At 42.3% G+C, this 72,089-nt stretch overlaps 1 protein-coding gene across 6 annotated transcripts; it reads left to right on the top strand.

The window, feature by feature from the left end:
- The first annotated feature begins 19,228 nt into the window (after nucleotides 1-19,228).
- On the top strand, nucleotides 19,229-59,130 carry Hmgn3 (high mobility group nucleosomal binding domain 3). Of its 6 annotated transcripts, none has more exons than XM_037207805.1 (7): nucleotides 19,229-19,463; nucleotides 47,906-47,956; nucleotides 53,904-53,933; nucleotides 56,762-56,812; nucleotides 57,970-58,080; nucleotides 58,205-58,291; nucleotides 58,645-59,130. In XM_037207805.1, the coding sequence occupies exons 1-7, from the start codon at nucleotides 19,449-19,451 to the stop codon at nucleotides 58,681-58,683; spliced, it is 384 nt and encodes a 127-aa protein (XP_037063700.1). In that variant the 5' UTR covers nucleotides 19,229-19,448; the 3' UTR covers nucleotides 58,684-59,130. The 6 variants fall into 6 exon arrangements, with proteins under 6 accessions (XP_037063700.1, XP_037063699.1, XP_028709499.1 ...); XM_037207804.1 differs by having other exon boundaries at nucleotides 19,264-19,463; nucleotides 57,967-58,080; XM_028853666.2 differs by having other exon boundaries at nucleotides 19,265-19,463; nucleotides 57,967-58,080; nucleotides 58,205-58,304.
- Nucleotides 59,131-72,089: the final 12,959 nt, after the last annotated feature.

Raw genomic sequence — 72,089 nt, 5'->3', positions numbered from 1 at the left:
GATGGCACCTGTGATCCCCAACATCATCAATACATACAATAATAAGTAAATAAGTTGTGGTTTTTTTTGTTTTTTTTTTTTTTTTTTTTTTTTTTTGGTTTTTCGAGACAGGTTTTCTCTGCGTAGTTTTGCACCTTTCCTGGAGCTCACTTGGTAGCCCAGGCTGGCCTCGAACTCACAGAGATCCGCCTGCCTCTGCCTCCCGAGTGCTGGGATTAAAGGCGTGCGCCACCACCGCCCGGCAGTAAATAAGTTTTTTAATGTAAATTAAAAACTACTGTTGGAGATGTAGCTCAGTGTTGGTTTACAGCCAGCATGTGAAAGGCTCTGGATTCAATCTTTGGCATCACACTACTACTACTACTACTACTACTACTACTACTAATAATAATAATAATAATAATAATAATAGTAATAATAACTATCATCATTTAACTTAACTTTAAAGCTATTATATTTTGGCTGAGGATGGTGTCACACACCTGCAATCCCAGCACTTTCGAGGTAGAAATAGGGGGATCAGAAAATTAAGGTCGTCTTCAGTTGCATGGAGAGTTTGAAACCAGCCTTAACTACATACAACCCTTTCTCAAGAAACCAAAAACTAAAATAGAAACTTATTATGTACTAACTTTGAAAACAATTTATATGCTTATAAAAACTGTAATGTATCAAATTAAACATGTGAACAATTCATACTAATATATTACTTTTAAAAGTCATCCATGATCATTTGAGTCATTCAAATTATATTTTCCAACAAAAGTAGAAGTATTTAAAATAATTAACTTCTTGAAAATTATTAGAATTACTTTTAGTGAGTTTAACTTGATTTTTGCTTGATATGAGAAAATCTTCTAACGTATTTAACAGCTAGAAACCGATTCAGATATTCTTGACATTTTAAACATTTGTCAAAACGATGAGTCAACTTTAACAAATTAAATATTATATCTAAAACATATCATTTTCATTCTCAAAGCCCAGTGTAAAAGTATGGCGATTATGCTGGCTCGTGTCTTGTCAGCTTGTCGCACATACTAGTCTTTTGGAAAGAAGGAACCTCAATTAAGAAAATGCTCCCACCAGATTGACCTGTGAGCTACCCTGTGGGGCAGTTTCTTGATCAATGATCAGTGTCAGTGGGCCCAGATCACTGAAGGGTGTGCCATCTCTGCACAGATGGTCCTGGGCAGTACAAGAAAGCAGGCTGAGAAAGTCAGGAAGAAGAAGTCAGTGAGCAACGTCCCTCCATGACCTCTGCTTCAGTTCCCACCTCCAGGTCATAGCCCTGCTTGAGTTCCTGGCCCAACTTCCCTCGGTGACTGGGAGTATATAATCCGAGAGTTGTGAGATGAAATAAATCCTTTCTTCCCCAAGTTGCTTTAGTCATGGAATTGTATCACAGCGATAGAAGCCCTAAGACAGGAGTCATACAAAAGCATGAGGATCAAAAATAACCCCTCAGCCAGGCGTGGTGGCGCACGCCTTTAATCCCAGCACTCGGGAGGCAGAGCCAGGTGGATCTCTGTGAGTTCGAGGCCAGCCTGGGCTACCAAGTGAGCTCCAGGAAAGGCGCAAAGCTACACAGAGAAACCCTGTCTCAAAAAACCAAAAAAAATAAAAATAAATAAAAAAAAAATAACCCCTCATAGCCCGGTAGCAGCCATAGCCAAGGCCAGGCCTACAGCATGATTTCACAGAAAGGTTAGGTCAGAGCTCGACTGCTTGTCTTGCATGCGTGCGTCCCTGAGTTCAATTCCCTGGACTTGAGGGAAAAAAGTTAAATACTAAGGAGTGACATCTTACCAATTAGGATGGAGAGCATTGGAAGATGACGAAATACTGTAATAGCTAAGTATGTTGTTGTTTGATTGGTTGGTGTTTTTGCCTTTTGGGGAGTGACATCATTGTTGCCAAGAATTGATGGTTTACAGTCATCTCAATCTCCTGTTTTCCTAAAATGATCGTCCCCTAACTCTCCACACTTTCTTGGCCCTCTGATCCGCTCAGAATGCTCTCCAGAATTTCTCAGAATAAACCAAATCACTTGCCTCTTCCGTGCTTTGAACTGTTCTCAAAAGAAAGCGGAAAGTCACAGCCCTGTTAAATCATGCTCAACCTGGTCCTCATTCTGGTGTCATCACCTGACACATCTTCCGGTCCTCTTTCCAGCTCAGATGCACACACCTCCGTTACACGGAACCATGTGAGCCCCGGGGATGTTACACATGCTGTTCTGCTGGAATGCGCCTCTGCTTCCCTTGCTTACTTTAAAGCACTTTCTTTAGACTTTTGCTTAATTAAATTTGCCTTTGAGAAGCTAATATAAACAGAAACTCCCTTCAGTGGCACTCATCACCACTGGAATTTAATATTTATTTGTGCTGTTTAATCATTCATCCATTCATTCTCAGACAGAGTCTCATGATACAGCCCTGGCTGGTCTTGAATCTGCAATGCTCCTGCCCCTGCCTCCTGAGTTCTTGAGATCACAGCACCCAGCTGTATTATAGAAAGCTGTAAGCTTAATTCTTTTTCTCACCAATATTTCTTCATTGTCTGTCAAAAATTGGCACATAGGAGTTGTCTACTGAATTTGCTGAGTGAAGGCGACATGGACTCATTGCATTTTTAAAGTGTTTGCTAATTAAAAGAAGTACAAAGCCAATGGCAGCCTTACCATACAAACCAGAATAATAAACTGTAATAATCAGTAATACAACTAGACATTGCATTTTCCTTAATCTGTATTCCATTAATCTTAAAGGTCAATTTAACAAATTGTATCTGACTGAGAGCTACCACACTGTCACCTCAGAATGCTATCATATGTAGGCGATGACAAAGCTCTTCTGTATATAATTTCTCTTTGATATTTCCTATCACATCCTGGGAACTTGCAACCCCTTAGGGACATCATTGTGAATCATACTTATCATGGTACAATTCAGCGGTCTCAGACAACACAGGATTACTTGTCGGGTGAGGGGGGTCTGTAAAAAGTGCTGCACCAGCATTTTGCTTCACAGCCTTCTGCTGTGCTAGAGGCTGTAGATAATACCCCAGCACACAACATTCAGACAGGAGCAGATCCCACAAGAACAGGGTGTGAAAACAGCCACTAACCTCTGTCCATGGTAAATACCCACCATGCTTTTATAGTTCAACTGTTTCATGCTGCCCACTCTGAGGGCTGCATAAAGTACTGAAGACTGTTACAGGTTTCAGCCAAAAATGTGGGGCTTATCACTGCTTCCATCATTAACCAATTGCGTGACTTCAGAAAATGCAACTGCCATCCATCTTTAGGCTAGAACAGGTGAAAGGGATTTGAAGAATATGGTGATATTTTATTTGTACTGAAATGTGATTTTATTTGTATGTTAATAAATAAAGTTGCCTGGGGGTCAGAGCTAATAGCAAGCCATAGCAGAGCTGGGTGTTCCTGGTGCAACCTTTAATCCCAGCACTTGGTAGGCAGAGCTAGGTAGATCTCTGTGTGTTCAAGGATACAGCCAGCATTGGAGACACATACCTTTAATCTCAGTACCAACCATAGAAGACCTGGAGGGCTGTATATACAGGCAGTGACGAGGCAGTCGTGTGGTTGGGTTTACAACCAATGAGAAAGCAGAACAGAAAGTCTATATAAAGACAAACAGACAAGAAGTAGCTCTCTTTCGGAGAGGTCTCTTGGCTGAAGAGGCTAGTTACAGCAGGCGATAAGGCTCTTAGCTCTGATTTCTTGGCTTTCTTCTTTGCATTGGTTCTGTGTTTCTTATTTAATAAGACGGTTGGTTACATCTACAAAAGAGTTTCACCCTTGGTTAGGAGATGAGTATGTAACAAAGGGATACAAGAGAATGCATAAATACATATAGCCAGCCAGGCAGTGGTGGTGCACACCTTTAATCCCAGGATTTGGGAGGCAGAGGCAGGTGGATTTCTGTGTTCCAGGCCAGTCTGGTCTACAAAGCAAGTTCTAGGACAGTCAGGGTTACATAGAGAAACCCTCTCTCAAAAAAACCAAAAAAAGAAAAAAGAAAGAAAGGAAGGAAGCAAAGAAGAAAAGAAGGAGAGAGAGAAAGAAAGAAAAAGAAAGAGAGAGAGAGAGAAAGAAAGAAACAAAAAAAGAAACAAAGAAACAAAGAAAGAAAACTAAATATATATATGGCAAAAATGTGGTGGCACATTGGCTGAGGTGGCCAGCTTATTAACTTTCTATTACTTTGATAATGAATTACCTTAGGGGTAGGAGCTCACATCCACAAAAGTGAATTGTCTTTCAATTCTACTGGTCAGAAGTTCAGTATGGTTCTACTTGGGCTAAAATTAAGCTTTTGGATTGACTGATGCCCTGTCTGCAGATTTCAGGGAAATCTGTTTCCCTGCCTCTTTTGGTTTCTAAAGGTCACCCATGTTCCTAGACTCATGGTCTCCTTTCTGCACCAGTGGGTTGGGTTCTCACATGAACTCTTTCAGGGCCTCCCCGGACGTCATTATCTCCTTTCTGGCCACAGGTAACTCTTTACACATTCTCTCTCTCTCTCTCTCTCTCTCTCTCTCTCTCTCTCTCTCTCTCTCTCTCTCTCTCTCCAAAGATAGAATCTAGAATTCATCCAATTCTCAACCTGTGGGTCATGACGCCTTGGGGTCTACATATCAAATATTCACATTATGATTCACCACAGTAGCAAAATTAGAGTTGTTAAGCAAGTAATGAGGTAATTTTATGCCTGGGGGCCACCACAACGTGAACATTAGGAAGGTTGAGAACCAATGAATAGCCCTGGGCATGCTAGGCAAATATGCTATTATTGACCTACATCCCCAGCCTCTAAGAATTTATCCTATTAGATTGGACTCACCTGCATAATCCAGAATAATTCCCCATAATAATTCTCAGATCCTTATCTGAACCACACCTGCAGAGCCCTTGTTTTCCACAAGAATGTCCTGGAATTTAGGATGCACACCTTTGGAGATAATTGTTCTGCCAACCACAGCTGGTTGTATTGCAACATCAGTTTCCTCTTCATCAGAAATAGGAAGTCCGTGTTATTGAGTTTCCTTTGATGGAGTGGAAGCAGAAGTGTAAGCGCAGCTCCTGGGAGTTTGGATAAAAGGCATTTCTTTCTCTGTTACGCTTTCTGCTGCCCCCCTCCCCCCATACACATGTAAGATGAAGATGGATCCGGCACTCAGCCCATGGTGCAGAAGGCAATGTTGATGAGCACACCAGGACAATGAGAAAGCAGACTATCCCCATCGGTGGTGGACTCAGGGTGTCAACACTGTTTCAATGCTAGGAAGAAACCCAGCTCCCCTTTTTTTAGTCCCAGTTACCTAAGGGTCTGATGCTTTCGGCCAAAGGCAATCCTCTCATATACACAGGCTGCAGTGAAGCCAACACACTGAAATACGGACAGCAGGACAATGGAAGGGGAATGAGTAGAGACTCGGGATCTCCTCTGGCTTATACCAGTTAATGAAGGAGAAGCCCTGGCATGGGCATGAGCATGGCCACACACATGGCCTCAAGAAAGGGGTGACTGGGCAGAATAGATGCACAAGGAATGTGTAGCAGGGCTAAGATTTATCAGCCTTTCCCACAAGGGAGGCTGGAGCATTCCAAAGTTCTTTTCTACAAACATTAGAATCAAACCTTAATTTAAAAAAATGAAAACATTATTAATTCTCAACGAGAATAAAACAGACCCCCTAAATCTCAATGGCTTAAAATAACGAAGTCTTGTTCTTCACTCACCCTACATATACCTCTTGAGTAAGCAGGGATCTGTGCCATTTCAGTCACGGAAATGGAAATGCCCATTTCAGTATGTGCTTCCTGGATCGTGGCAGCAGGCAATAGGAAGTAGAGCATAGTAGTTTCCATGAGCAGTGTTCCCCATAGGCTCAGGCACTGGAATTCTTGGTCCCCAGTTGGCAGCACTGTTTGGAGAGGTTTTGGGAAAATACAGTTTTGCTAAAGGAAATCTGTCACTGGGGTGGGCTGTGAGAGTTCAGAGCCTCAGCCCACTCCCAGTTTGCTCTCTCTGCTGCCTCCTTGTAGTTGAAGACCTGAGCTCTTATCTGCCTGCTCCTGCTGCCACACCTGTCGCTTGCTGCCAGGCTTCCCTGCCATAATGGACTTTATCCCCCTGGGAACCATAAGGCAAAATATATTCTTTCTTGCTTTTGGTCATGGTATTTTGTCACAGCAACAGAAAAGTAATTAATATATATGGTTAGCAAGTGGACAGAATGGCGATTACAAGGAACTGGGAAGTGGGGTGGGGACAGGAGTTGTTTGGTGCCTTGCGTTTCCATTTTGCAAGATGAAAATACTCTGGAGATTTCTTTCATGAAAACATAAAGCAGGGATATTTGGTGAATACTAATCGCAATTACCAACCTTCTCCTCTGAATATAAATATTTCCTTCTCTTTTCTTCTAGTACATAAGTACTTCCACAGACTCCTCTTCCTCAGAAAGAAAACTCACAAGTCCCACACGTAGGAGAATATACAGAAACCTTCTACAACAGGCCTGTGCTTGCCACCTTCCACTGAAACAAACTTCTGACTGGCTAGGCGTTATCAAATGCCTACTTTGGAGGTGAGGAATGGCTCTTAAACATTCCACATGGGCTCCTAGGAAGGGCTCATTGTCCACTGACTTCCAGAATTCCAGGATTCTCCCTTCAGCAAGTTTTACTGTGTCCTTGCCTAAGATGGTCATTGAGACTTGAGATATGCTGGCCTTAACGGTTGGGCAGCTTCCTGACCTACTTCCTGCCTGTATGTGTTAGGATGCTGAGTGCCAGTTTAAGTCTCAGAGAACCACGGTCACATGTAGTCTAGATTGGAGCCTTCTAACGATGAAACTGTCCTACAAACTTACCTTGGCTCTCTACTTACTTTCTAGATATATTTTTGTATTCTTCTGCCCCAATGTCTGTCTTTAGTCTGTTATGCTCCACCCACCTGAAGTCTCTTTCCTATTATTAGCAATGGTACTTTCCTGAACCATTTTAAGTCATTTTGAGTCATCTGGTCCAACTGAATGGCATGATAAGACACCACAGCTCATGTCATCACTGACTTAATTTTTGCGGAGTTTTTTCAGCTTTTGTCGCTCAAGCAGTAATTTTATCTTCCATCACTTGGAGTGAGAGGCAGTTGCTTTTTCCAAGTCCCTGAATTTGCAGACTCTCTAGTCTCTTTCATTCCTCCTTACAGACTAATTCTTCTCTGAATATACATGTCTTTTTTCTTACAATAGCCTATCAAGTGCAACTTGTAGTAGCAACCAATAAACAATTAACAATCTTATTTTGATCTTTACCCCAAAGTCAGTTACGACATTTTGATTTTCCAATTTGCTGAAGACAAAAAGCGTTACCAAATGTGTCAACACTAGGAAATGTGGATCTCTATGCCTCTAGTCCTCAGTGACAGTTTCCTGAGTCCCTCTGAAGACCCATTAAACCAAAGCAACATACTTTAAAGTTTACTATTAAAGACAGCCCCCATTCTTAGGCTGTAAGTTCTACGTCACTTCAGGGTAAGGTACAATTCAGTAGTAATAAATTTTCTAAAATTCCAGCAGCTTAAATAAGATATGTGTTTTCTTAGCTGTGCCCATTGGAGTGTGGTGCTATCTAGTTTTATGTCAACTTGACACAAGCTGGAGTCATTTTGGAAGAGAGAACCCCAGCTGAGAAAATGCCCCAATCAGATTGGCCTATGGGCAAGCCTATGGTACATTTTCTTAATTTGTGATAGATGTATGAGGGCCTAGCCCACTGTGGGTAGTACCACCCCTCACCAGGTGGTCCTAGGGTATATAAGAAAGATGGCTGAGCAAGCCTTGGGAACCAAACCAGTAAGCAGAACTCCTCCATGGCCTCTGCACCAGTTTCTCCCTGGAGTTCCTCCTGTCTTGACTTTCCTGGATGATGGACTACAAGCTGTACCATGAAATAAGCCCTTTCCTCCCCAAGGGTTTATTCTCCCCCTCCCCCCATTACTTTCTGTCATGGTGTTTTATAAAAGCAATAGCAACCCTAACTCAAACAACTGGTTTTAAAGGCTTTGTTGACCACAGACACTCAAGGGCACACAAAGATACTACGTCTCTCTACATCCTCTCCCACAGTCACAGCTTCAGGGGCAAGGAGGGCAATTTACCCATAAAGCTGTAAATAATCGATAAGAAGTTCTTTAAGCTGTAACTTCTCTGCAAAGACACACCCTACCCAGCGTAAGGAGAGAGATGTGATGTTTAGTGGTTTGTAAAACAGCTGGAAGAGCTAAAGAAACAGACTCTAGGTTAGAAGGAAGCAGAACCAAAGCAACAGATTCTAAGTAGCTGGAAAGTCTCCCAAAGTCACACCTCAGACCTGGTCATCAAAGGAAGCCACGCCTCTTCTGCCATCAAAACACTCTACAAATCAAAACAGTCTCAATCTAGAAGACACAATCTCCATCTCCGGCGTGGAATAGGCCTGCTATTTCTGCAGAGTGGATGCTGGAGAGCCACGAAGCTAGTGCTGAGGATCTTTACTGACACAGAAAAGCAAGAAGCAGTCCATGTATAGATGGAGCAAGCGCAGTTGCCTATAACCTCCGTTTTCTAATTCTCATGTGAGCCTGTCTGATTATCCAAATGCAAATCACACACGAACCCAAGTCACAATAGGGACCCTAACACCTGTGGTCGAACAAAGATGATGTAGAACAACTGTGCAACACTTCTATCATTTAAAACAGAGTGATGGCCATGATGTGGGGCATCTATAAAATACCTGTTCGTCATTTTACCCTCATCTACTCCGGTTTTAAAAGAGTCCTGTTCAATGTACAAAAACAGGCTCTGGGAAATTCAGGAAAAATTCAAAGTTTCTGCTGTTTTTTATAATTTAAGAAGAAATATAATACACTTTTCTTCAAACAAAAATACATAAAGTACTACATTTCGGGCAGATGTATATGACCATAATTCAGCAGATGATCCCTTTGTTTTTCCTATGCAGGATAGTGTCATCTAGGGATTGTTTTCAGATGCACTTCCCAGACACCATCTACACGCAGCAACTGTGATCAAATAAATGTTTAGTTTTCACATACAGGAAGTGGTGTGTTGCTGGGTAATCCAGAGCCAGGACAGAAACCCAGAAGCCTAGCTTTCGGAACCTGCATCCTTAGTTTGTAGCCCTCATCCCTTTGGACATCAGAGGACTCCTACTCCTTTCAGACACTGTTAGCAATGTCCAGGACGGAAAGGGCCACAGAACTAAGGTTAAAGACTAGCTAATTGCAGGTGGTGTTTACACGAAGGCCCTGTGGCTTTTTGCATGCATCTCATCACCACAAGCCTTGTCGCTTAGCAACCTGTATTTGCAGTGGGGCTAGGGAACAAAAGTCTTCGTTTTGTTTTGGCTAGAACTATCCCCAAATCTAAATTCTGTTAGAAAAGAAGTTTATGTTGGTACTCCCTTGTGATTTAAAAAAAAAAATTCATTTTTGCAAAATAAATAGTTTTAAAGCACCATGGAGAATGCCCAACTCAACTCTTGCCCTGGTTTCTCTTGAATCTTCTACAGCTTCCCCCAATCCTATATGAGCAACACCAGCTCATATACGGGACAGGCACAGGCTCTGAGACCCAGAAAGGCCTTTAAGTCTACCACAAGTTCAGACCTGCTCACAAAAGAAAGACTTTTCACCCAAGGAAAGACCCTGCAGAATGCCTTTTAAGAAAATAGTTTATAGTAAGAGTTGGTACCCACCCTCCTTTCTCTCTCTCTCTCTCTCTCTCTCTCTCTCTCTCTCTCTCTCTCTCTCTCTGTGTGTGAAATGCATATTGTTCAAACATCCATCTCTGCTTAAGAAAGTTAATCCTTTAGTCTAATTTTTTGCCCATCTCAATTGTATCAACATAATTTCAGTTGGCTTTTATTTTAACATCTCTGTCCACACCCAGCCCAATATGCCGTGGCAATTTGTTTTCGGTCAGGAAACTGGACCAGTTGCTAAGATAGTGCAAACACAATGTTCTCAATTGTCACTTGGAAGCTCCGCTTAGCTGCTAAGAGCTGCCTCTGTTTTGTTCCTGCTGCAAGGTTCACTTAGGTTCCAAGATGTTAACTAGTGTGATCTTGGTTCAGTGAGCTGGGGCTTGAACTCACAACTGTGACTGCAACTCATAAGACTTTTGATAAGTACTTACTAAAGTTGCAAGATTGTTCTTGTCATGTAAAGAGGTAAATTACTGAGATAAAGCAGACTATTAAAACCCCTTTTTGCTGGGCAGTGGTGGCATATGCCTTTAATCCCAGCACTTGGGAGGCAGAGCCAGGTAGATCTCTGTGAGTTCGAGGCCAGCCTGGTCTACAGAGCGAGATCCAGGACAGGCTCCAAAACTACATAAAAAAAAAAAAAACAAAACCCTGTCTCGGGAAAAAAAACACCTTTTCAAACTTGTGTGTGTGTGTGTGTGTGTGTGTGTGTGTGTGTGTGTGTGCGCGCGCGCGCGCACACACACACACATGTGAGTTAGAGCACAAGTGTAGTGGTGAGAAGACAACTTGCAGGAGTCCATTCACCCTTTGTACTGTGGGTTCTGGAGATCAAACCCAGGTTGTCAGGACCTGCAATTAACTTGGTATTCTCAAACACTGGTTTTGTGGGGCTGCTCTGAAAGGCATGTTTACTGTGGATGCTGACAGGGGTGGCTTGTCAGATGTGTCTGGGAACACCTAAGGATTCTAGGATCAATATTTCTCTTTCTTCCTTCCTTCCTTCCTTCCTTCCTTCCTTCCTTCCTTCCTTCCTTCCTTCCTTCCTTCCTTCCTTCCTTCATTCCTCTCTTTCTTTCTTTGCTTCAGTTTCTTGAGGGTAGAAATAGGAGTAGGAAAAACCACAGAAAACCAGAAATTTTTAGCAGAAGTCACATGACCTCATGTTTATAAAATAAAAATTTATCCAGACCCAAAGTCTATAATTTATTCTATGGTTCATCGTCTCTGCCAGTTGAAGAATTAAAAGGCAGGATAAGTCTCAAGTGTGAAAGATAGCCGTCGGGGTGGGGCAGACACACACCTCATACCCAACAAACAGAATAAGGAAAGGCTTTTATTGGGGGTGAGGATGTGCACACACACACACACACAGTTCAGGTTGTGAAGACACACAGAGAAAAGACCCTCTTCAAAGCAGAGGGAGGACTTGGGAGGCTGAAGCCCTGCTGCTCTTAAGGGTTTAAGGGTTTTTGAGAGGGCCTTCCTTCCCCAGTTTAGAGTTGGTTACTTTGAACAAAGACAGGATAGCTGAATGGCCCACAGTTGTGTAACATATCCTCATGAGGCCTTGAATTTGCTGAGCCAGTTCATCAGCAGGGAGCCCCACTGACAGGAGAAAAGGCCAGGTTTGGTATCCCGTGGGGAGGATGAGGAAGAAGCCAGCCATCTTGGAAGCTCAGTGTCTCTGTTATCTAGCCAAGGCCCCCCTCCCTAGCAAGGAACCTATCTAGTCAGTTGCATGGCAAGTAATAGACTGTAGTGGTATTTGCTCTGCCCATGACCTTGGGTTGAAGGACCCGAAACTCACTTTTCATTGAAACACTGCCCAAATACCACTACAATAGGCTAGTTTTCCTGGATGGTGTTTTAAACTTGTCTTTTAATTTTAATGGAGTTTTAAATTTTAATTTAAATCTTTATAGTAAAGATTTAATTATAAAATAAATGAAAACTAAAAGGCAAAAAAAAAGGAAACTTGAAGATTTTCAGGCTACCTTTCACTGCTGGTTAAAAATGTATATATGTATTGTCTTGTGGTGAGAATTCATTCTAACCTGCAAACTCACGCTGTTGTCTGAATGAACTTTTACCTAGTGCTTCACAATTAGAATAGCTACCAACCAAGCCATCCTGAACATCATCTCCAGCTACTTTATGAAACTTAGAGAATAATTTCTTTAATTCTCATGCCCTTAGGCTTAGGTTTTCATTCATTTTTTATATTTAACTTAGGCTTCTTTGCTTACACTAAGAAAAGGAAAATGGTAGGTTTGGTTTGAAAGGCAAGTTTACTGCCGGCAATGACAGGGATGGGCTATTGAATGTCTCTTGCCAACTCCCAGGAATTCTGGTATTTGAAGAAATTCAGGAGATATCTGAAATGCTAAGACCTAACAGCTTATAGGACAGGGTGTGGTCCTGTTGGAGAGCGGACTGGCAAGGACAGCAGCCTCAAAGAATGTGTAACTCCACCAGAGGACTTGGCGGCAGCTCTTAACCCGTCTTCAGTACCTTGTGTTATTTCCTCTAGGGCAATGGGAATCATCTTCACTTGGCTATGCTCTCATCTCAAATCTTGGAGGCTTCCCTCCACTCAGTTTCTCCTTTTTGAACCAACTGGCTCTTCGCATGGGACATGTAGAAAGAGATGACTAAAAGATTGTAGCCCATTCCCTGGACCTAGCTACTAAGTGTGTCTAATTTATCCTTACATAGTCATTTTGGAGCTACAAAGAGCGAATTAATTACACTCCTGTGAGTTCAAGTGTGGTGATATTGTGTCCCCCAATATATTGTAAACCCTAATAAACTTATCTTGGGTCAGAGAACAGAACAGCCAGTAGATTAGACATAGAGGCCAGAAAATAGTGGCACACACACCTTTAATCCTATCACTTGGGAGGCAGAGATCCATCCCGAACTCTGTGAGTTCAAAGCCACACTAGAAACAGCCAGGCATGGTGACTCATACCTTTAATCCCAGGAAGTGATGGCAGGAAGCAGAAAGGTATATAAGGCGTGAGGACCAGGAACTAGAGTCCTGTTAAGCTTTTAGGTTTTTGAGCAGCAGTTCAACTGAAATCCATTCGGATGAGGACACAGGGGCTTCCAGTCTGAGGAAACAAGATCAGCTGAGGAGTTGGCGAGGTGAGGTAGCTGTGGCTTGTTCTGTTTCTCTGATCATTCAGCATTCACCGCAATACCTGGCTCCGGGTTTGTTTTTATTAATAAGACCTTCTAACAATTCATGCTACATTCAAGCACCATCAGAACCAAGGAAAGGTAAATGTACAGAGGCTGAACCTAAAAGGACTTGGAGATGGGAGAGATGCATAAAACACACTTGAGGCAAGTTATCTGCACACGGGCTAAATTGGACTGAAGTTGGAAAAAAAGAAAAGATGGTTCCCTGTCAGAGGGTCACAGAGAACCCTCGCCTCTCTTGTTGCTAATAGCTACAGGTGTTTGTACAATGGTTACCATAGTAACACTATGAAAAGGTATGGCTTGCAGGAGTTTTGGGTTAGGTACCCTTTGAGGATGTGGGGTCCGGGAGCTGCCTTGAATGCTTCATGGGAAGATAGAAGTGCTTTTAACTGGGTGTGTACAGGTTTTAATTCCTCTTCAGGTATCTTGAAGCCAAGGAATAGAAAGAGTGTGGGGGAAGAAAATCAATACCAAGCCAAGCTGGAAAAATGGAACACAAGATGAGGTCTACAGAGACAGCTTCACTCACAGGACTGTGTTCCCACTTTGCAAAGATATTGAAAAGTCAGGAGGATTTGATATGCACTCATTTACTACTTATGATATCCTAAACCATCCTCCAGAACAGCTATCCTCAGAGTGTCCACATTGTATTAGTTCTAAGAACTTACCTAGAGATGAGTTAGTGTATACCAGACAGGACACCATTTCATAGACACATCCAAAGATGTCTGTATCGAGGGTCCTGTAATGAAGAACAACTGTTCCAGCACTCGGTATATATGTCTTGAGAACGTAGACCTAGTCTAGAAATCAAATTCTAGAGCTAGATCATAGGAAAATTCTCTAAAAACACAGACGCCTGGGCCCAGTTGTAAGACTCTGAGTTAGTATGTTGGAGTTGGAGTCGAGGAATCTTTACTGTTAGCAAGTTACTCATTTGATTTAGGATCAGTGGTTCCTAGAATACCCTGGTGGCTTTAGTCTCTTCCAAAGTTAGCATACCAACAAATTAGAGGCTTTATCAGTAAGACACAAACAAAATAGAATATTCTTGTCATGTCATATCCATATTTATGAATGAGTTCCTTCTATGAGAAAGAGCACACATTTGTCTTCTTGTTATTGCTCCCTCATTATCTATCCCCTTAGAGTGTTCCTTTCTCATCTTCTGCTCACTTTTTGATGCTTTTGTTGTTGTTACACTTGGATTCACTTTGGCGTTCTTTGACCTATTAACTGAAGATCCTTGATGTGATCTGGAATTAGAGCTATTGGAAGCAACTGTAGCTAGAGTTTTCCTGCCTGGCCCATAGTCAGGACAAATCTCTGTTACCCGCCAGTCCCACAGCCGCTCAGACCCAACCAAGTAAACACAGAGACTTATTTTGTTTACAAACTGTATGGCTGTGGCAGGCTTCTTGCTAACTGTTCTTATATCTTAAATTAGTCCATTTCTATAAATCTATACTTTGCCACGTGGCTCGTGGCTTACCGGTACTTTACATCTTCCTTGTCCTGGCGGCGTCTGGCATTGACTCCTTCTGCTTTCCTGTTCTTTTATTTCTCCTCTCTGTTAGTCCCGCCTATACTTCCTGCCTAGCCACGGCCAATCAGGTTTTATTTATTGACCAATCAGAGCAACTTGACACACAGACCATTCCCCAGCACAGCCAAGTGCAGACCGTCTCAGACACCTGTACTCAGGCCCGTGGTCCTAGTCATAATCTATGCGGACCTGCTGGGTAAAGCCAGGAGGAACCCAAGAACGGGCTCCCACAGGACATAAGAACATCCCACAGCAAGCAACAATACTACAAACTGCAGATCTGACTTCTCCAGCGAAAGCTGAAGGGAAACTGCCGGAGCCTGCCTTACATAAGAGAGGGACAGATGGGGAGGGGGAGGAGGGAGGGACAGGTGAGGAGGGACAGGTGGGAAGGGGCAGGTAGAGAGGGGATTTACAAAACAATCTTTTATCTTTTTTCCCCCAAGACAAGGTTTCTCTGTGTAGCTTTGGAGCCTGTCCTAGAACTCGCTCTGTAGACCAGGCTGGCCTCGAACTCAGAAATCTGACTGCCTGTGCCTTCCTAGGGCTGGGATTAAAGGCATGTGCCACTGCTGCCTGGCCACAAAATAATCTTTTCCTTTCAAACTTCCTTTGAAAGTTTCCTTCTATGATTTGAAGATTGTGCAAATTTCTTCCATAGGCAAATTACTGGAGCCTCGAAGGCCTACAAGTTTCATTAGAAGTGTGCAGTACTGTTAATAGTACTGGTTACCAATAATGAAAATACATTTCATGTTACAGCACACACCTACACCCAGTGCACATGCACATGTATGTGCACACACACACACAGCATGTGTATCTTTGTATGCAAATATATGGGAAATGGAATTAATCTATTTCATTTTTAATTATTTAAAATATTATTGTGTCTTCTAATACATGGTACTGTTTCATAAGGACATTTCCATACAAGAATATATTGTACATTAAGCAATCCCCTCCATGCTCCTCACCTACCCATTTCTCACTCCCCCTCCATCCGGTTGGTCCTCTCTGCTTCTCTAGACAGCTTCTCTTCTACTGTTGTATCATACACACACAATTCGACATATCTGTATGAAGCCTAGGAGTGAAACATATGAGAGTTATCTTTCTGAGACTGGCTTAATTCACTTAATATGAATGTCCCCATCTGCATGCCCCAGTGGAAATAATCATCTTAGAAAGCATTACTTGACTCGACCAGGAGCATTGATTTTCTGGTAGGGTCCTTCCTTTCTCTTCCCTTTCTCATCCTCTCGCCCCGTTTCCTTCTCTCTCCTTTTCCTTGATGACAGTCATGACGCTAGGGTGGTTTTGCTATTTGAAAAAGGCTGAGGTCGGGAATTTACTGTTTCAACAAGTTTGAGTCGGAAAGAGGAAGAGGGGTGTGGGAATACAATGGAAGTTTGTTTCCTAATTTGTTCTTCTTTCTTCTTCAAACAGCAACTCCCTGATTCATTCATCGTCTGTCTGAGCTCATGAAGTATCTGCATCCTGTTGAGAAGCTTTTACTGTCTTAGAGGCTGATCATTCAGAAAGCATTACAAATTAAAAAGCTCTTTGGAATACACCCAATGACAGAAGAGCGCCTGCTTGATCCCTGCTGTCCCATGGTTGGCAAGTTCAGGCCACTTTATCTCTTAATCTGAAATTCCAGCTGCCTATCAAATCATTCTCTTTGCCTCCTCCTCTTACCCTCGGCACTGATTTCCCCAGTCTTGAAGGGTAATAAAGGCATAAGGTGTGGTGGGGAGGGTACATAGCTCCCTTGTCCCACCTTAAGCAGGTGTAACCCACTTCCAAGGAAAGACAGCCACTGCTGTTTTCAACTGAAGTTGTTATTTACAGTATTTGTAAATGAACTAAGAGACACAAACACTCAAGGTTTTTCATAATCACCTTTAAATGTTACATGTGAGTGTTTTGCCTGTGGGTGTGTATCCTTAATGCCCTTGAAGTCAGAGAAGAGCATCAGATTCCCTGGATCTGGAGTGGACGTGGGTGCTGGGAATCAAACCCGGGCCCTCTGTGAGAGCAGCCAGTGCTCTTAACTGCTGAGCCACCTCTCCAGCCCAGCGTTCAGCTTTCTTTATCCAGCTAGCAAGCTTCAGTTTCATTGTGACTGTTTTATTGTGTGCACTAAATAGTGATTGTAATTTTGTTTGCTACTCTTAGCTAAGTATTTGGTCTTAAAAAAAAAACAAAAACAAAAACAAACAAACAAACAAAAAAAACGAAAAAAACCCCAACTTTGTGAGTCACTTTTCATTACCAGAGGGGAAAAGTCACCATATCCCTGACACTGACACCCTTAAATCTTCATAAAGAAAAATATCAGGGCTGGGGTTGCAGCTCTGTGGATGTCCTTGCCTACTGTCAAGGCCCTAGGTTGGATCACCATTAGACAAAAGAAAAACAAAAAGCACAATTCAACCCAGATACATTCTTACACTACCCAGCACTTCCCGTATCTTACAAAAATATCTTCCCTGGTGGCTGCTGCTGCTGCTGCTGCTTCTTCTTCTTCTTCTTCTTCTTCTTCTTCTTCTTCTTCTTCTTCTTCTTCTTCTTCTTCTTCTTTTTTTTTTTTTCTTTTTTGGTTTTTCGAGACAGGGTTTCTCTGTGTAGCTTTGCGCCTTTCCTGGATCTTGCTCTGTAGACCAGGCTGGCCTTGAACTCACAAAGATCCGCCAGGCTCTGCCTCCCAAGTGCTGGGATTAAAGGCGTGCGCCACCTCTTCCTCCTCCTCCTCCTCCTCCTCCTCCTCTTCTTCTTCTCCTTCTTCAACCATCAAGCACTTGGCAAATTAACTCTCTTCCAAGACATATTCGTTATAAATTTTTCTTTAATGGTAAAATTATGAACGTCTAGGTTTTCGTTCGGCTCTAAAGCAATGAATTGGTCTTATCTTGTTTCTTTTGAATACGCCATCCATTGAGTTTCTGTGAGTAAGGCATCCATCAAAGACAACTGGGACCATGTCCGAAGGGCACTCTCTCTGACTGAAGATGGGAAACTATGGGCACTAAGACAATAAAAGCAGCAAGATATTGCAGCACACCTCAGTGACAGAAAAAGACCGAGCTACGCCGCAGGTTTGTAAAGATGCACCAAAAACGGAAGCCGTCCATTACCTCCCAAGCTTGCAAGGATTCCAACTCATTTATTCTGAAAATGAACAAGGAAAAGGTGAAGTAGGTATCAACGTGAATTGCCTGATGACTTTGATACTTCCATGCAGCTTCTGAGTGAGGAAAGCTGATTCCATCCTATGTAGTGTAAGGCTTCCATGTAAGGTCCTATGATGAGACTTTTGCCTTGTGAATAATTCTGATGCTAACTTTGTTCGGTTTCATTCGCTTTCCCTGTAATTTTGTATAAATTAAATTACTCATTGTCCTGCCATGTATTGGTTTGCATTTTGCATTTTGCTTTTGCTACTTATCTAAGCAGGGATAGCTCATTTCTTTTATAGCAGAGTAATATTCCACTGTACAGATTTATCACAACTTGCTCACCCATTCACTAGTATTTTTCCTGCAGCTGTTAAGATGATTGGATTCCTTATCATAGTAATGTGCTGATTACACTGACTGATTTTCAAATGTTGAACAAATTCTGTGTTCTGGGCCAACTTCCCTGGTCGTGTGTTATCTTCTTAACGTTGAATTTGATTTGCTAAAATTTTGGCCCTGTCTTTGTACCTATGGATTTTTTTGTTTTGTTTGATTGTTTGTTTGAAGCAGGGTTTCTCTGTGTAGCTTTGAGCCTTTCCTGGAACTCCCTCTGTAGCCCAGGCTGGCCTCGGACTCACTGAGATCCACCTGGCTCTGCCTCCTGAGTGCTGGGATTAAAGGCATGCACCACCACCACCCGGCTTTATGCCTATGTTTATAAAGAGTGTTGACCTAAAATTCTCCCCCAACGCCACCACCGAGGTTTTTCATCAGGATAAAAGTGGTCTTATAAAATAAATTCAGAAATGTATTTTGCAATTCTTTGTAGAACTTTGAGAAACATCACACTACACATGAAAGGTAACACGGCAGGTATAGTTTAAATGTACATACTTAAAATACAAATGTGCTCCTACCTTCCTCAATTTCTCCCTAATTCTCACAACAAACACACTATATCCATTTTCGCAGAACTGACTAATTGGCCGAATTCGTATGTGACTTGTAACCACAGATTAAAATTAATAATAATAATAATAATAATAATAATAATAATGATAATGATAATGATAATAATGATAATAATAATAAACAACCACAATTAGACCGAGGCATTTTTGTATTTGCTAGAGATGGGGCTAAGATCTGCACCATGAACACCCATTACAAGCTTTTATAAGTAACACGTGTACAAGGTACCCCGTGTCCCTATTGACATTATAAAGTTAACATGTCAATACTTAACTCTTCTTTTCTATGAAGGTGCACACTGCTCCCATCCAAAGAAGGCGCGTGAAACAATGGAACTCCAGGAGAGTGGCCTGAAGGCTACTAGTTGAACTGGGCATGCTCAGTCGCCAGGCAGATTTTTTTTTTTTTTTTTTTTTTTTTTTTTTTTTTTTTTTTGTGAAGTAGAAACTACAACTGCACGTACCGGGTGAGCAGGGGTGGGCGTGCCCTCGTGGAATTTAGAACGTTCCCTCAGCCAATGGGGCCTCGCGGCCGGCTGGCGGGGCTCGCCATTGGGGGACCGGGATGCGAGCGAGTGGAGCGCCGGGGGAGGAAGCGGAGGTGCAGGTCGGAGAGGCCGGGCTAGCCGATCCCATTGCGGGAGCAGCTGCAGCGGCTAGGCAGCATCCAGCGGCGTGCCAGGCGGCCCAGCCCGTTGCTTTTACTTTTTTGCTGCACCGACGTAGTCATTATGCCGAAGAGAAAGGTAAGTCCTGCTGAAAAAAAATCGCTCGCAGGCCCTCGAGTGTGCTCGGAGCAAGTCCCCGGCGCTGCGATGGACGCAATGATGCGCCTGTAACTCGTAGGCACTGGACACCGCGGCTGCCGGCTCCTTTTGCAGCTGCCTGTTGCAGACCTCTCTGGCCCCGCACCGAGCTCCGAGTGTTACTTTCCCTCCAGGGAAAAGTGTCCTCCTCTCTCCATCAACTCCTGGCTCGAATGGTTGCCACCTCTTGCCAGCGGCAGCCAGGGCGGGTGTCCATCCCCCTCGCAGGAGTTTCCTCTTGGCAAACTCCAGGTTGTTCTCAGGGTGGAGGGAAAGCAGCTGGAAGAGTCTCCCAGGCCAGGGAAATCGAAAACCGTGGAAAGAGTCCGAGGAGCCAGGCGGGGTCGGGAGGGTCCCCTGGCAGTGCCCAGGGCGGGAGCGATGCCGGCGGAAGGCCGGGAGAGGGAAAGCCATGTTTCCCTACGCCAGCCCTGCTGCGCCGCCGTGGACCCGTATGTACCCACTCCGGTGTCGGTGTCAATCAACCGGCCGCGAGGGCGGGCGGGGCAGTGCGCAGCGCCGGTAGGCGGCGAGGAAGGGGACTAGTGCCAAACACACCGACCCTGGCCAAGGTCAGGGGCCACCAAGCCCTGGCCGCTGCCCCATCCACCACCCCATGCTTGGACAGACAGGGAACCCGGGTCATTTTAGTCTCTCTTCTGCCCCTTGTGGGTCGTGTCCCCTTCCGCGCAGGGACATCACGAGCCACATGTGGGGTCACAGAGCTTCTCAGGGTGGGGCTTCGACTTGTCATTGGACTGGTAAAGGAAGGGCAGATTTTTTTTTTTACCCCTCCCCAAGAGAACCGAGGAGTGAGGAATGATTCCTCAGAAAAAAACCTTCTAGCCACCTGCCCAAAGGATCCAAGTCAACCAGCCAGCGTGGCCATTAAAGTTGGAACTTGATTTAGATAATGCCCCGCTTTTCCCCCAAGACTGTGCACTGATTGTGTGTGTGTGTGTGTGTGTGTGTGTGTGCATTATTTAAAACTATCAAAGCTTTAACATTTTAGAAGCTTTTGCTTTCTTATACAGCGCCACTAGAATTTGATTGTAAACACGTCCTCTTCTTCCACATTTATTTTTATTACATTTGTTTATTGTGTGCGTGCAGGGGAGGCACTGGCAACCACACGGCAGCAGTAGTAGGTTCTCTCCTGCCATGTGCGTTGTGGGAATCCACAGCAAGCGTCTATACTCCTTGATCCATCTCCCCAGCCCAGGCATCTATCTCCGTTCTTTAAGAGAAAATCAATCATATTAATTAGAAGGTTTTTTTTTCCTAGAATTTAACGAGAACCGACTCTGTGGCTCATGCTGGGTGGAGTCCGGTGTGTATTATCTCATTTAATCCCCAGAACCACAGAACTATTTTAGACTCATTGAGCAGGGTCTTAAGACGGATTGCCCAACATGTCATTATCCATTGGTTTCTAGTGGAGCTGCCATGGATCCGAAGGCCTTACTCGACACCATTGTTAGCTCTTTCTCTTCATTTAGAGGTGGGTAGAGACGAGAAGCATTTAGGAGATCCAGAGCCTTGTAGTTGAAGAAGCTGGTGGCGTAGTAAAGAGCAGGAGCACTTGAGGCTCACTGCTCAAAGCTTCATTTGATGGCAACATTGTTTTCCCAGTGCTGTTGAGCTAGAATGATGTCACCGTTTGCAGCCTTTTATCTGAGGTTAGTGACGAGCTGGGAATTCTAGCAGAGTCAGAGGAACTAATTATCGAGAAAATGAGTTACAGAGGGAGTCGAGGCTAACTCTTTTCCCGGGAATTGCTAACATGTTTGGATAAGCCGCAGGTCACGGGCACCCTCTGTGAACGCCTGGTTTGGTGGAACTTTTCCTAGATCTAGGGCCACTGCTGGCGAAACCATCACTCTTATTTTCTATCCATCTCTAAAGGAGGAGGGAAGAAAAGAACGGGGCAGAAACTGCCTTTATGTTTTCCTTCTCCGAATGACAGGGACCCTCTGTGGAGTTAGCTAATACTCAGTCCTTCAGCGAAGGGCAAACTGAGTCCTTGATTAACGGAAGTCTTTTTACTGCTTGATAGCTGGAGGCCAAATACCTGTTTTGCTACCCGGGCAGGAGCAGCCACAGATGACATGGCTGTGATGGCCCTCCCACCTGGCAGTCAAGCCTTAGCACTACCTGGTGGAGTCCTGGAGTTCCTTGGGACTGACATTAGAAACCACTGTCCCCAGGAGAAGCCCACACAGCTATGCAGGAAAGAACTGGAGACAATCCGTGCAAAAGCCTTAGTGGTCTATAAAGCCAGGTAATTGCCAAAGGATTTGCATACTCTACTAATGTATTTCCTTGACTAAAGGACTACCTGTTCTGAGCCAGGAGGTGGTGGCGGCGCACGTCTTTAATCCCAGTGCTCGGGAGGCAGAGGCAGGTGGATCTCTGTGAGTTCGAGGCCAGCCTGGTCTACAGGACAGGCACCAAAACTACACAGAAATACTATCTTGAAAACAAAACAAAAACAAGCAAACAAACAACTACCTGTTCTGCTTTGTAAATTAAACGGTATGTACACACACACACACACACACACACACACACACACACACACACACACGCACACGCACACACGCACAAATGGGGCATGGGTGAAAGTCAGAGCTCAAAGTTGGCTATCTACCTCTATTGCTCTCCACCTTATTTTTTGAGACAGGGTCTTTCACTGAGCCTACAGCTCGTTCATTTGGCTAGATTGGCTCTCTCTACCTCTCCAGCACTAGTATTACAGACCCACAGGCATCCGGCTTTTTTTTATGAGTACTGAGAATCAAATCCAGGCCCTCATGCTTGAGGGGCAAGCACTTTTCCCACTGAGCCACCCCCAACCTGGTAATCAGCTTTTAAAGTCCCACATCATATTTTCCTTCCCATCTCTGCTCCATGTTTCACTGTCTCATCAAAACGTTATTTAATGGACTTCTAAATTCTGCAGATCACAAAGTTATAATAAAGTCAGTGAAAACACCTGAAGACCTAGCACTGTTTAAATATTATAGGGACACGCAGTTTGTTCCCTGGAAGCTTATATTTAATTCAATGAAATGATAAGATTATCAGACAAGAAAAGAGTTGACTGACATTTGTGCTTATATAGGTTACAGAATGTGCTGTTCAGATTCAGAGACCATGGGATAGATAAGAACACAGGATGAATTGGGGCTGGTTGGTCTTGAAAGTGTGGGTAGGACTCAAGGTAAAATTCAGCATCATTTTCTGTTTGCCTCTCCTTATTATACCCTAACATATTAGGCCTCAGCTATACAACTTCAAGGCCACAATATCATCCATATTATTATAAACTATTCTTAAGACACTTCTTTGTAAGTTTTACACACACACACACACACACACACACACACACACACGTTTGTTTAGTAGTGGCATTAAACCAATTTTTAAATGACTGCTGTTTGTTTTAAGCAATGCAAAGCAAAACTTAACATTGTAATGTCTTTCTAAGATTTAAATAAAGTTGAGTTTTCTGTATTAAATAAAGTTGAGTTTTCTGTATTATACAATGGGTGGTGAGTGAGCAAAATCTCACAGACTGGGGTGGTGGTGGGACAATGACTGACTGAGTTCTAGACTGTTCCACTCTACCAGCCACAAACGCCAGCCAGCAGCAGTCATGTTGTGATCCCATGTTCTCTATAGAAGCATGACCAGCAAGGCCTGGATTCAGTTCTGGCCTGGCCAACAAACACATTTTCATGTCCTTTTTGCTTTCAATTTCCTATCCCTGGAATATGTCTATGTCTGGCATATTATGTCTATATATGGAATATACTATGTCTGGCATATTATGCCAGGAATTGTCTAGTACAGCAATGTCTACAGAGTAGACATGGTGTGCATAGTGATCTCTTTCCGCTTAGAGACTCAAGGGGAAAAAAGCCTGCCTCTTCCTTACTTTATTTATCAGCTGTAGGAGTTCCCTGGTGGCATTTTCCAGGTTACTTATGTATGCTATCATATCACCTGGAAATAATAATACTTCGACTTCTTTCTTTTCAACTTGTATCCCCTTGATCTCCTTCAGTTGTCTTATTGCTCTAGATAGAACTTCAAGTACTATGTTGAATAGATACAGAGAGAATGAACAACTTTGTCTTGTTCCTGATTTGGGTGGAATTGCTTTGAGTTTCTCTCCCCATTTGTTTTTGATGTTAACTATAGGCTTGCTGTAGAATGCCTTTATTATGGTTTATGTTTGTCTCTTATATCCCTAATCTCTCCAGGACTTTTATCATGAAGGGGTGATGCATTTTGTCAAAGGCCTTTCTGCATCTAATGAGATGATCATGTGGTTTGTGTCTTCCTTTTTTTTTTATATGGTGGATTACATTTACTGATTTTTGAACATTATTCTTGCATCTCTGAGAGAAACCCTACTTGATCATGGTAAATGGTCTTTTTTGATGTGTTCTTGGATTCAGTTTGCAAGTATTTTATCGAGTATTTTTGCATGTATTTTCATAAGAGAAACTGGTCTGTAATTCTCTTTCTTTGTTGAGTCTTTATGTGATTTGGACATCAGGATAGCTGTGGCCTCATAAAATGAATTAGGTAATGTTCCTTCTTTTCCTATTTTGTGGAATAATTTGAGGAGTATTGTCGTTAATTCTTCTTTAAAAGTCTGGTAGAACTTTGTTCTAAAATCATCTGGTCCTGGGCTTTTTTTGGTTGGGAGACTTTTAATGACAGCTTCTGTTTCACTAGGGGTTATAGTTCTATTTAAATTATCTGATCTTGACTTAACTTTGGTAAGTGGTACCTATTGAGAAAATTATGCATTTCTTTTAAGTTTTCAAATTGTGTGGATGGAGTACAGGTTTTTAAAGTGTGTCCTTATGATTCTCTAGGTTTCCTGGGTGTCTGTTATGTCCCCCTTTTTGTTCTGATTTTATTAATTTGGATATTCTTTCTTTGTCTTTTGGTTAGTTTGGAATAAGGGTTTGTTGATTTTTCTCAAAAAACCAACTCTTTATTTCATTGATTCTTTGTACTATTCTCTTTGTTTCTATTATATTGGTTTCAGCTCTCAGTTTGATTATTACTTGCCCTCTGCTCCTTTTGGGTGAACTTGCTTCTTTTTGTTCTAGAACTTTCAGGTGTGTAGTTAACTTGCTAGTATGAGATCTCTCCAATTTTTGTATGTAGGCACTTAGTGCTGTGAACTTTCCTCTTAGCACGGCTTTCATTGTGTCCCCTGAGTTTGGGCATGCTGTTTATTCATTTTCATTGAATTCTAGAAAGTCTTCAATTTGTTTATTTCTGTCTTGTCCCATTTTTCATTCAGTAGAGAATTGTTCAGTTTCCATGAGTTTGTAAGCTTTCTTCCTTTTTTGGGGGGGTGGGGGTAGGGGAGGTTCGAGACAGGGTTTCTCTGTGTAGCTTTGGTGCCTGTCCTGGATCTCACTCTGTAGCCCAGGCTGGCCTCGAACTCACAGAGATCCGCCTGGCTCTGCCTCCCGAGTACTGGGATTAAAGGCGTGTGCCACCGCCCAGCGAGTTTGTAAGCTTTCTATTGTTTCTGTTGTTGATGATATTAAGCTTTTTTTGTTTTGTTTTGTTTGTTTTTCAAGACTGAGTTTCTCTGTGTAGTTTTGGAGACTGTTCTGGAGCTCACTCTGTAGAACAGTCTAGCCTCAAACTCACAGAGATCTGCCTGCCTCTGCCTCTGCCTTCCGAGTGCTGGGATTAAAGGTGCGCGCCACCACTGCCCAGTGATATCCAGCTTTAATTCATGGTTGTCTGATAGAAAAAAAGGAGTTATTTCAATTTTCTTGTATCTGTTGAGACTTGCTTTGTGTCCAAGTATGTCATCAGTTTTGAAGAAAGTGCTGAGAAGAAGGTATATTCTTTTGTGTTTGGGTGAATTATTCTATAAATATCTGTTAGGTCCATTGGCTTATAGAGTCTGCTAGCTCCAGTATTTCTCTGTTTAGTTTTTGTCTAGATGACCTGTCCATTGGTGATAGTGAGGACATTGAAGTCTCTCACTATCAATGTGTGAGGGTCAATATGTTATTTTAGCTGTAGTGATGTTTCTTTTACAAAAGTGAGTACCCTTGTAATTGAAGCATAGATGTTAAGAACTGTAATGTCATATTAGTTGTTTTTTTTCCCTTTGATGAGTATAAAGTGTCCTTCCTCATCTCTTTTGATTAGTTCTGGTTTATTTTGTTAGATATTGAAATGGCCACACCAACTTGCTTCTTAGGTTCATTTACTTGGAATGACTTTTTCCAACCCTTTATTCTGAAGTAATGTTGAGGTGTGTTTCTTGTATGCAGCAGAAGAATGGATCCTGTTTTTGCATCCATTCTGTTAGCCTTAGTCTTTTTATTGGAGAATTGAGACCATTGATACTGAGAGATATCAATGATTGTAATTCTTGTTCTTTTGTTGGTAGTGTTCGTGGTGGTGGTGGTGGTGGTGTGTGTGTGTATGTGTATGTGTATGTGTATTTGTATGCGTGTGTACGCTACCCTTCTTTTGGTTTTGCTAGTGTAAGATTCTTTATTTTCTGTGTTCTCCTGATTGTAGTTAACCTCCTTGGATTGGAGTTTTCCTTCTAGGACCTTCTGTAGGACTGTATTTATAGATATATATATTGTTTAGGTTTTACTTTGTTGTGAAATATCTTGTTTTCTCCTTCTATGGTGCTTGAAAGTTTTTCTGTGTATAGTAGTCTGGGCTGGCATCTGTGGTCTCTTAGTCTACAACACATCTATTCAGGCTCTTCTGGCTTTTACAATCTCCATTGAGAAGTCAGGTGTAATTCTAATAGGTCTGCCTTTATGTGTTACTTGCTCTTTTTCCCTTGCAGCTTTTAATGTTCTTTCTTTGTTCTGTATCTTAGTGTTTTGGTTATTATGTGGCAGGGGACTTTCTTTTCTAGTCCAACCTGTTTGGTATTCTTATGCTTATTGTGCCTTTATAGGCAGCTCCTTCTTTAGGTTAGGAAAAATTTCTTATGATTTTGTTGAAAATATTTTCTAGGTCTTTGAACTGGGATTCTTCTCTTCCTCTATTTCTGTTATTCTTAGGTTTGGTCTTTTCATATTGTCCTAGATTTCCTGGATGTTTTGTGTCAGGAATTCTTTTAGATTTAACCTTTCCTTTGACCGATGTATCCATTTCTTCTATTGTATCTTCAATGCCTGAGATTCTCTCTCTTCCATGTCTTTGTATTCTCTTGGAGACACTTGCCTTTGTGTTCACTTACCCAGATTTTCCACTTTGAGAATTTCCTCAGTTTGTGTTTTGTTTATTGCTTCTATTTCCATTTTCAGGTCTTCAACAGTTTTATTCATTTCTTTCAACTGGTTTTTTTTTAATTGGTTTTCTTTAAGGGATTTATTCATTTTTCTCAAATTGTTTGTTTATGTTTTCCTGTACTTCTTTAAGGAATTTATTCATTTCCTCTTTAAGGACTCCTATCCTCTTCATATAGTTGGTTTTAAGGTCTTTTTCTTGTGCTTCGGTTATGTTAGACTATTTAGGGCCTGCTGTGACAGGATAGCTGGGATCTAGTGGAGACATTGGCTTGGCTGTTATTGATTGTGTTCTTATGCTGGCATCTAGGCACCTGGGTTTGGGGTGATTATAGTTCTAGGTGCTGATTTCCGGGTTTGTCTTTGTTGGGTGGGTGTTTTTCTCCTTGGTTTCTGTTTCCTCTCTGGATTTTCAGAGTGTGATAGTTGTGTGTTGCCAGTTTTACTGGACTGCGAGGAGGCTGGTGTGTTCACGGGGAATGCCTGCTGGTTTGGGAGGCTGGGATGCAAGGATGAATGAGGTAAGGAAGGTCAGGAGGGGACAGTGTGTGGCATCCACATGAAGTGTGGATGCGGGGAAGGGAGGCCGCAGCTGATACTTCGTTGCAGTGCTGTGGATGGCCCTAAAGATTGGGTTTGGGGAAACAGAGAGTTGAGAAGGTCTGTCCATCTGTCAGTCTGTGGGCAGCCTACCTTGTCTTCTGGAAGGCATGGCCTGTGGTTGAGCAGGGGTTGTCCACCCAAGTTGGGGGCTGGCAGGCAGCCAGGGGTGGTGGGGAGGTCAACAGGGGATGGTCCGTGTGATCCTCAGGAGGTGTGGGGTGGCTGCAGCTGGTGTTCTATTACAGTACTAGGGACTACCCAGAGGATTGGGTCTGGGGGAACAGAGAACTATTTTGAGATTTTAAATTGAGGTTTTGGGGGGTTTTGGTGTGTGTGTGTGTGTGTGTGTGTGTGTGTGTGTGTGTGTGTGTGTGTTTCCTTTAATGGGAGGGCCCAATAGCATTGGTCTTGGAATGAGAGAGGCGTGATTAACAGTACTCAAAGTTTCAAAGGGTGTCCTTCAAAAGACTGTCACTTGTTATAACACCAAAGATGGAGACTATAGATGGAAACGTTGATAAATTTGGCTACATGAAGATAAATATTGCCATGTGGGAAAATTACTAAAAATTTAAAATTTGTGAAAAAACAGGAAAAATATTTGTACCAAGTAGCACAGAAAGAAGTTTGCTATCTTAAAAAGAGAATGTCTCGAATGTCTTTATAGAGATGATAGGTATTGCTATTGGAAAAAACAGGCTTAAATAAAAGTATTCACTCTGGGGGCTGCTCAGCAGTTAAGATAACTGCTCTTGCAGAGAACCTGAGTTTTGTTCCTAGCACCAATGTCTTGATAGCTCACCACTCCCTGTAACTTGAGCTTCAGGGGATCTGATGCCCTCTTCTGGCCTCTGTGGGCATCTGCACTTAACATGCGCGTGTGCGCGCACGCGCACACACACACACACACACACACACACACACACACAGAGTTTGAAAAAAAGTAAGTCTTTAAAAATATTTACATTTACTAAAAATCAGAGATATGTGTATGTTGCAGTTGATAAGATGTGCCTTTCTTTAATCTGATTAAAAGCATGATTGCCTACTGCTGAAACATTACAGATTACTTATACAAAGATTTATTGAAAATGGTTTCCTTACCATTCATCTGGAGTGCTCAGTTCAGTGATTTTTCAGTAAATTACAGAGCTGTGCAATCATTCCCATTATCCAGTTTTGAAGCTCAAAAGATAACCTACAAAAAGCATGCTAACTGCCACAGTCACTAGGCTGCTGTTTTATTCTGTCTATAGTTGCCTTTTCTGGAAATTTCATATGAAAGCAGCATACAGTGTATAGTGTTTCGTTTCTGATTTGTTTCATATTTTTGAGGTTCCTATATGTGGTAGTATGTGTCACGACTTCATTGTTTTATTGTCTATTCGTGCTCCATTGTATGGATGTATTGCCTTTTTGCCCACCTCTTCAAAAGTTGAAAAGCATTAGGATTGTCTCAACTTTTGTCCACTATAGATAATTCTGCATATATTTGTATATAAGTCATTGCATGGATACATAATTTTTAATCATAATTTTTACCTTGGTAATATTTCAAAGAGTAGAAATGAAAGGTTCCTTCATGCACATATTTTGTGCTTTTCGGGTGTTCACTTATGAGTAGTCTAATGAGCTTTAATTTACATTTCTATAGCTAGAGATGATGAGCATCTTTTCGTGTGTGTGTGTGTGTGTGTGTGTGTGTGTGTGTGTGTGTGTGTGTGTGTGTGTGTTTTCCTGGAGTGTTGCAGATCAAATCCAGGGCCTTGTATATGTTACCCTTCTGCTCTGAGCAACAATGCCTGTTCGGGTGTTTTTGCCCATTTTTAAATCGGGTTGTGTCTTAGTTCGATTTTTATTACTATGATAAAACACCATGACCAAAAGCACTTTTTGGAAAGGGTTATTCGGTTTACAGGTCACAGTCCTTCAATCAGGGGAAGTCAAGGCAGGAACTCAAGGCAGGGACTAAAACAGAAACCACTGAGGAATTACTGGCATGCTTCCCACAGCTTGCTCAGCTTGCTTATTTATAATCCCAAGACTACCTGCCTGGGGGTTGCCCCACCCACATCAGTCATTAATCAGAACAGTGCCCTGCAGACTTGCCTGCAGGACAGTCTAGGGAAGCATCTTCTAACTTAAGGGCTCCTCTTCCCATATGGCCCTAGCTTGTATCAGGTATACACACACGCACGCACGCACGCACGCACAGGCTGCTTGTCATCCTACTGACTTGTAAGAATTTTTGCGTATTCAAGTTCAATTTTTGTTTTGTTTTTGCGTCTGTCTTTCCAGATAGGATTTCTCTGTGTAGCCCCTGGCTGTCCTGGAACTCTCTCAATAGACCAGGGTGGCTTCAAATTCACAGAGGTCTATGTGCCTCTGCCTCCTGAGTGCTGGGATTAAAGGCGTGCACCACCACCACCATATAAGACTTTCTATATATTCAAAATGTAAGGTCTTTATCAGGTATGTGCCTCTAAGACATTTGCTGCCGCCTCAGGTTGTAAGGCTTAGCAGCTAACACCTTCACCCTGGAGCTGGCTCGCTAACCCTGCCTGCCTCATACTTTTTAAAGGTTGTTGTCTAGCACCCTCTATCTAAATCAACACGGTTATTTGATTATGTTTTTAAATTAACTTTAATTAAAAAAAAAATCTCTTATTCCCCCAGAGTACCCGACAGAGGTACTGTACATGTTTCTTGAACAAGTGGATCAATTAGTTGTTTTGAAAGGAGGAAAATAGTTACATTTTATTACTTCAGACTTTGGAGGGGAAGATGTCTAATGGGATGCTTGTAGTCATTGTTGACTGGCCCTATGACTTGGTGCAGTTTACCTAGACCCTCCTTAGCGTCTTTATTTTTATCATGTTCTAGGACTCAGTTTACTCGTGTGTAAAGCCAGGATAATAATAGGTTCTACCTCACTGGGAATTAACTGAGGTGGGGAGTACTTAGCATGGTATCGGCGTGGGTAGAGCAGTCTCACCTGAGCTGGTGAGAGTACTTAGCACAGTGCTGGGCATGGGGGAGGGCAGTCATCCCTGAGCTGGTGAGAGTACTTATACTTAGCACAGTGCTGGGCATGGGGAGGGGCAGTCCTCACTGAGATGGTGAGAGTACTTAGTTCAGTGTCAGAATTGGGGGGCAGTCATCATTGAGATGGTAAGAGTACTTAGCACAGTGCTGGCATAGGCAGACGAGTCAAACATGGGCATCATTAAAATGATGAAATCCTTAATCATTAAGAGAACCATAATGAAATAATGGGCCTGTCCTCAGCCCCAGGCTTCCATCTGGGGAGGGGGGAGGGCAAACAACAGCCACAGTAGATGGGGGGCAAGCAGTCCTCACCACAGACGGCTAACGAACTGCACTTAGTGGCAGATATGCAATAACCAAGTCATCACAAATGTATTGTTCTACAAACATAAGCTTTAATCTTGGACGTTCTTCTGTGGTTCCTTTTTCTCACAGAAGAAACTTTTCAAAATATCTCTGTGTAATACTAAAATTCCCTTAGCAAATCAGCTAAATAACCCTTTCCCCTCCACGTTTCTCCCCTAAAATGCTGTGTTTGTTGACACCAAAGTTAAATATATTCTACTTTCCTGTAGGGTGCAATTTGGCAGTGGTGACTGAAATAAATGCCAGTTAGAGTGTCTGCTTTCACGGTACCTAGTATGTTGAAATATGATGTTGGTCTCCTGAGTCATTTAAAAATCAGTGTTGGAGATAAACCAAATCAAAATGTCGAATTCTTTTTTTTTTAACCAGCTACGTATTTATTGCACATTTCACTGTCTTGGAAGAATTCAGTCAAGTCCCTCTGTAGTTGCTAATGAAGGTGTTTATTGAGTCCTGTCCTCTTACATCTTACAGGCATGCTCAGGAACAGGCCTGTAGGTGTGCCCAAGGGAAGTGCATGCTTGGCCATGTGTACATCAAACAATGCATACATTCAGAAGTGGGGAAACAGAGAAAATGGCTTCTGCCTTTAAAATAAATGGGTTCCGATATTTAATATTTTAGGAAGAATTGATATCAGTAATTAACATGGGCATATCTATTATTGTTCAGATTTAAATAACTAACATTATTGAAGGTTCTATGCCTAGTTGTTCCAGACTTGAGTTATGTGTTCTACGTTCTTCAGGCTCTTTAGTTGTGAAAGGGTGTGTTTAGAAGTAACTACGTAGAAGAGGTGCTGAGCTGCAGTTTCCTAAACAACACGTGTCTACCGTGACTGTGACATTCTGGGGACTTTCTGTGAGTCAGGCCCTTTTCTTTCCCATTGCTTCTGTAAACTTAGTCCCCTCAACCACTCCGTCAGATCCTTTCATCTCCATTTTACACCCGGAAGCACCAGAGGCTGACATTTCCCCAAGGTCCTTGCGAGCTGCGACTTCATTCCTAGAGATCTGGCTCCAGAGCCTGTGACTGCAGCCGCACAAAGGGAATGTTGGGATTCAATGCGATGAGGGTGTCTCCTCTGGGTCACACGGCTAGACAGTGAGAGGACCACCCTTTTAACCCAGAATTTTCCTTTTAAACATTACACCATCAGATTTCTCACACCCATTTATTCCTAATAATTTTAGGGTTTTTTTTAATGAATATTTAAACTAAGGTGCCTAAAAATGAAATAAGAATTAAGTTCCATAAATAAGTTATTGCTTTTTTGTTTGAGATACTATATTTATTAAAATCCAGACTGTTTTGCCATTACTTCTTGGCACAAGTCATAGAAAGTTACCAGCCAAGTTGTGATTATCTCTGTCTGAGCTGAAGGCTTGCTCCAGAATCCAGGCCTGAGCTTGGGAGAGAGAGCACATCATCACCAAACTGAGATATTTTAGTAACTAATGGCACACACACACACACACAATTTCCCCACCAGAGTATCGATTTCTTGGAATATGGAAAATCTAAGTCTTTTATTTTCTCATATTTCACAGTAAGCTATTCGATTTTGTATGTCCAAGATACATTGCTTGTTCCTTAATTTGTTATATGTAGCAATAGAGGTGTTTCTCTATGGCTAGAAACATGAAAATACACTTGATTACTTTCTATTAGAGTCAGAGATTGCAGTGTGAATACTAAACCACCATTACTTAGACGTTGGATTTAGAAAATGGGGGGGGGTATTTTTGCTTTTATAATTCATCAAATAAGAATGAAATAGGTTAATCTCTATGAAAATCCATTAGACCTAGAACTGGGTGGATTTTTATTCTAATTTTCTGGATTACCATTGCATTAATAACAAGCATAAATTTAAAAATAGACAAAGTAATACTGCTTTCAAATTATATTATTATTTAAACACCACACACACACACACACACACACACACACAAATTCAAACTTTATATTGGACTGTGTTTGCTTTTTATATCTTTTTTTTTCTTTTGAGGTATAAGTTGTACTTTAAAAAAAACACCTTATTACTAATGTTATTATGGGGGCATGCCACAACCTCTGTGTGTACCTCAGAGAACAATTTTATGAAGTTGGTTCTCTCTAGCTTTACGTGGCCTCCGGGGATTAGATTCACATTCTTGGGCTAGCCAATTAAGCACCTTTACCCATGGAGCCATCCTGCAGGACCCAGCCCCTCGCTGCTGCCGCTGCCAATGATGATGGTGGTGGTGGTGGTGGTGGTGGTGATGAGGATGGTGATGGTGATGCTACCTCTACTTCTGCTTTTACTGCTTCTTCCTCCTCCTCCTCCTCCTTTTTCTTTGAATTCTTCTTGTTAGGCACAGTTACTTAAATTCTGTGGGGAGTCATGAATACTAGACCTCATTTCTCATTTATGTATTAAATATGAGATAAATGTACTAAGGACTTGAGATGATCAAAAGTGTTTTAGAGACGGCCTCTGAATGAGCATGGCAACACTCACCTGTAACGTCAGCACTCTTCTGGAGGCACATGAATCCTGGAGGCACATGCACTCTGGAGGCACATGCATCCTGGAGGCACATGCATCCTGAAGGCACATGCATCCTGGAGGCACATGCACTCTGGAGGTACATGCATCCTGGAGCCACATGCACTCTGGAGGTACATGCATCCTGGAGGCACATACATCCTGGAGGCACATGCTCGAAGATACCAAGCTGAAGACCTACTGGGGCTTCCTTGAGACAGTAGCTCAGAAAACAACAAAGCCCGCCACAACACTGCTCCTTCCTTCTCCAGTTCTGGGTGTATACTCGGTATGTAGGATTTTTAAACTCCATGTTGCAGTCTGTTTTTGCTTTATTACTTCCCAATGACACATTTATTTTTATGATTCTCCTCTAGCCATCATGTATAGATTTCATCATAGCTAGCTGATTGGTTTTTTTTTTTTTTTTGGTTTTTTTTTTTTAATCATTAGAAGATCATAATTGTTTACTCTTTTCTAGAAGTTGGTTCTTAGCTGGGCAAAAGGAGAAAATAGAGTTGACTATCTAGTAACATCTCTGAGAGCCCTGGAGGAAGAGTTCAGAGGTTGCCACTCTACCTGGACAAGGCTGCTTTGAACCTCAGGTCAGCTTGAAAATGGAAATAGTGAGCCTGCCCCTGTTTGGTTGACAATATGGAGAGGATCAAATGCACCAACAGTGCAAAAGCATGTCCAAACTATGAAGTACTACAAGATGACAGAACAGGGCTAGGGGTGGGACTCAGTCGGTAGACTGCCCACCTGGTACGCGTGAAGCCCCGTATTCGATCCTCAGTATTCCATAAACTCGACATAGTGGTACATGTCTGGAATCCCGTAATCCCAGCACTCTGGAAGTGAAGGCAGAAGGGTTAAAAGTTCAGTGTCGTCCTCCCCTACATAAGAGTTCAAGGCCAGCTTGGGATACAGGAAAGCCTACCTCAAAAAAAAGGGGGGAGGGGATGATTTACTGCCTTTTCTTTAGCTATCGTAGTATGGTTTTTAAAAAAGAAAAACTTGTTTTCTGTGTATATGATCATTAAATCTGAGCATTTGGAAGGCAGACTCAGGGACATCAGTAGTTCAGAGCCAATCTTGCAATATCTGAGTTCAAGGCCAGCCTGAGGGTGTCAAACAGAAACAATACTATACACCTCAACATATATGCTTTAATGGGGCACTGTTTGTTGTTATTTCAGGAAGCTTGTGCGTGGAGGCAGATGGAAACGTCCGTGATGTATGTGTTCCTTGGTTAGGCTACATTTGAATTGTTTCCCTAACTGAGAGCTCTTTGCTATCTGCATCCCAGATTGGCAGCCATTTTGAAAACGAGGAAGGTTGATGCAGCTGCTTTGAGCAATGTGCTGTTGAGAATGTGAGCTGGGAGGTGGCGGTGCATGCCTTTAATCCCAGCACTCGGGAGGCAGAGGCAGGCAGAGAGCAATGAGTTCCAGGACAGCCAGGACTGTTACACAGAGAAACCCTGTCATGAAACACTCCCACCCCCACCCCCCTCCAAAAAAAAAAAAAAAAGAGAGAGAGAGAAAATGAGCTCTAAGTCAGTCTGCCTGCATCTTGGTCCCAGCTTTTTTACTTGCCAGCAAGATTCCCAAAGAGAATCATCTTCAACAAGTTACTACTTATCCTCTCTGGCCTCAAATTTTCATCGATAAAATGGCTATAATACCATTAATTAATACCAGCCTCATTAGATTGTGGTAAGAACTGAGCCATTTGGTCATGGCTTTGGACTTTACTGTTACCATTCCTGGTTATGTTACTGTCTTCCCTCTGTACCACTTTCTTCAACCTTTCCCATGGCCTTAGTACCCCTATAATGTGTAGGACTTCTCGACAGTATAATCAGTAAGTGAGCAGCTAAGTCAGGTGAAATACTCGTGCCTCTCTTCGATGTCCTAGTGAAAAACATGCATACCCGGACAGCATGAATGTGAGCGAGACTGGGATACAGACTTCTGATTTAGGCAAGAGCCTTCTCCATCATCCCATTTGCACAAAACTTGAGCGCATCAGAAAAGGTAACCTTGGACAAAGATACCACAGGTGAAAAGGTATCGAATATCCTAAGTTATTTCTTTTGTATTGGGTTTTATATATATATATTTAAAAGGTATAGAATATCCTAAGTTATTTCTTTTGTATTGGGTTATATATATTTAAACTAATAAAACTGCACTATGCAAACATGAAGAAGTTTTTTGTTTATTTTTGGTTATCATTTATGTTTGCTTATTTATAAAATGTTTCTACCTTTAAATATAGCTTAGAAGATGGGTGTTTGAGTTCATCCAGGCTTCTGAACAGATAAACAGAATTCTTTCTCGGTTACTTTGATCTTAACAAAGCATTTGGGGAAGACATGCTAGTCTGCAGTGTCCTTAATCACTGGGTTGATGAAGCACAAGCAGAGAGGAAGAGGGGACAGAACTTGGTGTGGGTTTGATCATTAATGATCTGAATGTGACCCTGCAGTTCTGAGTGGAGAGTATGTGACGGTGACTTTACAAAGCAGTCCAGGGCAGGACTGGGAAGACGGCTCAGTTATAAACTGCTTGCCCTGCAAGCATCAGACAGATCCCCAGGACCCACGAAAAGCCAGGCACAGCACTGTGTGTCTGCAATCCTAGGGTTCCTTTTTTTTTTTTTTTTTTTTTTTTTTTTTTTGGTTTTTCGAGACAAGGTTTCTCTGTGTAGCTTTGTGCCTTTCCTGGAACTCACTTGGTAGTCCAGGCTGGCCTTGAACTCACAAAGATCCACCTGCCTCTGCCTCCCAAGTGCTGGGATTAAAGGCGTGCGCCACCCCCGCCCGGCAATCCTAGGGTTCCTGTGGGGAGATGGAGGCAGAAATGGGAGAATCCCTAAAAGCCAGGCCCAGGCAGCTCAAGGGGCCCTGTCTCAAACCAGGGAGCAGGCGAGGACCAACCTCTGAGGTTGTCCCTTTGGCTTCCATGTGTGCACCATAGCACATGTGCCCACACCCCTACACATTACTCAGGCGTGCACACGCACACATGTGCATTCATGCAAACACACACACACACACACACACACACACACACACACACAGTGAAAAATAAAAATCAATACAGCTTGAGTGTGTCTCAAACTAGGAGCTACAGAACAAACAAAAATAAGCACAATAACATTAAACATAAAAGTCTTGTGGCTTTGAACAAAACTTAAGTGTAATTTATGGTTCAGCAAATTTATTTCAGTTTCAGGAATTTCCTTGTTGTTTAAGAAATTTTGTACCAATTTCATAGCTAGTACCCTCATTTGTGGGGGAAAATGGTCAATCTGGTGTCAGTTAGTCTACTATGTGTAAATTTTTGCCTTTCTCTTCATCAGTTATTTCATTTTTAAGGCTCCAGAATGGTTTTCCACTGCAATCAAGCTCACTATTTGCCTGATTTTCCTCCAGCTCTGAATTTAAAACAGAAATGCAAATTAATCTATAAAGAAAATTGGAATAATTAAATATTCTTTAAAGTATGGACCGGTAAAATGGAGAGGAGTCACCCAGTACACTCTGGAGGCGAGGAGAAGTGATTAGGGGCCTGTTTCCACCCTGTCTCCTCTCAGCATTAACACATTGGCACAGGCAGCCCAGGGGTTGATTAAAAAGGAAAAGACCAGAGTTGAGGAAATGGGTTGACACAGGAAGAGCTTGCTGCTCAAACGTGAGGACCTGGGTTCTGATCCTTAGCAGTTGTGTAAAACACCGTGCGGAATCACGAACTTGTAATCCCATAGATAGGAGAAGCTGCGGGTGGCGGGGACAGTTGTCTTAGCCATTTGTTAGCTCCAGGTTCAATGAGAAAACTGGTCTCAAAAAATGAGGTGAGAGCAATACAGAAAGACATCAATCTCCAGCTCTGTGGGTGCCTGTATGTGCGTGCACGCGCGAGCACACACACACACACACACACACACACACACACACACACACACACACACACTCACTCACTCACTCACTCACACACTCTCCAGGTCCAGCAATCCCTGATGAGAATTCTTAGCCTTCCTCCTCTGTGTGGCTCATGATCCTGCACCAGGAAACACAGACCTTATTCTCTGTGGCTTCTTGCCACACCCTCAGGAGCTTTCTCTGAATCACGGATCCTCCATCTGATGCCAATCTACAACAGTTCCCAAACAAATGACAAACGGGGAAAGGATTTCCTCACCTCCTCAGACCTCCTGACTTTGGTGGGCAAAGGTGGTTCACTAATGGGGTGGTCGCCACCATTTATCCTCAGTGACACTCAGCACTGCCTGTTGGATGGGTGGTCTGTGGACTAGGAAGCACTACATTTCCTTTCTTGGTTTTTCTGCTGGAAGGACTTACGGAATGCAGGGTGTATTCCCTGGGGTGTGCTTGAGTAACCGCAGGTCAGAACCCAGACTTCTTCTGAGAACCCTTGGTCAGTGGCTAAAAGTGGCCATGCTCCCATACCCCAGCTAGAGAGGAATCCTAAATCCCGTTCCTTCCTTTTCTACAAGTAAAGAAACGATATATATTGAACAGAAAAGCAAGCAGGATATGAACCAGACTGACAGCATGTAGAAGAAATACAAAGAAATGCTAGCTGTCACCAGGGGATTTGTGTTAGGGAAGAGGCAGGGCATTGTTAAATGGGACTTAATACAGCGAAATGGTTTTCATTTTTCTTCCAAATACGAGTAGCATTTTGTATTTAGAAACATTTTAAAAGAGGAATCCCGGAAATGATAGAACATACTTATCCACTGCCCAGATTTCACAGATTAGAATATTTTGCCTATTTACTTCAGGCCCCCTTCTTAAAAAGTAAGTCCATATGGAGAAATTTTCCTTTGAAAATCCCTTTGTCCCTCTGGCTCTGTGGACCTCCCCAGAGGTAACTACTACCATGAGTTTGTGGTACATTTTCCAGTACATGTGTTAAGATTTTACAATTCATTCATATCTCCATTCCTGGTATTAATCTGTACATGTTGTAAAGCTTTCAAAGTGGGTATATTCTGCTTAACTACATCGTGGTCAGTGATGAATTGAGCGTTTTCTAACCACGTGGTATGTTTTCTGTTTATCGTGTGATTTTGATTTTTTTCTTTTCTCTTCTGCCTTACCAGTCAGATTTGTCTCATTCATCTTCCTGATTTGGGTGTTCATAGACTGAGATTTTTTTTTAATAACAATCATTGCATCTTTTTTTTTAAGATTTATTTATTTATTACGTATACAGAAGAGGGTGCCAGATCTCATCACAGATGGTTGTGAGCCACCATGTGGGTGCTGGGAATCGAATTCAGGACCTCTGGAAGGGCATTCGGTGCTCTTAACCTCTAAGCCATCTCTCCAGCCCCATTGCATCTTATTATAAGAAAGTCAGACCTATTTTGGTGTCTGCTATCTTCCAAATCAAAGCCAGGCCCCCAACTGGTTAAATTCTTGTCCACCCCCCATTCCCATCTCCTGAGGTTGTTACTGCCCAGAGACACCCCCAACTCTTCCCCACCCCCACCTCTGTCCTGTGTGGTGGTTACAGGCCTGAGAAGGTTACTCAACATGTGAAAAACAAAAGGACCCGAATTTCCAGTTTGGGTTAAGTTTAATCAACTTGCACTTAAAAACTGAAAAGATCCCATTATTGGAAAATTTTAAGTGTTTTTGGCATAATCTGGGTAAAAGTATAATTATTAAGAATTAAATACACATCAGGTATTTGCAGTGAAAATTGGGTGTTTGGTAGAGCTGGTTTATTAAGTGTAAAATATACACCAGATTTAAAGGATTTCATGAAAAAATGTGCAATATCATATTAATAATTTGTATATTGGCTACACAGTGAAATGGCATAATTTTACTATGGCGTTCAGATGATGAAAACACCGTGCATAGTCCTACTTGATTTTTTTTTTTTTGTTTTGTTAATGTGGTCCTCAGAAGATCTAAAATTACATATCTGTATGTAACGTGATATAGGTTGGCACTGGTCCCAGATTTCTGTTAAGACATTTAAACATAAAACAAATAGTGTGTATTATCTGTGCACAATAATTACATTTACCAGGATACTTCTTTTCATTTTTTTTTTTCCTTACCAGCCTGCCTTCCATGTAGATTCATTTTTCTTGTTTCTGAACTTGACCCTTCAGTAAGAGAGCCATGCTGAAAGAAAGGCTTTGGTGGTGGTGAACTCTGTTTGTAATCTGAACCAGCTCTGGAAGGGCAACAAGGTGTGGAATTCTAGGTTGACACTGTGCCTAGACTCTGTGGACAGTATTGACTGATATTTATAATTGCTAGCGAGGAGTAATTCTTTGCAGGTAGCCTGCCTTTTCACCCTGATAACTTTTGGGTTTTTCTCCAGTGTTTCTTGTGTTACTGTACTTTGTGTCCATGTATTTTGCTCTCTTCTCACTACCACGTTTTTTCTGCTGAGCTGTCTCTTAGAGAGATTTCAAGTTTCTCCAGTAGCTACTTGTATCTACATATCTCTCTCTCTCTCTCTCTCTCTCTCTCTCTCTCTCTCTCTCTCTCTCTCTCTCTCTCCTATTGTCCATCTCTTTATTGTTCTCTGTTGCATTCTGGGATATCAATGACAAGCAATCATTTCTCTTGTTGATCCTCACTTAGAATTTATTTTTGGTTTGATTTTTTTTTTTTTTTTACTTCAGAATCTGTGAGCTGCTTTTCTTTTTCAAAATTTGCAATTGAAAGAAAATAAGATTTGTTTTTCCCTCTTGCCTATTGGGTTCAGTACTTCTTATAGTTCTACAAATCAAAGAGAGTTTGATACAGAGTATTTGCTTTCACAGTATCTATGTATCTATCTTTAATTTAAATAAAAATAGTAAGCCAACGTGGTCATCATCCATCTTACGCAGTACAACATTTGTCAATGAATTTGTTTTTCTCACTTTTTACCCAAAAGTAACCTGGTTTGCGTTTGCGGTTTTTCTTTGGTGTTCTTATGGGTTAAGCACTTACACGTAATTTTAAACTTTGTTTTGAATCATGTGATAACCTTTTTTTAGTTCACCACTGTTGTGAGATTTATGCATGATGACATGCCTACCCATAGTTTGTTTTCACTGTTACATGGTGATTTATTGTGTACTCGTGTGTATTTTAGTACCTTCCTGATGCAGGTTGGCTCTGGTTTTTAATTAATCACAGCAATGTATGTGTTTATTTGTTTATTCCTCAATTGTTGGTGCTGAAAAACAAACCTGTTATGTTTGTAGCCCATTATATTTTTTACATCTTTTATTTTCATGCTTTTTGTATTCTTGGATTTTTCAGTGTTTATTTTTTTGGAGGGGGTGGTATGCAAGTCTATGTAAGTGTTAACTACATCTAAATTGTTTATTATTTAGATGTTTATTATTTATAAGCCTTTAAATCTGACTGAGCAAGCAAGCATGCCCCCCCCCCAGCCATACCCCATTTGTTTTCCTTCTTGAGAAATGATAGAGGTTCCTGGAAACAGATCCCAGGGCTAGCCTGGCACAAAAGCATAGAGGCACTATCTTTACCTAAGCAGTTACTAAAACACACAAGAAGCTAACACCCTTTGCAGAGAAGGAGAAAAAACAAAAATTGATTGCCCATGTTGGCCTTAGCACTGAGTGTTGTCGAGGGGGCGGGGAGATGGTTCACCCCTGATATGTGACCATATAGTACACCAGTGCTGTCCTGACAAATTGTAACCCTGGGCTTTAACAGTAGCAAAAGTACACAGTAATTTATCTTGGCACATAGCACATCAGCTATTGAGGAAGCTTGTCTTCAGGTAAGAAGTCAGCCCTCCCACTGTAGGACATGAGAGCCTCCTGTGACATTTGCTCTTTAGATCCCTTAGAACTTCTTAGGGCATGAGACAAATGTATAAGCCTGAGCCTGGGATTAGCACAGCTCTGAGGCACATGGTGGTGCCTATCGGATTCCTACTGAGCTCAGCCTGCAGAGGGTGGTACTGCTCAGCTCCAGGCATACAGCAAAATGTCTGGCTTATCCCTGCCCAACGGTACCTGCTCTTTTAAGATTGCTTTACATGAGCTGTGCTCCCTTAAAATATTTCTCCAGTGCCTTCAGGCTGAGTCTGTGTCCTGATCCAGTCACTGGGAATTCAGTAATCCTCCTACCTCTGACTGAACACAAGATCAACTTGCATTGGTGCCTTGACATGTCAGACCCTCTTGGGCCCACCTCCTAGCCATCCAACACATCTCCAACCTTTCCTGCTAATTCTTGGCAGCTGGGAGTTGAAGGAGCCTCGTGGATATGCATGAGACCTTTGTTTGCCCATGGTTTTCATGCTCTTGGGTGTTCTTGGTTTGTACCAGATTTATCTAAGCCTGGTGTACACCAGGCATTGAAGCAAGAACCTCTTTGCTTGGCATTCCTTGCAGCCCGTGAAATGCTCTTCACCTTGCACCCCAGGCCGCTAGAAGTCACCTGAATATGCCTCTAGTCCTCTGTCTCCTCCTTTCTTTGTCCTTATTTCACACAAACACCAGGTGCAATCTGCTTCAATTCCTTCACGGTATGCCTTCCTCCTTCTTGATCTAACCTGGCAGCCAACTTACAGTGCTGAGGCATGCGGTAAGACATCTGGTAATGATAGTCTCCCGGAACAGCACACCTGGTCATTGTAAGCAAGAGGATGGTGGCCAGTTGCAGAGAATCTACACATAAGGAAACGTGCAACTTTAAGGCTCCACTGGATGTACCTTTACATTTTGGAATCCAACAGATTCTCTACGATCACCTGCACTTTCTATTGTATAACATCTTCGTAGCAGTCAAGTTCCTGAGCTGCTTTCTCTCAAGTCTGGCTAAGGAATAATAAGCGTGACCCTTTAAGTTAGATGTCATTGTTAAATCATTCATTGGTGTAGAGATTGAGCCTCTGACGGAGTTGCCAGATTTCAAGGCAGAGTTTTGAGCCCACAGCTTGCATTCAGGCCACTGAGGCATGTTGACCCCAGAGAAAACATCAGGTGCTCCTAACTGGAACTATATCTGAAATATGTTGATAATAGAAACCCCTGTGGAGAGACTGCCGAAGCAACCAGCCTTGTCTGGAGCTGTACTTTGTCACATCTGTAATCATACAGTTTACTCATTGGAAAGCATTAACATTTTCATTCTTCATGCCTTTTTAATGCAGTGTCTTTTGTTGCATCTAATATAAACATCATTAGATCTGTGTTTGAAGATTGATGTCTTGATAATATTGCCTGCTACTAATCTATAACATATAACATTAAAAGTAATGTTATTAACATTGAGTTTATATAATATTGATATTTTCATATATACCCATTGGTCAGAGTTTCTGCTGCTGTGATAAACATCATGACCAAAAGTAAGTTGGGGAGGAAAGGGTTTATTTCACCTTACAATTCTAAGATTGCCTCACCACTGAGAGAAGTCAGGGCCAGGGTGGGAACCTGAAGGCAGGAACTGAAGGTAGAAACCATGGAAGAAGGCTGCTTTCTGACGTCCTCCACAGGGCTTGCTCAACCTGCTTTCTTATACAACTCAGGACCAGTTGCCCCAGGTTGGCACTGCCCGAAGTGTGATGGGCCTTCCCACATCAATCATTAATCACATTAATCGAGAAAATACTCCACAGGCTTGCACATGGGACAGTCTGGTGGGAGCAGTTTCTCAACTGAGGTTTCCTCTTTTTAAAAAAACTCTTACCTGTGACAAGTTGAAAAACTAACCAGGATATGTTTATATGTAGTATACATTTATATAATACCTGCATAATGCTTTTTTAGCTATTTATAAGTTATAAGTAGAGGCATCCCTGGTTGATAGCTGCTAAGTGGCCTGACAATCAGAAAATATGGATGGGTGGAAGCGTTGAGTTTGTCACCTGGGGAGTCAGGAAAACCAGTGAGCCCTGTAGAATTTGTCGTCTGTGCTCAGACTTGCTGAGATGTTGCTATCTAGAACTCAGTTAACAGATACAACCCAAGGCCTGTGAAGCTGGCCTTCCTGTGCAAGAGTAGAGGACACAAAAGAGAACGTTATGTTTCCCTCCAGGACAGGGGAGGTTCTGTTTGGAGGAGAGAACAATCAGTCAATTGTAAGAAAAGGCCTCCAACCTTGGAGGCAAGGGAGCCGCCAGAAAATGGGAACTGGTAAACCACATGTAACATAGATCAGGGGACAGAGAATTCCCTGTGACCTTTGCCTTGAAATGTTTGGTTTTTCCCAAGACTACTATGCAGTTCCCTCATTTTACTCACTATTTTATTACCTAATTTTTAAGAAATTTATCATTAATTTATATAGATCTTTATTCTTTTATTTTATTCCCATTTTAATCTGACTGTATTAATAGTTATAGCTTATTTTTGAGATTTATTTTATTATTTATTTAAATGTCTTGAATGCATATGTATTCACATGTGTGCATATGCCTGTGGAGGCCAGCAGAGGGCACTGGATCCCCTGGAACAGGAGTCACAGGTGGTTCTGAGCTACCCACCATGGGTGCTAGAGACTGAACTTGGGTCCCTTGGATTAGCAGCAAGTGCTCTTAACCACCAAGTCATCTCCCTAGCCCCAGTTACATAGTTTAAAGAGCTCTCAGTTAGTTATTGAACACGCATATTATTTCCAACTATGCCTTATTAGGTATAATAGAAACACAACGTTTTATTTTTTTTTTTTAAACAAAGAATTACTGGGTCATCACCTTGTTATCTCTCTGAGCTTTTTCCAGGTTGTTCTTTGAGAAGCTAATATTAATTTACAGTTTTACCAGCCCCCCCCCCCACAAGTGGCAATTTTATGGTCTTGTTTGTTTTGTTCTCTTTTTATCAGACGAGGCATGTATATAACTGTTTTATTGTGCTAAGCCGAACATGGTGATAAATGTCAGTTTGCTATTTTTGTGAGGTGTTTTTTTTTTAATTTTTATTTCATTTATTATTCGCGTGTGTAGGCAAGTATGCATGTGTGTGCATGCATGTGCACATGTGCACATCGGTGTGTGTGCCATGATGCTTGCATGAAGAGGGGAGGGTGACTTTCAGGACTTGGCTCTCCTTTCACTCTAGGTTCTGGGGATCTCAGTCAGGTCATTGGGTTTGAATGACAAGTGTTTTTCAACCACTGAGCCCTCTCACTCACCCTAATTGTGCGTTTTCTGATGGTACTCCAGGCATCTTGGCTGCCTATTGGTGTCGTAGTTTTTACCTTTGAGCTTTACATAGTTGTAAAATACATTTGTTCAATTTTCTCATGAGCCTTTTTGTTCTTGAAGATTTATATTCTTTTTATCTATGTCTCCCTGTGTGCACGTCTCTTTGTGGTTTTTGCGACCATGGATGTCGATGCCCACAGAGGCCAGAAAAGGGCTTCAGATCCCCTGGTGCTGGAATTAAAGGCAGTTGGGAGCGACTGATGTGGGTGCCCAGGTTTGAACTGTCTCAGGAGTGTGCGGTGCCGCCTCAGGAAATGATCAAACTCCGGCAGCACCAGGACACCTGACTGTCAAGTGGAGGGTGGGAGCGTAGTAAAGATGCTGGGACTGAGGATGGAAAATAACATACATTTGTCAAAACATATCAAGGAAGGGTCTAGAAGTCAAAGTGAAGCAAATATAAGATGAGACTGTGCTTCTGTGGTTGGCCGGGGCTTTGTGCAGCACCCTGCCTGTCTTTATTATTATTATTTTCTTTGATAATTTCTTATATAAGTACTGTATTTACATAATTTCTATCCCTTCCTCCCCCCTCCAGCTTCTCCTGTGTCCTCCCTATCCCCTCTCAAATTTATGACCTCAGTACACACACACACACACACACGTCCTGTTAAGTCCAGTTAGTGTTGCTCATATGTGTAATGTATTTAGGTATTTGATAACCTACCAAGGAGTTCCATCCTGGGAAGAATGAATCGACAACCCTTGGCAGTCATTAATTGCCTGTAGCTCTCCATCTAGGGGTGTGCAGGGCCTGGTGTGATCTCCTCCATCACTGTTGACATGTTGACTAGGGTTGTCATTGTGTGGCCTTCCTTAGGCCACTGTATTGTTGAGATCTCATGGGTGCAGCTTCCTTGTCCTGTAGAGACGCACTGTTGTGTAACCAATATCCTGGTTCTCAGGCTTTTACAGTCTTCTTGCCTTCTCCTCCACAGTCTTCCCTGAGGTTTAGGTGTAGAGGCTGTAGCTGTTATCGATTGAGCCGGGCACCCTACAGTCAGTTGTAGATGTAACCAATCCAATAAGAAACACAGAGCCAATGTAAAAGAGAAAGCCGAGAGGTCAGAGCTCAGAGATAAAATCTTACCTCCTGCAGTGCTCCTAACTTCCCCGAGAGAGAGCTACTTCCTGTTTGTCTGTGTTTAAATAGTCTTTCTGTTCTGCCTTCTCATTGGTTGTAAACCCAACCACATGACTGCCTCATCACTGCCTGTAAGTACCGCCCTCCAGGTCTTAAAGGCGTATGTCTCCAATACTGGCTGTATCCCTGAACACACAGAAATCTACCTAGCTCTTCTAACCACCACGCTCTTGCTATGGCTCTAATAGCTCTGACCCCAGGGCAACTTTATTAACATAAAATTAAAATTACATTTCAGTACAAATAAAATATCACCATAGTCAGTCATTCTCTGCATTTTGACTAGTTGTGGCTTTTTATAATGGTCTCCATCTGCTGCAAAAACCTCTGCTTTGATGAGGGTTGAGAACAACACTTAACCTAGGTAAAGAATAAGTATTTAGAATACAGTTAGAAGTAATACTGATTTATGAAAGTGGTAGTAGGTTCTCCTATACAGTCCATAACTTTGCTAACCATGGGCCGTTAGCTAGGTTTCCAGTACCCAGCATGATTTCCCTCCTGTTGAACTAGCTTAAGTCCAATTAGGCAGCTGTTGGTTGCTACCAAGATATGTATGTCTGCCACTAGCACACCTTTACGGGTATCTTGCCAAGCTGGCCATTGCCATGTTGTGGTTCCTCGGTGTCATAGTTGGGTAGGACTGTATTTGTTTTTTCTCCCTTGGCAGCTTACTTAGCACCACCAGAAACTGTAAGAGCCATCCCTCAGGGAGGAGGCTTCCAGGTCAGTTCCAGAAGGATTCCTTCCAGTCCTGTGCCTGAGCTATGTTATATCTTTAGCAGTAAGATCTTGCCTTCACGTTCTTGAATGTAATCAAGGGCATTGGCAATAGCCTAGATTGTTTTGGGAGTCTCTTGGACTCTCCTAATAATTCAAAAGTAGTTTTCTCATGCCTAGAACTGGGACTTTTGTTCAATAATCTGTGGCTCTTGATTGAAGTATAATTGCCTCAAGTGATGTCACTTAAATGTGTGAGCGTGTGTATACAAACACATTTAAAATAGGTGCATTTTTTAAGTACACATAAAATAATGTTTCCCTGTAACTTTTTAAAAACATCCTTGATGTTACTTATCTTCCTCCAACTTTCCCTTTATATTGCCCTCTGTCAACTCCCCACTTAATTTCCACCCCTCATTTCCTCCCACCCAGCCCCTCATGGCACCTTCACCCTACTGTCTCCCTATCTAAAGCAGCAGAGTAACTTGAACAAGGAGGTAGACCAGATGGCGGATTCCAGGTACTTCCCACCACTGATTGCAGATTCGTCAAGACAAGTGATACGTGCTTAAGGTGCGCGTACATTGCAAAGAAGGGTGCATAGCAGTTCTCTCCGCATTCCCCATAGGATGTGTGTGTCGGGGGGGGGGGGTGGCTCCATGGTTACAAGCACTTGCTATTCTTCTAGAGGACCAGAGTTCATGTGCGTTCGTGTGTGTGTGTGTGTGTGTGTGTGTGTGTGTGTGTGTGTGCAAAATATATACCTTGGGGCTGGGTAAGTGGATATAGTGTTTGCCATGAAAGTATGAAGACTTGAATTTGGATCACCAGCACCTACATAAAAGCCAAGCACTGCTGCATTTATATGTTCCCTGCTCTGAGGGCAGAGATACACAATTCCAGAAGCTTGCTGGGTACTCATCCTGGCCAACCAATTTGCTCTGAGGTCAGTGAGGGACCCTGTCTCAAAAAATAATGTGGAAGTGGGGCAGTGGTGGCGCACGCCTTTAATCCCAGCACTTGGGAGGCAGAGGCAGGCGGATCTCTGTGAGTTTGAGGCCAGCCTGGGCTACAGAGTGAGTTCCAGGAAAGGTGCAAAGCTACACAGAGAAACACTATCTCCAAAAATGAATGAATGAATGAATGAATGAATGAATGAATGAATAAAATAATGTGGAAAGCAATAGAGGAAGACACCCACTGTTGACATCTGGCTTCCATATATGCACACAAAGATGAGTACACACACACACACACTATACACACTCTTAAAATATATACTTAATAAATGCATTTTTCCCTGAAAATAATATATGGTTGTATCTGGTGCTAGGAGACATATTACTCATGCACATTTTAATCATTATTTTTATTTCAAATTTAAATATAGTTCACTGCAATGTTTTTTTTTTTTTTTCTAGTCTCCAGAGAACACAGAGGGCAAAGATGGAACCAAACTCACTAAACAGGAGGTAAGCGTCTCTTTGGCATACCTGTATAGGTCTTACTACTAAAATGTGTCACGTTGTCTGCATGTGAAGGAACACCATTGCAAACAAGTCTGCTGAGGCTGAAAGCCAAAGATTACATGTAGTTCCGTTTGGCTCAGGCATATTTCATTGAGTACGTTGATGAGGTATTTCCCATGTTGTTTGTGTTTCTGCCTGTTGGTCCTGCTGTCTATCAAAGTGGGTATTGAGCATTCCTTCTGGGCAGAGAGTAAGATGATAGGCAAATTCATCAAGGAAAACAGTGCCGACTTTTCATAACAAGAAAATGAAAGGTTGTTGATTTCATAAATTTTCTGCTCCAATGAGTGAATTATGAATTCCTTTTTTTGATTCGGATTATTTACCTAAGAGGATTCATCTCTAAAGACACAACTATGCAAAGATTTATAATATATCAAAATATTAAAGCTTTTTTTTTAGAAATTAGGAAACTTCTTAAGTTATTCAGATAACTAATTAGTCAAAGATACAGAAATCTGGAAAGGGGTTAAGAACTTGGAAGACATGCTTATGTCTGACCGTTGATGGAGATACTGAAGCAGATGTCTTAAAAAGTCAGAAGTGAGATGTGTCTGTGATGACAGGTATTCCCTTTTGGATAGAGCTTTCCAGTGTATGGGGAACTTCAGCTCTTACACTTGAACTTATAAACTAAAAGGGGTCACAAGAGAGCAAAAACAATATCCAGTTACAGAGCCTTTGATGGGGTGATTCATATTATGGTTAATAATTCAGAGGAATTCGCCGTGATATCCAAACCCCCACATAAGCTTTGTACATGGAAATTCATTCTGCCAAGGAGAAAAGTCTTTAACAGAAGCTGTAAAGACATAATGTAAAAACAAAAACGCCTGCCCTTATCATCCATGTACCAGCAATGAGCTGTTGGAGATAATCATAAAATCAGAAACCAAGTCACCACACACATGCTAGAGTTAACAACAACAACAACAAAAAAAAGATAAACACTTAGAGAATGACAAAAATGTGATTTTTATAACAGTTGGTGAAGTGTAACCTCGATGTTTTTGAATTTAGGTACCACACACACAAAAAGCATTTGGGTTTCTCTTTGTGGGTTAACATTTAACTTGATCAATCAGAAAGCCTTACAACCATTGCTCAGAGGGGAAACACTTGATTGCAGAAATCCTTCCTAGTCCCTCTAGGCAGAAGCAACTCCTCCTGGCTGGGATACACATAAAAGATAAGCCTGAGTTTTATGTTAGCCCAAGGATTTTCATGCTTTATGCTTTTCTGGTTTGTTATTTTCTACTTTATAATATATATATATATTCCTAACTGAAGTATTTTATAGACAATGCTTTTTTTTTTTTTAAACCTGTCATTCAAGCCAAAGCCAGATTAAAACTCATCATGTGTCTTCAGGACATCAGCACAGTCTCTTGAAAGTAAAAGGTCATTGGTTAGCTTGAGTGTTGACTAATGCTAAAGACTGCCAGAAGTATGGGTCCTGTCCCCCCCCCCCAAAGGGAATTGAAATTCAGTTCAAACTGAATTTTCCAGTGATGTCATTTCGTATGTCACCCAGGATGAACAGATACTGGGTACAAAGGGGGCTCTCCTTTTGAAGATTCCCCACTGTGGCTGTGGTATTTGGAGGACATTGTACAGGGACCCGAGCTTCAGGAGGCTGGACAGTAAATGACCTAACAGTGTGTCATGATCATTACTCTCTGCCATTTGCAAAGCCTTTTCTTTCCCATTCTTGCATCTGAGCTGTTCAATAACCCTAAGAAGCATTCCTCACCCCACCCCCTCCCTCTCCTTGCAGTGGTGAAGATGGGACCCAGCACCTTGTATATACCTGCTCAGCTTTACCACCACACCCCTGCCCCACATGCATTCCTTATCAAAAATATATGAGCACCTATAAGTTCTCCCGGCACTGTGCCAGGCCCTGTGGGTCCCACAGTGAAAAACAAGCAAAACTTTGTCTTCCTTCCTAAAGCCTCCATTTTAGTGAGGCAGAGAGAGTAAAGTAATAGGACATTTGCTATAAATTTACATATATATATATATATATATATATATATATATATATATATATATATATATATATAGAGAGAGAGAGAGAGAGAGAGAGAGAGAGAGAGAGAGCCAGGAGAAGAAATAGCAACTATCAGAGCAGTGCTGTTCTGATAGCAGACAGGCGGATGCAGTGATCCCTATTTTATCTCAAGGAGAAGAGTTCTTAGAGAAATAATACACTTTTTCTCCAAATGTCACAACTTATAATTAGCAGAATCAGGAAAAACACCTGAGGCCCTGATCCCCATCCTTATTCACCACCCACCTTTTGTACGGTGCTTCAGTTGAGTGACCCAGTTCCTGCTCTTCACCTTCTCCATCGCCCAGCCAAGGCTGTCCTTCGGTCTTTTTCTTTCTCCCAGTTTTGAAAAGAAGGCCGCTTATATTGAACTTCTCGTTTGTTTTTGAGAATCAAAAGCAATTTGACTTTTAAGTCTTGCTTTAAAAGATCATGCTGAAGCTCAGAAGCAAAGGGGCATCTTATAAAAATAAGTAATAATCAGCAAAGTCCAGTGATGATGATTCTACTTGGATATCTCTCTCTCTCTCTCTCTCTCTCTCTCTCTCTCTCTCTCTCTCTCTCTCTCTCTCTTTCCTCTCTCTCTCTTTCCTCTCTCTCTCTGTAGATGTGTGTGCTGCATTTGCAGGCAGGATGTTGAAATAGACCCCATATCTTTCAGATGGAGGTGATCAGTCAATCAGTTAGGCTTACTGGATAAGTCTGATGTCTCCAGCATCTATAAACCACAGTGATTTGGTGTCCTAAAACTCTTCCTTCCCTGTCTGAGAGCGACTTACTTTTTCCTATGATTTCTCACTTAATCAACAAATGAAGAGAAATTCCTTAACAGCTCCCCTACCCAGTTCTACCAAGTAAAGCTGAGCCTTAAATGAATATTTCAAATGCTTTAAATGTTTTAAAGAGGAATAAATAGCAGTCTAGTCTGTTTCGTATCCAATAAATTTAGTCCAATCATTTATAGATGTTAAGGCTGTGGAAGCTGATGGAACTTTCCAGGAAGGCATCCACACTTGCATGCGTAAGCGGTACTGCTGACTGAGTGAAAGGTTCATCTCAGCCTTCACTGCAGTGAAAAAAAAAATCCCTTATGGTGATTACTGGAAAGGAAGTTATAAAACGTCTTTTTTTATGACACAGAGAGCTGGTAAATTTTAGGTAGGAAGTCATAAAATTATTTTATGGTAAAACATCTACTTTTTAGAGTCTGGCTGGGTTAGATAGCCTGTGGAGACTGATGTAGTATCAATTTCCCAAGCCTTTCTTTTGGAACACTTAGTCTGAACCTAAATTAAGTCTGTGGATCAGTCAGCAGGAGGCCCGCCTTGTAGAGGAAGCGCTGATGAGACCATCCCTCCAGAAAGCCTATTCTGGGTGTTCAAATGTTGGCATGGAGAGGGAGGGTTTTGCATTTGGGAAATCCTTCACATGACTGTTACCTTTCCTTAGTAAGATTTTGCCAGTAGTAACTGGTTGGGGAATGGACAGTTATGTATAATGGCTAATACGTTTGGCTCCTTTCCATAAGTGAATTGTATATGGCTTTCTGGTGCTTGCTTCTTCCATTCCCTTAACACTTCCTGGGGTCCCTGTTAGGCATCGACAATACTGAAATAGAAAAAGATGGTGCTTTGGGGGTAGGAGACACAGACAGGAGATGAATGAAGTAGCTGGTGAAGAAAAGCCAACAGGATGCTTGTAGGTTGACAGCCAAGCAGGAAGGGATTTGGATAAGGCTCATTTGCTTCCCTTGAGTAAGGAGGCTGCCACTCTTCCCAATGGAGAAGGTTGTTTTGCCTGGTGGACTTGTTTAATGGTGGGAATATGTGTTGAGACCACAGAGAAGCTTCCAAGCTGAGCTGTACAGTAACCTGGGGATGCCCTTCTGTTCTTCCACATTCAGAAACTGTGTGGAAGCATATACATGTTTTGTACAGCTTAAATGGGAATGCTGTCTTTTCTTCAGCAATACTCAGTGTAGTTGACCATCCTGAGGAAGGCGTGGCAGGATTTGGATTCTGACTCCTAGGGACTTGTGGGTGTGATGTCACAAGTGCACCGAAGAGAATCCTGGTAGGCCTCTTGGTGTTTCCAGTGGAGAACCCCTCTTGTATCCTTCTTTACTGACTAGGTTGTGCCTCAGGCTGTGTGCTGACAGTTATGACCTATGCTGGGTAGTAACTGTGTCCCAGTCAGCAACTTAACCGGCTTCCCATTCTGTGTATATCCTGTTAGCTGGACTTAAGTCCAGCTCTGATCGTTCCTTGGTGAGACCCCAGGGTTAAAACTATTCATGGAGGCCCTGGCCCCTCATTTCCTGCTGTGGTTGAAAGAAAGATGAGTTTAGCTCTGCTTGTGACTTCCAGCAAGAAAGTTTTTAGATGTGGTGATGTCAAGAACGATTTCTTCCAGGATGACCTGACCCACTGACCTAGACTGACTTCAGCGAGAATTCACGAATTTCTACAATTCTTCTCCATCATGACACGAGTTCCCACTGACCATTTCTGCTGACCCACTTAAGAAAAATTATTTGGAAGCATTTAAACCATCACAATGAGTCAGTCTCATAAACCAGTGTGAGTCAGGGGAAAGCTTGAATTCATTTATTCAGCAAATATTCTGGATGTGTGAGGTGGTAGCCACTGTTCTACTGGAAATAGAAAAAGAAAGTAAAATGAGCAGGAAGGATGGAGTAAAAGCTGCAGTGTAAGCCAATTTTAGTTTTATAAAGTTAAATCCCTTTACCCGGGAGAAGTCGGTTCTCCTAGGTAGTAAAGAGTGTCAATTTTGTGTGCTGGATGCTTGTGTTGTTTTGTGTTTTCTTTAGGGTGTCATTGGCTATTAACTGAAAAAATAAACTAAATTCAATCAATATCTATTTAATCAATTTTCTAAACTTTTGGAATTAAGAGATTAGTGAAATCTGTATTTGGTAGATGATTGTGTTGGCTCTGTTCTGTGTTTAAAAAAAAAATATTTTTTGTAGCTAGAGTTTTCCTGCCTGGCCCACAGTCAGGACAAATCTCTGTCACCCGCCAGTCCCACAGCCGCTCAGACCCAACCAAGTAAACACAGAGACTTATATTGCTTACAAACTGTATGGCCATGGCAGGCTTCTTGCTAACTGTTCATATATCTTAAATTAATCCATTTCTATAAATCTATACCTTGCCACGTGGCTCATAGCTTACCGGCATCTTCACATGCTGCTTGTCATGGTGGCGGCTGGCAGTGACTCTCTGCCTTCCTGTTCCAATTCTCCTCTCTGTTAGACCCGCCTACACTTCCTGCCTGGCCACTGGCCAATCAGTGCTTTATTTATTGACCAATCAGAGCAATTTGACATACAGACCATCCCACAGCAATTTTTCTTGCCTGAGTAAGATTTGCAGTCATTGTTTTTTTTCCCAGTGTAGCAGAGATGGGAAAGTCCTATGTTGGTTTCTGTGTAAGTACTTAAGTTCTTACTAGCTTAAAGATTTTGATTCTATTTTAAAGAGACCATTTCTTACGGTCCCCTCAGTGTTCTGATGTCAGGTTTATCACAAAAGAAGCGTTTGTGGCTTAGAGTGGAGCCAGGATTCCTCTCTTTCCCCTTCTCCCAGCACTCTTGACTGAGAGAAGTCACTTGATGGAAGGTAAGCCTGTATCTTGTAGCAACGCTTTCTCTGGAGCACCCCATAGACTTGGCATATTTCATTATGCTAACCCATAGAGGCTAATGGGTGGCATACATTTTATTCTTTCAGCAAAGTAGAATATACCAAGAATGGATTTTTAAAACCAGCCTGGATGTTTGTAATTGCCAAAAAAAATTTTCCCGTTCTTTTGTAGCCCACAAGACGGTCAGCCAGATTGTCAGCGGTAAGTACCTTGGGGCCCCTCAATACAGCTTCTCAGGAATGAGTACTCCCTTTGTCTGAAGCAAAAGGATGATTAGCTGGCATATTCCTTGAGTTTATTTTCCTTTTGTAAAGTACTTGGGGTTTCAGTTTCTAGCAAAACCTGACCTATGTTGCCAGGCAGTTCAGCTGATTATCTGTGTCAGTAAAAAACAGTGGCCAGGTCCATTATCAAGTATACAAAGCCCACACAAATTGGAACTGCTAAATCCCGAGACAAACAAGTACATTAGGTAAATCTTGGTCTCCAAATTCTACAGCTGTTAATATTGAAATGGGTCCAGAATGTAGATTCTCTGCCCACAACCCATACTTTTGAGCATTATATTCCTGGATCACAATGTTCCTAAAGTAATTCATAGGCTTTAGCTGTATGCTCGTCCTGGGACATCTTTGAAAGACCGGCATTTTTACTTTGTCTCTTGGAGTCCCCTTCAGCAGGCCATGCCCAGGAGAGGATGTATAGAGCTAGGATGGATAAGTGATACTGAGCCTGTGCTCCAGCTCCTAGCCAGCCTGGCCATGCTTCTCTCTGACTCTTGTGCTCTTCCCTGGTAGTCTGCTTGTCCATTCTTCCTCATTCTACCAACAAACAGACCAGCCTGACTCTGGTAGAGGATTTTGCCCCAAATTCCTATAGTCTGAGCTACCTTCTGAAAAATGGGGAAAGCTTCATTGATAGCAGACCATCCCCACACTGAATGTCACAGGCACGGCTGGAACTTATGTGGAAGTGGATGTTAACACCACTTATGAGTTCACAGACAGCATTATTATTCACCAGAAAGACTGAAGAGCTGTTGCAAATCTCAGGCCAGTTAAGGGAATAACCCTTGAAAGTCAAAAGAAAACCGAAAGTCAAAAGAAGGCTTTTCCTGAAGCAGCACTGTAAGAAGCCCCTTTCCCTGAGATCATGTCCTCATCTGAAGTCAGCAGAGTCCCATGCTATAAACCTCCTCTGAGGACTGGGGAGATGGCTCGCTCACTGGATAAGGTGTTTGCCGTGCAAGCATGAGCACCTGTGTTGGGATTCCCAGCACCCACATAAGGAGCCATGTGCGGCAGTGCATACCTGTACATCCCAGCACTGGAAAGCAGAGGGAAGAGGATCCCTGAAGCAGGCTTTCCAGCCTGTCTGGCCCATCAGTGAACTCCAGTTCAGTGAGAGACCCTGACTCAAAACATAAGGTGGAGAGTGATTGAGGAACACACTGACATGGACCGTGTGCTCCAGCAGGCATAGGACAACACCCCCGCCACACACACACACACACACACACACACACACACACACACACACACGCACGCACGCACGCACGCACACACGCAAAATCTTAGTTTCTTAGTACTATCAAAACACTGAATGCTGAACCAAGATAAAAGGTCTTTCTCACAGAAAATGATAAAAGTGGAAACAATTTGCTGAAAATCAAGAAGACATATATACTAATCTGTCAAAACTTACAATAACAGATTTTGAAAGTTAAGACTTAGGAGCCATGAAAGCTGTGTTTGGGAAGTAGACTGAAGATTTAGAGGGATAAGAACACTAATAAAAATTCTTACTTTTTAAGTTCCACTCTTTTTTTTAAAATTTGATTTCAAGGTCATTTCTTTTTCCTTCTCCTTTTAAGAAAAAATACTGTTATTACATTTATTTACCTGTGTGTTGCGGGTCAGAGGATAACTTGCAGGAGTCAGTTCTCTCTTCTCAGCCTGTCTGCCCCAGGGTTCGAACATGGGTTATCAGGTTTGGTAGCAAGCTCATTTAGCCACTGAGCCGTCTCACTGGCCCTCCCTTTTGGATTTTTGAGGCTGTGTCTTACTCTGTAGCTGAGACTGGCCTCAGACTGTCCACCATCTCCTGCCTCAGTGTCCTGAGTGCTGGGGTTACCATAGTGGGTCACCATGTTTAGCTTTTGGTTTTTTGGTTTTTTTTTTTTTTTTTTTTCTAACAGCTGGTCTTTTGGAAAATGAAATGTCTCCAATTAAATTTTATATATAAAGGCCATGTTCAATATGAACTCCAGATCTTTTACAGATACTAGAGGGAAACACACATTTTTCTTCACAGGGGACACCCTGGACAGTGTTTTCTATTTTTAAAACATTCTTTTAGTGCTTGGAGAGATGTACGCATTTTAAACCTTTATTAGAGAAATATTTGACCTAAAATACCCACAGGAAAAAAATCTTAACTTTTAATAGCCAGACAGGTCACCGTAGTTAAATGCTTACTACAAAGCTCCAGAGACAAAGGAACCCAGTGTCTTGGTGTTAGCATCTTACCTTAAGCTGACATCAGAGAGGATAAAACAGGAAGAGGCTTGGCTACAGAACCTGAAATCTGTGTCAGGGGGAGGAAGCTGGATGTAGCTTTGAAGAACTTCACAGGCCTCAGCCTCGATGACCGATGGACAGTGGACTTTGCCTTTGATGTCCTGTAATTTCTAGTCTGTTGGGAAGGCTGCTGAGAGTGAATTCATCAAGCCATTTAGCCAAGGGTTGGAGTCTCTCCTCTTGCGGTGGTATTGTGAAAAAAAGAGAGTACAGAGATAGCAGAAAGAGAAACTTAACCCTGTCCCCAAGAGCTCTGCTGGACCAGAGCCTAATGAGTTAGCTTCTCCTTCTTATCGGCCCATCACTTGCAAACCCACGATGAAGATGGTGCCTGGTACCGAAAGGACCCGTTTGAAATGCACAGAGCCACAGTCAGAACCAATGATTGTCTTCTTTTTGGTGCTCATGGCGTCAGTTTCAGTATTTGTTTAATTTAAATTATTTCTGCAGAAGCCTGTTCCGCCAAAACCCGAGCCTAAACCAAGAAAAACATCTGCTAAGGTAAGAGGCTTTCCCCTCTTCCCTCCCTTAGCTTTCTGAACAATGAATAAATTATAATTCCATGCCTAAAAAAAAAAATCATCTGAGGAGAAATCCTGTTGAATGAGTCAGGCTAAAATGTACAGACCAGCAAGTCGTCCCCACCTTATGGGCTTTCCTTAAGGACACGAAGCGCCGTTTTATGCACTAGCAGAAATGTGTTTTCCATTTGGCCAGTGAGGTGCAGGAAGGGCAGGCAGCAAGTGGCTCTGAGCAGCCTGTGTGAGGAGGGGCCTGCCAGCCGGCTCAGAACCCGCACGCACTCCGTCACATGGTGGTCTGGTGGAGTTAGTCCTGGCCCTGGACCCCTCTGCAGAGGTCAGAGAGGGGAGCACCGCCTCATAGAACTACTATAGAACTACTAGTCGGTGCTCATTTCCGTGACTCGCAATAAAAATATGATCATTTACTCTAGCAAGCAGTGAACACTAGCCTGGCACTGTGTGAGCCCCGTTCTGGGTGCTCTCCTTAGTCGCCTTCAGCTCAGTCTACTCCACTGAAGCAGATAATGAGTATCCTGTTTGGCAGGTGAGGAAAAGTGAGGTACGTTAATGCCGATGAACTTAGCCACCGTGGCTCTCCTTGCTGCACCCCCTCAGAAAGCACCCACACTGTCTGAAATGGTGTGTGGTAGTGAATGCAGATTTCCACAGCAGGGCTCCGCACTGTGGCTCAGTCATAGAATTAGCCACAGTTCTTCGCCTGGGCCTTTATTTTCAGTGCCTTTCTAGTTGTGTGGCTCCATGTGGCTTCACATGACTGGTCACATTGGGGAGCCACGGGAAAAGCCACAGCCCCTGGTAGGTGGCTTTCCCCCAGACGTTTCCCCTTTCCTGTGGCTGTCCCCTCCACAGCAAAACCACTCATAGTGGAACTGTCCCAGGAGCGATACCCGGGCCGGCCACCATTTTCCCACGGAACAGAAGAGCCGGTGGGTTCGCCGCCAGCCTAGTACAGTTTTATGGAGGTACAGTGTAGTTCAGGTGAAACAGCCGAGTTGGATCCCTACTTTCCCCCAAGGCCACCGTCATTGTGTCTGGCTGGGTTCCAGCGGGAGCTTCTAACATCGCTCTGCACCTAATGTGTTCTGTTTCCCTGTGCTTCGATTCCGCCAGAAGGAACCCGGAGCAAAGATTAGCAGAGGTGCCAAGGGGAAGAAGGAGGAAAAGCAGGAAGCTGGAACGGAAGGTACAGCACCATCTGCAAATGGTGACACTAAGGCTGAAGAGGTACTTTCCACGACCACCTCCCGCTGACCGAACCAGTGCCTTAAAAGAAATTGCTCGACCCTTCTTCAGCTCTGGATAAGCACATTCACGATGTCTCTCTTTATTGCCTGTAATGTTATTGCAGATCCACATCTCTCGTTCCACTGTTAATGTGTCAGCCTGCAGAAGTCCCCCACCCAGCACACTGTCAGTAAAGGGGCAGATTGAAACAGTGAGAGTTAAGGGTACAGTAGACACTCTGCTTGCTTGCAGTGACTAGAATCAGGTAGTAGCTTGCTGTTTTCTTTATTATGCGCACTGGAGCCCCGCAGGTAAGGCTTCTGTGGTTGTTTCAATAGCAGAAAGCAATCAACGCCGCCGCCAAGGGCTGGCGCCCATGCATTCCTGCCTTGTCTGTTTTCCACCCAGAGTTGAAGTGCGCTTCGAAGTAGATCTGGAAGGAAAACAACGGGCCGAATGCTCAGAAGTGTGTTTCTTGGTGGGTGGACTCTCCTCTGATTTTACTTATTTTAGTGGTAACTGTGTGTTATTTTCTTTCTTTCTCCCTTTCTCCTTTATTCACAGGCACAGAGAACTGAATCTATAGATACCGAGGGAGAATGAATTGTTGTGGAAAACGGGGCTTGATTTCACGGACCTCTTGGGACAACTTTTAAAAGCTATTTTTACCAAGTGTTTTGTAAATGCTAATTTTTTAGGACTCTATTAGTTGGCATAAAATATATATAAAGATGGACATTTTATCCTCTTATGGTGGTGTTTTTTGAAAATTTCCATCATCTTCAAGTAAAATAAATAACCAATTTAATATCGGAAGCTGTGTGTAAAATGGATTCAGCATTCCATGCCCTGGCTTTAAAAATTTAGTCCTGTGCATACTGTGGTGTTTTTACTGTGCATATTTGAATTTTTCATGCAGTTTTTCTAGAGCAATAATCAGTGGTGCTTTTGTGCCTAGGTTTTATGTGATTTTAATGAAATATGGATAGTTGTGGATACCTGCTGACTATTTGTGGTTTAAAATAAAAAGGTTTTCTTGTCTGCAAAATACCTACCTGTTTGTGTCTTTACTAAATTTAGGAAGTGATCCATTTGGTTAATGGAGATGTTGTAAAGAATTTCCACAGTTGATACCATGATGTTATTACTAAGAAGTCAGACTGTCTCATAATTTTTTGGACTTTCTACATTATTGTTTTAATTAAACATGTATGACTGCTAGGGTAGAGGAATGACATGTACCTCACTTTGTAACAGGCATGGCCGGTAATGGTTGTCATGTATGATAAAGTTTAATATAATAATGATGTTTATAAAGTCCCTAAAAATAAGATAGATTTCTGCTAAACCATAACTAGAAAAAAAGATAAATAAAAATAAACTGGGTAGGTAGGGTAGCACTTGGGAGGGAGAAACACGTTGATCTCTGAGTCTGAGGCCAATCTACATAGCTAGTCCCAGGCCAGTCAGAGCTACATAGTGAAACCTTGTCTTGAAAGAAAGAGAGAGAGAGAGAGAGAGAGAGAGAGAGAGAGAGAGAGAGAGAGAGAGAGAGGAGAAAATAAATCTGGGCTCATCTTTTAATGTCTCCCACTTTCAGAATAGCACCACGTCAGATTTGTATAGGAGTGCTCTCCCATTTGTGAGGACCTCAGGCCAGTGAATGCTCTTGGCCCCATACAGCCACCCTGCAGCCTTGTCAGCCCGAGGGGAACACTGGCCAGCATGTTATTAGAGTTCCTTTGTAGGTGAGGAAATGGGAGTACATGACACAATGGAACGGGAGAATCCAGGCTTGACTTGCTGATTTGTAAATAATGTCTTTCTGTCCGTGGAAGGGCCCAGCAGTGTCAGGGACAAAGGAGCTATTCTAAATACAACTTATTGTTTATGGTTCCCAAATGTGAGCCCCGCCCCCAGGAAGCTGAATGCTCAGGATTCTGCTTAGATGGAAACGTTTTGTAAGATGGAAAATAGTGGCTACATCGCTCAGGGACTTGTGGAAAGAGACCTTACATGTCCACAAAACAAGGCCCCTCCTCCCACATGCACGTTAGGCTAAGCACTTCGACTTATGTCATTGTCCGAAATCTATCATTAGTTGATGACAAGTACCAACCACATTCTGTTATAAATAATCTCGAATCTAGTATTCCTTGACTTCCTACTCTGAAATGTGCCTGAATCCAGGAGTTTGGGTTGTACTGAAAGCGGCATTGCCCTCAGGGGAAAACTGGCTGCGACCCCACGGGTACTTTACAAAAAATGTGTTCAACATTCTGTTAATGCACAGCTGAAGCACTTTGCTGGCTAGAGTCCAGTTCAGGACTGGACCAGAATGCCCATAAATTTACTTTTTAAGAATTATAGGGTGATACAGATGATTTTTAAAATAATAGGCGTTATAGTAATACACAGAGAAGTGGATGTGTGTTACTCTTCCCTCATTTCTGTCTCAGAGGCCCAATCACTGTGCATTTGTAATGTGTATATGTTGTGTTTAAAAGAGGGAATCTTACTAGGTTTCAATTTCTTTAGCTAGTAAAGCATAAGTGAGGATAGATCTCTCCGGCTCTGTTCTATGGCTGTAAGCATGCTTGTATGCAATAATACCCTAGACACAGAATGTCTGAATCAAAGACAATATACATTTGACATCTGTGACTGTTGCCAGAGAGTGACACTAATTTCCACTCTTGCCAATGGTACATGAATGGTCTCACTCTCAGCTCTGCCAGCATCTCACTTTGTCCAATCTAGTCAACGAAAATTATCCTCCAGTGTTTTAATTTTGTCTTCCTGATGTTTAATATCCACTTAAATCACTTCTGAAAATTCTGGTTTTGTCTCTTTCTGTTAAGACGTTGCTCTATTCTAAGTCATCACTCATAAAAATCATCGATGGTATGTGTCTAAGTGTGTGGGTATGATCACCCCTCATTCACAACTTCTGTGAATACTATGGAGCTAACAGCTACCAGATGAACCTCAGAGCCACAGAGGGGTTCCCTAGCACCCGAAGACTCATGTACACTGTGCCACAATAAGGACACACTGCCTGAGGCCACATGCCAGGTATAGGGATGGCCCCTTGTTGCCCACTACTACCCCTTAGGCTAGTTGATACACTTTAAAAAAGAGTTCCCCAGCCGGGCGGTGGTGGTGCACGCCTTTAATCCCAGCACTCGGGAGGCAGAGGCAGGCGGATCTCTGTGAGTTCGAGGCCAGCCTGGACTACCAAGCAAGTTCCAGGAAAGGCGCAAAGCTACACAGAGAAACCCTGTCTCGAAAAACCAAAAAAAAAAAAAAAAAAAAAAAAAAGAGTTCCCCTTCTCTGGGATGCTTGTGTGTTAATCTGCTTGAAATAACTTTGTGAATCTTGAATGACTGAGTCAGTGCCCTGTGTAGGTGAGTTGCATTATGTACAATCATGACTACACACGTAGAATTGCATTATGTATACCATCATGAGTGCACACTTGGAATTCTCCCTCGATGTTGCCCAGCGGATTTTAATGGCGTGAGAGCAGGCTTTAGAGGCACAGAGCCCTGAAATTACCAATTACTTGTTCTGTGATGAGGCAACTTATATATCAGGGCCTAACAATAGATAAACACTCTTAGTGTATTAACATAAATAATACGTCTATAAAATGATTTATTTTTTCCAAGTTTTGCAAGACTTTGCTCTCCTGTCTGCAGGTGGAAATGCTCTTCTTTAGTTTGTTAGCTGGACAGGGATAGGGAAGCCATCTCGGCTAAGCTACTCAAATGATAATGTCTTTGAATGTTTTTCTCTTACGCATGAATTCCAAACTTCTGTTATTTTCTGTTAGTTTATTTAGAACACTGACTTTTAAATCTCATAATAATTATAGTGATTAAGATAATAGGCTGAATTTATTTAATGTCCTGTAATAAACACGGCATATAAATTATTAATTTGGGAGATAATTTATGAATTCTTTAAATCATGTCCTATCTTCTAATAAAAAATAAGCCCAGTTTTCCAGCACTAAATGGAGGGCCTGGCTCACTTTGAGCTGTATAATGCATCTCGTGGGAGAGGAGGAAGTTTAAAAATGATCTTTATACATCACATTTTCTGACCTTTAAATGGGCAAGATTTCTTGGCTATGAAACCAAAAGCACAAGAAATCAAATAAAAGAAATGGATGACATCTAAATTTAAAACTTTTAGGACAATGAATACAACCCACAGAATGGGAGAAAAACATTTCAAATTATCAATCTCATATGGGTCTGGGTTCCAAGATACATAATAATCTTAGATTCCAAGGCACATAAAAAACCCACTTTAAAAAGTGGGAAGATGATTTGAATAGACATTTCTTAGCACATACTAATGGCCATAGGGCTGTGAAAGGATGGTCAGTGCCTAGTTAGGGTTTCTTTTGCTGTGATGAAAGGCCATGCCCAAAGCAACTTGGGGAGAAAGGGGTTCATTTGGTTTATGATTCCAACTCAGTGTTCATCACTGAAGGGAGTCAGGACAGGAATTCAAACAGCAGGAACCCAGAGTCGGAAGCAGAAGCACAGGCCTTGAAGGAGTGCTGCTTACTGGCTTGCTCCTCACAGCTTATCCAGCATCCTTTCTTTTAGAGGCTATGACCACCCAGCTCAGGGCTAACCCCACCCACAATGGGATGAGCCCTCCCTCATCAATCACTAATTAAGAAAATGCCCTACAGGCTTGCCTACAGCCTGATCTCCTGGAGGCATTTTCTCAATTGAGGGTTCCTCCTTTCAGTTGACTCCAGCTTGTGTCAAGTTGACATAAAACTACCCAGGACATGCCTGTTCTGGTGGCGAAGGCCGGTAGGATTTGCTGAAGGAGGCAGAGGCAGGTGGATCTGGAGTTCGAGGACAGCCTGGGATACACAATTTTCCCAGCACTCGGGAGGCAGAGCCAGGCGGATCTCTGTGAGTTCAAGGCCAGCCTGGGCTACCAAGTGAGCTCCAGGAAAGGCGCAAAGCTACACAGAGAAACCCTGTCTCAAAAAACCAAAAAAAAAAAAAAAAACTACCCAGGACAGTCAGCCTCACTACTCACTATTCTGAACCACAATACAATCAGGAAAGGAAAGAAACAAGTTCAATAGAGAGTATGGAGAAATGTGAGCATTCACTGCTGTGTGAAATGTAAAAATGGTGTAGGGGGAAAAGGTTTGGTCACTCCTCAGAAAGTTCATCATGGAGTTTTCACCCATCAGTTCCACTCCTAGGTCTAAATAGAAGACTGAAAACATGTTCAGATAAAAATTTGTGTCTGAGTTTTCATAGAAGAATATTTCCTGATAGCTCCCAGTGGAACAATCCATGTGTCTGTCTATTTGTGAAGAGATAAAAAATAAAGACTATGAAATATAATAGTATCCAGCTGTAGATGAATATACTGCCACACAATGAACCCTGGAAACATGCCATGTTAAAGAAGACACACATGAAAGGCTACATATTGTTCCCATTTATGTGAAATACTGAGGATAGAGGAATCCATAGGAACAGGTTAGAATGGCTGCCAGAAGCTGGGGAAGAACAGGGTGGGAAGTGACTACTAATGAGTACAGGGATCTATGGGAAACAATGACATTCGAAACTCATGTTAACACAGTCTCTCAATCTACCAGTAGCCACTGGCTTACAGTTTACAGAGAAATATAATTTACAAGGCTATTGAACCACATGATTTAGAATCAGAAGATAGGAGTTTCAACCCTTTTTTAGATGTATTTATTTAATTTTTATGTGTGTGAGTGTTTTGCCTACATGAAGGCATGTGTACCACATCTGTGCCTTCTGTCTATTGACATCAGAAGAGGATGTCAGATCCCCTGGAACCGGAGTTATAGATGGTTGTGAGCTGCCATATGGTTGCTGGGAACTGAACCTGGGTCTCTTGCAAGAGCGAGTGCTCTTAGCCTCTGAGCCATTTCTCCGTCCTCTAGGATCTGGGTTTTCAATCCCAAAGCTGCTCCTCAGTAATTGTTTGAACCCAGACAGGTGATTTAACATCTACCTATCAATTTACTCATCTCTACAACAGAGATTGAATATCTGCCTGACAAAGCTGTTGAGATTGAATGAAAGTCACTGTGAAAATCAGCTAGTAAAAGTGCCTACAATACAATCGATCGTCAACATCAGTTGAACTAGAATTGGACAATACACATAGCCTTTGTAGGCAGGCTCGGGTAAAAAGAAGCCTCAGGCTTCACCTGAAAGGCAGTGTGCTACAGCGGCAGGCCATGAACTCTGAAGTCCTGCTGCCACCAGGTCAGCCTGTTTTGATTACTCACCGCCTGTGTGTCTGTCAATGCACACTTCAACCAGTCCTTCTCTACCTTAGTGTTTCCATCGGTAAATGGGAATAAAAGTTGTTTTTTTCTCTGTAGGGTGTTATAAACCAGTGACCAGGCCATATTGATCCTGTTGATTGAAATGAGAAGTAGGTGGACCATTAGTTCCTTTACGGTAGGAAGGCAGAGTTGCCCCATTCTCCCTGTGTCTCTTGAGCTTAAAATGTCGTAGAGCAAATGCGTGCTGAACTGGATGTCCCCTTCAATGGACTGGGAAGAGACAGTCTTGTAACCACTGCTATAACCATCACATTTGGTTCTGTTTATATCGACTTTCAAAACATTGATGCCATAACCTTAACGTCTTTCTGTTGGTCGTGTTCCAACTCTTGTGACAATATTTATTTAGCCTGCGTACTTGCAGAATCGCTTTAGATCCAGCCTCAACTTTTTTCTATAAATCTATACTGTGATTTGTGATACCTTTCATTTTAGGTCATAAAGTACTTGACTAGTAAACAGAGAATGTTCCCTTAGAGATACTATACCTGGGCCTAGATTAATGACTCTCATGTGTTCCTTGAAGCCCGGCCATAAACTTGGAAGTTGGGAAGAATCCCTAAAATCATCCGCTCCCTTTTTGATGTGCCTTAACACCCCCTCCCTTAAAATAAGGCTAAGCAAGAGCTTCTCAGATTGACAAAAGGATTTGTTAACCAAGAGTCAGCTGCGGTGGCCCATGACTAGAATCCCACTTGGAAGGTAGCGGAAGAGGGTTAGGAGTTCAAGGCCAGCCTGGGTGACATGAGATCCTGTTTCGTGCATGCATACAACACACACACACATACACAGTTATAACCAGAACAATTACGACAGTTACAAACTACTTTCATCTTTTAAATTTTAAAAAAGGTACTTTTAAAAGATAAATTTCAGTCTTAACATTTTAAAAGATTTGTTTTATTTGTGTGTATGTATGTGTCTCTTTGTATGTGCACATGAGTATATATATGAGTATATATGCCCACGAAGGCCAGAAGAGGGCATCAGATCTTCTAGAACTGGAGTCACACACAGTGTGGGTGCTGGCAACTGAAGCCTGGTCCTCTGTAAGAGCAGTGTGCACACTTAATCACTGAGCCATCTCTCCAGCTCCACAAAGTGCTTTTAACTGCTCAGTCACTTTCGGTTATTAATCCCAGTTCTGTTAGGATTCGGGCATATGAATTAAGTCAGTTCTGCCTTTTTAAATATCTGACGATGCTGCCATCATATCCAAAACACTGCCACCCACCCACCCACCCGCAGGGATTACAGTAGTAGCACACAGGTCTCTTTTGAAATGTGCTGTATTTAAACAAGCCTTTCAAATCCAGGTATTTGAGAAATGAGAAAAGGTTTTCAAAAACAACCACATTCAGGGTAAACACAGGAAATGTTTATTTTCTTGTTTTGAGCCTGCAAAACTGGCTTTACATGCCAATACTCACCCTTACCCTCCAGTTTCCTCCCTACTTCACAGTTTTATCATATCTTCTGTGAGTCCATCCCCAACTCTAGCTGAGATGTATTTTACTGGGCAGAGCACTCCAGGATTACATCAGAGTCATGTTGTTAATAAAAATATAATGTCTAAGTATCAGGCAAAATAACGTGGATACATACAATAGTGGGGTCAGCCTCTCTGCTCTTATGTGGCTTGGATTCTAGTGGCGAAGCCAACATTTATTATGTAGTAACACAAATAATGCACATTGTAGGAGTCATTACAGAATGCTAACCTTTTCCACACTAAACTCTGTCAGTCCGCTAATGGATTTTATTCAGAAGACTATAGCTCATGACCCTAGCAGATGTTAGCCATAACCAAACCCGCAGAAACTAAGTTAACTTTCTGGATAACCTTTTTAAAGCATTATTCATCTGGTTGCCATAAAGTATCTGCCAAAAAATGACAATTTGGGTTTGGCATGATTAAAGGTTTAGTTGCACTTCTAGGAAATAAGTAGCCATATCTCTCATGGTGTCTCCACTGATGACCCTCAGAATTTGAAGAGCCTAATAGGTAAAATAGTTTTTGGTAAGTGGAGAATAACAGAAAGGTGGCTTTATAAAAGTATAGAAGCCACAGAATTGGGATTGTCTATGGAGATGATGCAATGTATTTTTGTTTTTAAGAGATGAGGCTCCTTTAGACTCCAAAAGGATCATTTCCTTTACCTGAAACATTTGTGAGTTCTTCTAGAGTAGGAACTAAGTCAGAATAAGGTGATTTTAAAACAATCTTTCAGCCGGGCATGGTAGCACACTCTGTCTTCCCAGCGCATGAAAGACAGAGGCAGGAAGAGAAGGAGTCCAAGAACACAGTTAGCTACAGAGAGAATCCCAAGCCTGCCTAGACTATGAGAGACTCTGCCTTGATGGTGGTGGTGGTGGTGGTGGTGGTGGTGGTGGTGGTGGTGGTGGTGGTGGTGGTGGTGGTTGTGCTGGTGGTGGCTGTTAAAAAATAAATTACTCTTTCACTCGCCAGGCAGTGGTGGCATACGCCTTTAATCCCAGCACTTGGGAGGCAGAGGCAGGCGAATCTCTATGAGTTCCAGCCCAGCCTGGGCTACAGAGTGAGTTCTAGGAATGGCACAAAGCTACACAGAAAAACTGTCTCAAAAAACCAAAATAAATAAATAATTTTAAAAATTACTTTTTCACTCTACTGAAACTTAGTATAAGAAACTGGAAATGAGTGATAGTCTTAAACACTGGTTTACTCTTTGGACATGTTGGCACATGCCTATAACCCCAGCTATTTGGAAGACTGAGGCAGAAAAATCACAACATCATATCACCCCAGGTGACTTGCAGAGACTCTGTCCCAAAAGACAATCACATTTTAAGTTCTAGGTTCAATCCTATTTCAGAAAAACAAGCAAGCAAACAAACAAAAAATCGAAATAGTTTGACCATCAGTCAATAAAGCCACTGCTCTATTGAGCCCTATGCTCCAGAGAAACCACAGCTCTAAGAGATGTAATTATTTGGCTTTGCTCTTAGGATTCAAGACAAGTCTTTGGTCATAGACCTTCCTAGAATTTTTTTAAATAGTAAAGCTTAATATTCGCTGATTAAAACTGAGATAGTACAAAATTCCCTGTCAGTCAATTAGTGTCTAATGTGAGCCCTGCGCTGGACAAGGGCAAGCCTTCTTGATCATTTCCATCATGATGAGCTGCATTTCCTTCTGAGTCTCCTTCTCACACTCCTGTGGACAGGATGCTCTGCTTCACTGGCTAGAAGAACAGAGCCAAGGATTGCAGGCTGAAATCTCAGAAACTGTGAGTGAGAATCTTGCCTCCTGAAAGATGGTGAAGTCGGGTACATTGTGATGGCATGAGAAAGTGATTGCAGACTCCATGACTCAGCCTCTCAGCCAGCACCTCACCCTTGAGGTGGTCCCTGGAGCTCATTGGCTGAATCCAAACTGCAGACATATTGAAGACCGTTGAACCAGGAGGCCCCTACAGCTCCTCCCAACAATCTGAATGCACAACTCGACCAGAAAGACAGTGACGCCATGACAAAATGGGGGTGGGGACGACAATGTTGAGAGGCAGTGGAAGTGAAGATGGAAAATATTCATCACCATCCAGGCACACACCAAACTCGGGAATGTGTGGGGCACACGCAGTCTGTCTGGGCTTGATTGAAGAAGAAATAAGAATTCCAGTTTCTTCCACATGAGAGAGATAGGAAGAACACGTTTTCTGGGAAAAGGAGTCTAGCAACTAACCAGGTTCCTTGATTAGTTCACATTTCCTTTTTATTTAGCATATAGACTATCCAGACTATTGCATATTAGGAGATTACTGTTAGCTGTCCAACTAAGGGCATCATGGTTATTAATATGAAATACATACCAGAGTTTTCAAAGGATTAATTGTCATAATAACTTATTTATTTTCAAATAGTTTAGCAAAAGTATATAGACACACATATATAGATAAAGAAGTTTGGCATAATGTTATTGGATCTAGAGGTGGGTATATAGGTATTTCTTGCACTGTTTGTACATGTATATTTTCATAGTAAAAATGAAGCTGGAAAATATACTTTGATCTTCTTATAGAAGAAAGGAAACAATTGATAATACCAGTCATAAACAGTAACAACATGCTTACACTGTGCCAACTGTGTGCTAATGATTTTAGCCTGACTCGGATTGGTAGAGTGCTTGTCCAGCATGCACGAAGCCAAGCTCCTCAGCACCGCAGGGTGCGGTAGTACACTACACACCTATATTGCCAGCAATCAAGGTAGACACAGGAAGATCAGACATTTAAAGTCATTCTCAGCTCTACAGAGAATTTGAAGTCTGGGCTATGTGAGACCTTATCTTTTAAAAAAAAAGGGGGGGGGGAGGGGGAGAATGGGAGAGAGTGAGGGGGAATAAATTTGGCCTCAAAGAGCTGTCTGGTTTTTGTCTGTGTCTGAGAGTTTGTCCTACCACAGTTACACATGGGCAGCTCCTGAGGTCGTGTATTATCGCCTTAGCCTCAGAGATGAGGAGGCATTCACCAACCAAGCCTGTGTGTCTCAATAAAAAATGTGAACACTGAAGATCAGGGGAGCACCCCAGGTTGCCACACCCACACATATTACCACACACTGATATTCAGAGAATAGAAATCTTGAGGATGAGAGAAACGTCAAGATTGCAATCTCCTCAGTTCTGCCCTGTGTCTCCACCTTTAGGGAGTTCTTATTGTAGTGGCATCATTTCACATGATAAACAGCTGCCATGAAGGAAATGCAACGGCTTTAACTGCGTTCTTCTAGCAAATGACCAAAATTGCAAGTGGTTTGGAAAACCTTTAGCTTGCAGAAGCTGTCAAAGACTGGCTCCAGGACAGTCTTGGGGACTGTGCCTTTGAGCCCTTGCACTCTGACTAACTCCAGGTATTCTCTTTGATGCCTTTGTGTAAATATATACAACATGAGCATTAATGGTCATGCTAAATCTTACTAGTTTACCTGCTTTGCAAATCTGAAGAGACCTGGAAACAGAGAACTAAATGTGTTGCCCAGTATTATTCAGGGTATAAATGGTGAAACTAGAATTTAAACTCGACAGGCTGAGGCAGAACCTGTATAGTTGATAAAAAAAAAAAAAAAAAAAAAAAAAAAGGAAACGTATTTTGGAAATGATAAGTGAATAGAATTTTTTAGTAGGTAGAGCCAGGAAGTGCTGGGGGTTCGCTCCTGTCCCTTCTGCCCGGTAACTGGCGTTCTGTGTAATAATGCACTTACAGAATGAGACACTGAGCACAGCAATACCTTGCTCTCTGGAAGAGAGATGTAGTGGTTTTAGCAGTACGCACATTGTTTTCCAAGCCCATTAAGTGGCCTGATTAATTTTACAAAGAAACCCAAGAGCGGGAAGCGAATGGGCCTCTTCGTTAACTCTTCCTTTCCCGACAGGCCAGACCTCCACATTGTCTGAACATGCTCGTTCCTACCAAGCTTGCTGTAAAATTCCAGTAGCCTGGGAAAATGCTTAAAAGGGGAGAGCAGCAGCCTTGCACCTCTCCACTAATTGATAGTTGACAATAGTCCAAATCTAAATGGCATGGGCTTCAGGATTTCAAAACGGCGTGGTAAAATTGTCATGCCTGAAAGAAATTATATGAGGTAAGACCCATCCAATTATCACAGTTTCTATTTTTTTTCCCTTTGTGAAATACCAAGGGCTTCAGCCAGAGAGTCCTCAGTTTAACAGACAGAAGGTTCCAAGGCTTTGCAAGCAGTTTGATCATCTTTTTAAACCGACTAGCTGAGTCGAGATTGCATTTTGACAAAATCCACACAAAAGCCCACAGATGGAGGGCACCACACAGGTGCAAGCAGGGCCTGTGAATGGCCCAGCGCAGCAGCCACGGGACTGGGCACTGCTCCCTGAACGTGTGCGTGCATCAGGGTGTTAACAAGACCCTCGCCCAGGTTAAGGACGCCACTCTTCTTCTACCATGACCCAAAACCTAAGCAATTCACTAGAGGAAATAAATTTGCCATCGCCAGACATACATGAAAACGAGGAATTCAAGCCCCCAAACCCATGATACCACTTTATTCTGCCAAATTGAGCCTAATGACTAAATCCTTAAATAGTTTCGTCTATGCCTTGTGAGATTCTTTAAGTAGCTCATATCTCACCTACAACAATATCAACAACAACAAAAAAAAAGATGTAACTCCACCCCCTGTGTTGTGAAATGTGCTTTGGTATGATCCCTCCTCGGGTGTTTTCAATCATTAAAGCAATTGATTGTAAAACACAATTACATGTTGTTCCAAAAAACCTGTTGTGGGGGTGGGGGGTGGGGGGGTGGGGGGGTGAAACAACAAATGACAAAAATCAAGGAAGGAAAACAGCTAACATGCTTCCATATTTCTCCATGTATAAAACTGAATAAACTGTACAAGACCCATGGAGAGGGAAAAAAGTCAGTCAGCCCCGGCATTCTGTGTCCCCGACAAGCGAGTCCCACAAGGTTGGAGACAAGAGTTGGCCAAACGTGTTTCCAGCAAGTCCCAGCTAAGTGTGGCATCCTTCCGTTTATTTTCGTTCTATGAGTTTTTTATTTCTGCATACTTTGAAGTTCGCCTCAAGGGAAAAAGTTGAATTGGGGCTCTGTGACTAGAATCTTTGGCCTGGAAGGTTGGCGCCTTCAGCGGTTTCTCATGCCAAGCTTTTGAGATTCCATTCCCATTCCAAAAGCTAACAGGAGCTTCCTTGCAAGTTCCTCTGAGAGAAATGAATGAGACAAAAGTCCAACAGATCTCTGCCTTTATTGGCCCTTAACTAGCCTAATTAGCTTGGTGAATTAGCAGCGCTGGAGGCAGAATGCGGATTGCACAGAGGTGAAGGCCCACGGCGGGGGCCCCACAGCTCACGCACCAGGCAGGATCCGTCCTGGTCACGCATCCAGCCGCTGGAACAGTCACAGGAAGAAACTGCAGACAAGCTGCTGTCGTCCTCGCCTAGTTCTACAGGAAATGGGGAGTTTTTGAACTTTGAGACAGGCGAAATGATATTTATTCCCAGAAAAGACTTCATGATGCCAAAACTAGTGGGCAAAGGACATTACGTCACGAACACCTTTAGATCCAAAGGAAGAAAATTTTTAAGGTGGCTCTGAGTAGCTCTTTCCCAAAGACAGGTGAAAAAAAAAAAAAGATTGCAAATTGCAAATGGCACTAAATAATGCAGGAGAACTCCAGAGCAACCTGAGGAATCTCCAGCTCTTCCGACAAGAGGTACAGCTGTTGGCAGTGTGATTTTTCAGAAAGGGTGCACAGTACATGTTAAAGTTCCCAACTAAACAGAGCTTAAAGCCCAAACAAAACAAACAAACAAACAAAGATTAGAATATTCAATATGTGTATCCTTTTTTTAAAGCTTGGCTCTAGACTCAAATACTATAAATGGGATATATTTTGAAATCTATCTATCAGGCCTACCCTCTAATGTGGTGAATTTATGTTCACCTCATCTTTACCATCCACGTACACAACTCATAGATACGCACTGACTTCCCTGCATGGTTTTAAAACCTCAGTACCCTCTGTTAAATGTCAATGAACGTTAAGAGGAAAATAATGTATCATAACCTGTATACATACATGTTTGTGCATGGC

This window comes from Peromyscus leucopus, chromosome 7, assembly GCF_004664715.2.
Source record: "Peromyscus leucopus breed LL Stock chromosome 7, UCI_PerLeu_2.1, whole genome shotgun sequence".
Classification (NCBI taxonomy): Eukaryota; Metazoa; Chordata; class Mammalia; order Rodentia; family Cricetidae; genus Peromyscus; species Peromyscus leucopus.
The sequence above is the reverse complement of the archived record's forward strand: the minus strand, read 5'-3'. Positions and strand labels throughout refer to the sequence as shown.

Excerpts from the sequence above, each read along its gene's own strand:
- Hmgn3 (XM_037207804.1), top strand. Across the intron at positions 47,957-53,903 it reads CCAAACTCACTAAACAGGAG|CCCACAAGACGGTCAGCCAG; the intron begins GTAAGCGTCTCT and ends GTTCTTTTGTAG. Across the intron at positions 56,813-57,966 it reads CAAGAAAAACATCTGCTAAG|AAGGAACCCGGAGCAAAGAT; the intron begins GTAAGAGGCTTT and ends CGATTCCGCCAG.